Genomic DNA, 72,089 nt, shown 5'->3' with positions numbered 1-72,089 from the left:
ATTAATGTAAAGGTGTCCCCAAAAGACTAGAATACTTCGGATACCCAGACATTAGTCTTTGAATTATGATAGATAGTACTTTATTCCTTAATGTTCTCCTATTAAGTTCCTTCTTGAAAAGTACAATCTTAGCATTGTTCCACATGAGATCTGCATTTTTGTAAAGAAACCCTTACACGAGTGTTCCTAGGATGTCTCAGTTGTGCCTTCATTGAGTAAAATTATAAAGATATAGAGTCTATTTTTATTATTAATCATATAGATGAGTGATGTTAAAACTGAATATTTAATCCATAGTTACCACAATTAGTAGCTAAACAACAGTAAGATGGCTGAAAAACAAAAGATCCATTAATAAACAAAATGATACCGGGGCTCCTGGGTGGCTCAGTCAGTTAAGCGTCTGACTTCGGTTCAGGTCATGATCTCATGGTCCGTGAGTTCGAACCCCGCGTCAGGCTCTGTGCTGTTAGTTCAGAGCCTGGAGCTTGCTTCAGATTCTGTCTCCCTCTCTCTCTGCCCCTCCCCCACTCACTCTCTGTCTCTATCAAAAAATGAATAAACGGTAAAAAAAAATATTTAAAAAATTAAACAAAATGATGCCTGTCTCCCCACACCAGTTGCTCTTATCCCATTTTTGAAATCTGTTTTGAAGTTCAGGATGTAGTTTTTATCTCCAGTTTAAAACAAGTGACCTTCAAATAAATTTTCTTCACAGCAATATTTTCTTCACAGCAATTTGCAATATATAATACAAAGAATAAGCATCAACCATATCACAATAATGAAGAATCAATCACAATATAAACCTTCGCATTCCCGTGTATTTTACATTTATGTTGATCCGGTCTTCCATTTTATGAATTTCACAGAGACAGATCATGTCATATTTCAATTCAGTCTCACTGATAAAATGGTAACATAAGGTAGGAGGTAAGTATCTGGGCTATGCTTTCATAACACCAAAGTGATTTAGGAAACAAGAATTATCAAATCTCAAAAGGAGCTATTTAAAAAGTCAGTACCTCTGTACATTTAAAAAAAATTAACTATACAGTGCCTCTGATTAACCTCTTAAAATTTAATTAAAACTCAGGAAAAAGACCAAAAAAGAAAATGGTAGGCAATATGCTTTTCTAACATGACACCAGTGCACAGTTTAGCAAACCACTCAAGGATTACTTAAATCTCCAAGAGAAAACACCTGTGTTTGATTTTGGCATGTCTACTTAATTACATTTAATTAAAGATGCTGTGAAATTATATGCTAACTTTGAGATTTTTGTCCAGCAGAAAAGATGGTATTATTGCCCTGGAAGTGTTGATGACCAGCTTTATGTGTATCTAACCTAGCAATCTTATTCTAACACTTTTTAAAGCTTTTCCAAATGGACTAAGTAATCTCAGTTTTTCAGCTGTTCCTGGTTTGCCATCTTATCTCTACCTACCTAATTAATGATTTGAATAAAACAGCCATCATCTTGTATTTGTATGAGGGGTTACATTTTTAACTTTTGGCAAATCATACTTTGTCAGCCTTATAGATCACAGTCAAAGTTATTAGAAATAAAGTCCATTACTTTAAAAAAAACTAAAGCAGCAGGGGAATTAAATAATATATTTTAGGGTCATTTTCAGCAATTTCCTTTTCCTCCCTCAAAATACGTTTGTTTGTTCTACTCGTTCCCCTAGTGGAGTCTGAAAACACAAAAAGGGAAAAAGAAGAAGAAAGACAGAACCACCCCTTCCATTCAACATTGTTTTTATCCTCCAAAAAACATATTCCATAATTTTAAACACACACTAATGGACACTATTCAATTCTGGGTACTACATTTAGAAGATATATAACTAGAGTAGTCTTTGACTCTGCTGATGAATTGCTGACAATAAGGACATCACCTCCACACTGGAACCATTCTTGAAAACACATAGGAGCAAATCTGTGTATTATTGTGTCACATGTATAAGTCAGATCAAGCATTATGGGATATTGTGTAGTCCAATGTTCAAAACATCTGAGATGCTAGATCTCTAATGGATAAAGTAGATATTAAACAAGGAATTATACAAATTAAATTACAACTGAGAAGGCAAAATGCATGAAGCGATGATACTGGTTATGGAAGAACTAAGTATCAGAGAGAACAAGTGATTTTTGAGCAAACAGTGGAAAATAAAATTCATTAAAACACAAATTAACTTAGTTTTCAAAACGTATCTTAAATTCATATAAACCATAATTAAGTAAAAGCAAGTATATAGCATCAATTTTTCATCCAACAGAAATTATTTTAGTTGAAAATAAAACCAATGTGCCTATAGTGAATTAAGCAAATGTAAGTTTATTTTCTCATACAAACAGACACCCAGAGATCAAATCCAGGAATGACTACAGATGCTCACTGATGCTCTCAGAAATACAGGATTTTTTCTCTCTCCCCTCCTCCATCACTATTTTGTTGACTTTTATACTCTTGCATATTGCTAATGGTCACAAAACAGTTGCTGCTATACTTCTGAACATCAGAGTCCCAAACAGAAAGGAGAAGGAGTGAATGGCTATCTTATCCAGTAGGCTGTTTGCATTCTATTGGTCAAAAGTGGGTAATATGTCCATTCCCGGACCGATTGTAGGCCAAGGAAAATGAGTTTGTAAGGACTGGTTTGGATGAATTGTGACAATTCTTTGAATCGCATTCCTTGAGCTCAAGGGACATATGCCAGTACCTAAAGAAATCAAGGTTCAGGTGGCAAAGAAAAAGACTTGGTGGGGCAAGATGGTAGGAAGATAACAGTTGATATCTGCTATCAAATATCCTCTAGAAACTTACTATAATTTAATAAGCTAGAAAGGTTGAAATTTTATGTAGGTGATCTTTAAATTACCTCAATTGGTTAGGTAGGTACACTTTATTATTACACTCTATAGAAAGTAAGTGTGAACTGTTTTGTCATTTCAGTAAAAAAATATGTATTTGAATACCACCTGTCAACACTTTGGTATTTTTAGCATTTTAGATTTTAAATCAACATGTGTGTTTTTATTTTCTCCTGCCTGCCTGTTCATTTAGATTAGTTCTGTATGCTTTATAGTGTATGAGGAAGTTAACTTATGGGAAATGTTTCAAAAGAGCTGCCTTTTTTAATGTTCTTCAGCTCTTCAGGTATGTTAAAGAAATATATGATCTGTCGGGGCGCCTGGGTGGCGCAGTCGGTTAAGCGTCCGACTTCAGCCAGGTCACGATCTCGCGGTCCGTGAGTTCGAGCCCCGCGTCGGGCTCTGGGCTGATGGCTCGGAGCCTGGAGCCTGTTTCCGATTCTGTGTCTCCCTCTCTCTCTGCCCCTCCCCCGTTCATGCTCTGTCTCTCTCTGTCCCAAAAATAAATAAATAAAAACGTTGAAAAAAAAAATTTTTTTTAAAAAATAAAAAAAAAGAAATATATGATCTGTGTATATTAGGAAGGAAGACAGACTAAATTATAAGTAAAATAATTTTGTGAAAGGAAAAAGGGCTGGAAGAGATAGCAGAAATGATAAGCCCCACTAGCATATGCAGACAAAGTAACCCCTGTCACCCAGATTTTCACAGGGACCACTTACACTATCTGCCAAATAGTAAAAATGGACAGAGAAAGGGAGGGAGGGAGGAAAAGAGGTAGAGGTAGGAAAGAAAGAGTGAGCAATAATTTATAACAAATGTCTGACTAATCAAAAATAGTGGGGATAGACTAGATTTTAATGGCAGCTTTACAAATGATGACTCCTCAGTGTTTATGACATGTGTTACACTATTTTAAGGGCAGTACTTAATTAGTGGGCATGAACTACTTATCAGTAAACACAGGAGGAATAAGAAAGCATGTGGAGAAATCGGAGGAAAGCCCTCAAAGGGAATGTTGTAGAATTGAGCCAATCATGAGGTATTAGAAATGCAAAACAAAACCAGTAAATCTATAGGGAGAAAATGTGATTTTATGGTTTCATTCTGAATTAACCTGAATAGTAAAGGGAGAAGCTGGAAGCTGTCATGCAAATACATATATATAGTAACAATTGTGGCTGTTCATAGCAACATTTGAGGACTTGAGCATTTCTTCAAAAGGCCCCATAAAGGTCAAAAGATTGTATACCGAGAGCAGTAACATAAACTTATTGGAAAAGCAGATGAAAAATATTGATTGCGTTCATTCTTCAACAACAGATACTTATGTGAGCTAGGTCTAATGTTGTGAGAAGAAGATTCACACAAAAATTTCACTATTTATTGTAAATGTGAGCAGAGAGGCTAGGCTCTCTCTACTGATTTTCATGCCCATAAAACTGAGTTCAAATTCCTTAGCAGTCAAATTGCTTCTGCCATAGCGTACCATTTTCCTACAGTGTGTTTCATGAAATACTGATCCTGCTCTAGTAAATATATATATTATACATTATATATCATATATCATATATCATATATTATATTATATATTATATATTATACATATATATCATATATATTAACATACAACATACATATCATCTTCAAAAACCTCTTAGAGTGTCTCACATTAAAAAATTAAAGCTATGAAAACGTCTGCAAAAATATCTTTTTAATTTGACTAATCTGTTTAGTTGTTAAATTTCTGTTTATTGGCACCTAGAGCACTCTCTAATATTAACCACTAGCATCCAAAGAAATTAATACTCCAGTCTAGGAAATTTTAGTCTTGTCTCAAGGCATTCCTAGCATTCTCTTTTATACTATCTTTCCATATACACCATCCTTCACCAAAGTGGAGAACTAGATGCTCTCCATATACAGATGTCTTACTTCTCTTGTTATTTAATTTTATGCTCTTCCCTCTTTTTAGTATTTACCTACCTTCTCTCCCCAATCTGCCTGCATATCACTATCATTAAAAAACTTTCACAAACTCTCCCCTAATAAAAATCTGAAATGTAAAAGACAGCTTTACATGAAAGGATGTTCAATATATACTTTACATTAGCAAAACCAAAGACTACTCAAATGTCCTGTAGAAGGGGGCTGGTTTAGTATTTAGAATATTGAGAATGGTGAAATAAACAGCCAGTAACATTATAATAATGCTTTGTTTTAAAAAGTACAACTCTAAGTTATTTAACAAAATATTAACTTAAAAAGCAGCATATAAGATAAAAACAGAGAGGGAGGCAAACCATAAGAGACTCTTAACTACAGAGAACAAACTGAGGGTTGCTGGGTGGGTTAAATAGGTGATGGGCATTAAAGTAGACACTTGTTGGGATGAGCACTGGGTGTCATATGTAAGAGATGAATCACTGGGTTCTACTCCTGAAGCCAAGACTATATTGTATGTTAACTAACTTGAATATAAGTAAAAAGAAAAAAAAATAAAATAAAAAGCAGCATGTAAAATTATATGCATACTACTTCCTCAAATATATGAGGTAAAACAGAGAAAGGTTAAAGTGAACTATCCTCAAGTGCTAATTATAGTTTTATTTGGATTTGAAATCTTAGGTGTATTTTTTTCTAAACATCTGGATTTTCAAAACTCTCTACAATAACAATAATTTTATAACTAAAATTCAAAACAAAATGAAAAAACAGACAAACCCTTTATTCACTCTTCAGGACCAAATTAATTATCTTTGTTGTCAAGAAGACTCCCCTAATTCCCTCTAACAGATGTCACTGCTTCTGCTTCCCAGCTCCAGAGTGCCGTGGTGTAGGTCTCCCATGATACATCTCACAATCTACTTTGAACCAGAGATAAATGTATAATTGTCTCACCATGCTTACACCAAATTACATTCTATTTTGTGTCTGCTGCAGTGCTTAACAGAATGCCTCTTATAAAGTAGACATTTAGGAAGTATATTTTCTGTCTGAAATTTATTCTCTTTTGTCAATATGTTTTTAAAAGAAATTTTATAAAATCAAGTGGTATATAATTATAGGCATTCACATGGAAAGATGCTCAACATCACTCATCACTAGGGAAACACTAATCAAACTACAATCAGATATCACATCACACCCGTCAGAATGGCTAAAGTCAACAATACAAGAAACAACAGATATTGGTAGGAATGTAGAGAAAGGGGAACCCTCTTACACTGTTGGTGGGAATGCAAACTGGTGCACCTACTCTGATAAACAGTATGGAGGTTCCTCAAAAAGTCAAAATAAAACTACTCTATGATTCAGCAATTGCATTACTAGGCATTTACCCAAAGAATACAAAAATACGAATTCAAAGGGATACATATACCGTAATATTTATGGCAGCATTATCTACAATAGCCAAATGATGTAAAGATGTAAAGAGCCCAAGTGTCCACTGACTGATGAATAAAGAAGATGTGTGTGTGTGTGTGTGTGTGTGTGTGTGTGTGTGTGTGTAGGAATATTACTCAGCCATAAACAGAATGGAATCTTGCCATTTGCTACGACATGGATGAAGCTAGAGAGTATAATGCTAAGTGAAATAAGTCAGTCAGAGAAAGACAAATACCATATGATTTCACTCATATGTGGAATTTAAGAAACAAAACAAATGAACAAAAGGAAAGAAAAGAGAGGAACACAAGCCAAAAAACAGACTCTTAACTGTAGATAATAAATTGATGGTTACCAGAAGGGAAGTGGGGAAAGGAATGGGTAAAACAGACGATGGGAATTAAGAAGTGCACTTGCTGTGATGAGAACTGAATGATGTATGGAAACGTTGAATCACTATATTGTATGCTTGAAACTAATGTTAACTGTATGTTAACTAACTGGAATTTAAATACAAATTTTAAAAATTATATATACACACAGTCTACCTAAATTATGTGTGTACAGCTAAAGCAAGTACATTCTAAAATGGGTTCTGGAATAAAACACTGTTCTCAACTAACTATGGCCAAAAGAAGAGGTCGAAAGGCCCAGCACTTGGAAAATACACCACTTATCTATTCTGCCACCCGGAGTACCTCCTGTTCCTCCAACCAATGAACAACAAAGTTAGTTTTCCATAATATATACTTAGTCTTACACTCTAGCTGTCAGTACTATTTAATTTAAATTTTAAACCACAAACACGAAAAAATACCCTCAAATCACCAAAAAGTTGAAGAAAATTAGCATTAAGAATGAAGGAAATCTGACCAAGCTATTTGCAAATTTCAAATACAGGCAGGATAACTCCTGAAAAACACATTTAATAAAGGTAAATGTAAGTAAGTGTAAGTAAATGTAAGTAAGTAAATGTAATTAATACCCTCAGAGATATTCGAAAGGCTATCAGCAACAACAAGGATAGCCGTGGGGATTAAAAAAAAAAAGAATCTATTAGAATTGGTAAAGGAAAAAAATGTCTGTCAAAATAAAATTAAGTGGAAAACAAGTAAATGAACCAACAAAATAGACTGAGGAGTAGACTAAACAACTGACTCAACTACTAAGTTGAAGACTCACCCAAAAGATTGTACCAAAATTCAGTGCAAAAACACAAACAAATAAAAAGCAGGGGAAAAGAAACAAGATATCAAAATGACAGAACAGGACATTGCAAAATATGTCTAGTGAGACATACATATATATTATTTATACATATGTACACAAACGTATATACATATACAGATGGAGATGAGGTCAGTTGTATATACATACATATACATACATACATGTGTCTATATACACGTATATGTATATACACATATGTGTATACACATATGTGTATACACATATGTACATGTGTGTATACACATATATACACATGTGTAATGCACATATGTGTTTCAGTACACATATTTTACAATATATATAATACATTTTACATTATAATATTTTACAATATAATAGACACTTTAAGAACAGAACACACACCACCAGAAAATACACAGAACCTTATACTTAATATACAGACAATGAAAGTACATTTCAAACAGCTATGGACTATATCAAATGACTGCATTATATGTCCTCCTTCCCAGCCCTCACCCCCATCTCTCTGACATTATTTTGCTTTCTGGTGAAAGGTTTTGATCCATAATAGCTGACAGAAAATGTACCAAAAAGCCAAAGAGGTCTATCAATTAAAATGCAGCACCATTTATTTTTTAAAATTAAAAACACACACCACCGTTTTCCCTAAGGAATTAGTAGAAAAATAGAAAGTAAGGATTAGTAAACAGATTGGGATAAGTCCCTTCCATAACATTTTTATAGACATCTTAAACATCATAGCAAACAAGGAGCACTGAATAACAAATTTGTTGACAGAGACCCAAAATCTATAGTCAAGGATGTCATGATGTCAAAAGACTTGAAGGGAATGGCATTTTCTGATATTTGATGGCAAGAATACTTGTTCACACAGAATAATATGCTAGGAGCTGGGAGTAGGAACAAAGGTAGCAATGTTGATGATGTGTTAAAACTAGCCAAAGCCACTATATTACCTCAGTGTGATTTTCTCAAAATTTCTGTTAAAAATAGAGTGGAGGAGGAGAACAAGAGAAGTGCTCTTGTAGTCCTGGATATTTCCCACCATATCCTGTTGTGAGTACCCAAGTTTGCTAGTAAAAAAACTAATACATCGGTACACTCAGCCAATTACAGAGCCCCTGTGCCAAGGGTCTGAGGATAGCATAAATACCTTATTACACTGTGATGGAAGGTAGAGATAGTATAGCCGGTAAAGGCAGCGTTATACATGGTGGAAGCACTACCGTCAGAGGATGACACAGCACGGTGATTTAAGTCCCTCTTCCCTGTATGGATTTGAGGCCCCCTTTACTGTATCCTAGAACTGTCACCTTGGTCAAGTCACTTAATTTTTCTATGCTTCAGTGCCCGCATCTGTAAAGTGGACCTCGTAAGAGGCCTTATTTATAGGCTTATGTTTACTGTTAAATTACAGCACGTTTGCAAAACATTACTAACAATAATTCTCAACGCATGTCAACTGGTGGTGATAATGGTATGACGATGATGATTATGACAGTAACATAACCACTCAGGAGTAAGCATCCCGCTCAGTTTGCCAGCAGGCAGTCTTGATATTACAGTGATCCCAGCTAGGTTTAGAGGCACAGACTCTCCCCTTAATGACAGAGGGTTGAATTTTCTTTGCTATCACTACATTTATTTGACTCTATTAACTTAAGGAATACCTAAATCTATTAAAGAATAACTACAGATTGCATTAAACACACAAATGGAATGTTATAACAAGTAGCCTAATTCTTGTTAATTACCACGATTAACAACCTTAACTTTGAAAAGTTCTCTTTGGCAGTTAATCTACTTGTGGAACCATCTGGTTTATCATGGAGGTTACTCCAAAAGAAGCACTACATTGAATGATGGCTAAATCTGTAAGATTTGGGGAATAAACTGTTTCCCTTAGTCCTAATGCACCTACCAGGAATGAATTCAGACTGTATATGTGATGTTTTCTTATTTTTTTAATTATTAAAACAAGAATATCTGAGGAAATTCATGGCCCTCCACAATTCTCTTGCCTTCAGATATTGAATAGGAGGGGATACGGTTTTAATTTCTAGTTCCTTTGCTAGGTATTACTTGAGAAACTTTGCTCATGTGAACAAATGGGTGTAAATCTATTAGCCTTCTTGATCAGGGGGGAAAAAACAGATGTTCCTGGAGTTAATAAAACAAATCCCAGTCTTTACAATAGAGATAGAAGAAGAGGACAAGGTAATGCATGAAAGAAGACTCACAATAAAAAAAATAAAGAAAATTTGGTATGTAACTAAGACAGTAAAAGGAGGAAAGGGGAAGAGGGTTATCAAAGCTTCATATATGCTAAGGTAGGGGAATCTGTGTGCATCAGGCAAAGTTGACGTAGGAGGGGAAGTTACAGAGAACCACCTTTGTGCTCATAAAGATCAGTGTCCAATTTACAATAAGCTCTCACTAAATGGCAGCTATTATCAATTATAGTGCTATGTAGTAATTTTTCAATGTCCAAAAATTCTTCCTTCAAAAGGTAGAGTCTGCCTATCCTCCCCTGACTGTAGGCTAGACTTAATCCATCAGTCCTAATGATACATAGGATAAGGTGGATGGACTAGTGTGCATGTGCAGAGACAAGGTCATTACAGCCATCTCTATGACTTTGTGGCTTCCTTGGTGCTCTCTTTGGATCACTCACTCTAGGAAAGTTAACTACCATGTTGTGAGCAGCACAATGGAGTGGCCCACATGACAAAAAACTGAGGCCAGCTGCCAACAGCCAATGAGGAACTGAGCCTTTGGTCAACAGTCATGTGAGTGGCCCTTCTTGAAAGTGGAACCTCCAGCCCCATTCAGCCTCCAACTGGCTGCAGCCCAGACTGGCATCTTTACTGTAATATCATTAGATACTCTTAGCCAGAACCACCTACTTAACCTACGCCTAAGTGGCTCTGAGTTACCAAATTTGAGATTAGTAACCAATATATGCTACTATCATTACTTTCAGTAAAGAGTTTACATGGGCATTTGCTTTTATTGCTCAGTGTATGGATTTGTGAGACAATAACGAAGCATTAATTCAAACAAACATAGTACTGAAATTTTAGAATCCCCAGAATATCATAATAATCCTTTCCCTGAAAGCACTGCAGCCTAGAAATCTGAGAACAATACATATATAAAATTAGAACATAAATGCTTAAGAATCCTACTTTCTCCTCACAACTAGTAGAATCCTAGCTTGGTGAACAAGATGTGGACAGATATGAAAATATGGGACTTACAGTGAGGAGCAAAAACAGACAATGTATTGTCTTCACCTTGTCCAAATTCTATCTCTACCATTAATTCTATATTGCTTTGATAAAGAAAGAAAAAGCATAAGGTTTTTTTTTTTAATTTTTTTAACATTTATTTATTTTTGAGAGACAGAGAGAGACAGCATGAGCAGGGGAGGGGCAGAGGGAGAGGGAGACACAGAATCCAAAGTAGGCTCCAGGCTCTGAGCTGTCACACAGAGCCCAATGCAGGGCTCCAACTCACAAACCGTGAGATCATGACCTGAGCCAAAGTCAGATGCTTAACTGCCTGAGCCACCCAGGCGCCCCAACACATAAGATATTTTTTAAAAATAGCAATAATAATAAATGTTTGAGGTAAGGTCAAAGTACAGGTCACCCAATACCATCTCCACAGAAATTTCTTCCACAGTATTCCTGACATATTACAATACGGCTGCTTCTTTCGCAATTTCATTGATGGAGAATCAATTTGTTTTTTTAAAGCATGCTATAATTTAGAAACCCCAATTATTAGATTCTTGGTAGATTAGAATCTCCCTTTCCCTTGGAACACACTCCTGCAATCTAGATCAAAATAGAGCACATCCAGCATGTAAATCCTCCAAATTTTGGACAGTTGGCATGTCATCTTTAAGTCTAGCAGACACTGAAGAGGACTCCCTGATGTGCTTGACACATAAAACCCTAGATGGGAGAACAGAATTAAAGAGTTACAAATGTGTATAGCATTTTGATGTGCAGTGGAGGACTAAATGCCAAGGATCAAAATTCATGGCTTTAAACCAAATCTCCTATCTTTTGTTCCTAGCTCTCAGCCCAAATTACACATAAATACCCAATATTAAACTACTGAAGGAATACATTCTCTACTATACTCTTCCCTGAACCTGTAATGGTCCAGGTCAGACTTATAAAAGTAAGTGAGAATAATATATTTCAACAGAAGAGTAAGTTCTTAATTCCATAACCAACTCTCTTTTCAGGTTCTTATGATGGATTATGGACAACTTATATGCTATAATACTATAATTACAGTGAAAATTATTAAATGACCCCTAGTTGTATCATCAGTAAATGTCTTGAATTAACTGTTATAATGAGATCATAAAATGTATAATAGGATGACTGACCAGTGAGAAATTTTTGGAATTAAATTACCGTATTATTTCATTTACATAGAATCTACTCTAAAGAAAAGAAGGCAACCACTTACATGACAAGCTTGATTAGTTCACAAAGAACAAAGTCAGTACTAATTTTAGTAAAACCTAATTTTAATCAAGCAATATCATTCTCATTCATCATCTTTTGGCTCTAATCACTGTCTTCATTTGATTGTGGAACAAAAATGATTGCTAGTTTTTGAAGGTTAATATATAGAGTTATCATACTACATTTATACCATTTGCTGCGAAACACCACAAATTCCTCACAATGCTTAAATATTATTCCTAGATACACAGGTGAATCTGTCTAAGTGTCTTTGTGTTTATAAAGGCTTATCATATATACACATACACATATACAAATGTTGACAAGGGAGTATATGACGTCAGGGGTGTGTATGTAATGCCTCACGATGACAAGGAAATATACATGACAGGAATCAGGCACAGAAATATTTATATCAATAAATGATAACCAATAATCAAAAAAATACAAATTCCTGTCTCTCATATCCTGAAGATTAGAAATACTATCCCTATACCACAAATTCACTCTTGGCCCACATGCAGCCATCCACTGATCTATAGATTCTCTGATAATAATGTATTTAGTATATGGTTATTCCTTTCACCATGAACAATATGCTATTAGCCTTGAATAAAAAATCTAGGCCTTGAATGATAGAATAACAAAAATTTTTTGTGATGTGTTATATTCAATTATGGCAATAAAATAATTTATTCTTTGCTTGGCTGATCAAGGTGTATTAAAGCATAAGAAATATATACATTCCACTCTACCTTCAGTTTCAGTGCAAAATGCAATAGTAGTTACACAACTATATGTGCACATGTACAAAAACACATATACACTTATGCTGCATTATGGCTCAGTTTATACAACTTCTTGCATAGATAACATGAGATTCGGCACTGTGAGCAACTACCTTCGTCATGTCCTTCTCATCCCCTACCTCTGCAAAAATTTTCCCTAAAAATTTATAGATTCAGTTATGTTTTAGAAATAGTTCTGTCATTATTCAGGAAATTTTTACAACCTATACCATAGTATTCTTGGAGTCAGAATCATTCGTGGATTCAGAATCATTAACACAGTATTTGGTACTTAACAGAACCCTTGTGTTTGTTAAACACATGAATAAAGGATATCAGCAAGTCTACCCTCTAGCTCTTAGTCTGGGGTACGGCTCTCTCACAGCTGCTCATTTCTGCTTATTTCTAAAGTAACATTATTACTATTCAGAGGGTACTAATAACCAGATTCCAGTCTTGCTCATTGTTCTGAACTGCTGTCTTATTAATGTGCTCAACGACATAACTCTCTCTGGGTCTGACATTTTACTCAATATCCCACCCAAATCCCAAGAGCTTCCTTCAGTTACAATTTAGGGTTTCGGATCTTGATGCAGACCAAAATCTGTCTGCATGGCTGCCTGCCTGATTCTTCTATTAATTCCCATCTTACATTCAGCAGGGCTTGGCTCTGTTTATCTCTGATAACACACCATTATCCTGGACTGAACTACTCAGGGCCAACAATGGAACAGGACTAATACCTATGGATGATGTCCATGCCTTTAGAAACCACGCCTTGAGCAGGTTGTCTCCACACTAGGCTTCAAACTATGCATCCTATCACTCCTAGCTGGCCCTTTTTCTCAAAACTTGCCCAGCCAAACAGAATAGATTCTGAGATATTACCTTCCTTGCCCAGCCAAATAGAATAGATTCTGAGATATTACTTTCCTATACTTGAATTGACTTTCCTGGTCAATTCAATCTGTAGAAAAATAAATGTCTCTTTTATTTTACATATTTGGAAATTGAATCATGTAAATAATTTTGTGAAACTTAAGGAAGGATATACCAATACTGCCATCACCACCAAAAAAAAACCCAGAAAACAGAATCATAAAATGTAAACGTGATCTCTATAAAGTCATTTTACAAATATCTTATTAAAAGGTCATGTTTTTCTTATAACTTAGTTGTCACATATACATTATTAACTGAAATTCATATCAGATGGCAAATTATTTCTGAGATATTTTTAAATGAGAATTTATGTTTCACGTATCTTAAATGTTTACTTCTAGAATGTCTCTATCAATTGGAGTTCTATTAAGATGAAGCAAAGCACCTCTGGGAAACTCACTCTGAAATTGTCTCCTATCTAAAATTACTATGAAAGACAAAAATTAACTTCTGGATGCTATCAAATGGTTTGAAAAGCTGGAGTTATTAATATCTGGATAAACAACAGAAAACATATTTAATCCGATATGTTGCTAACACTTTTTTCTAAAGTCTTAAAATGTATGCACATACTGAATAAACTATATAAGAGTTATGTATGGTAAATGCTTATAAAGACATAATACAATTCATATGTATCTTTTTTACAATTAATTTTGCCAGAAACTTCAAATGAAATGAACAAGAGATGACCACAAGAATAGTGAAATCTTTATTTAAACCATTACCTTGCTTTAGTCAGTAAAATTATTTTAAACACACCTATGATAGTCATAATAAATGACCAATACAGGGTTTCAGCCTACTTGTCCTCTTTTCCTTGACAAAATGCATTACTTTAATACACTTCCTAAGGGGAACAAAGATAAAGATGATGAAGTTTTACAATGGACTTATTTGGAATAAGCTTCTTCAAGATATGCTGTGGTATTAGAACTAATTCTCCTTAATCTCCTAAATCCACAGAAATATATGATGAAAATGATGTGTTTTAAGGCTCCATAAGATATTAAATCAAAGACAGATACAGAATTTTACACAAGATTTTTAACATCAGATAAAACGGGAACAGTTTCCACTTAAACTACCCTTACAAGAATCCTTCTTTACCTCAGCAACCAAATTCCTACTCAGCAGTGTTACTGAGTTAGATTCGAATGGTCTTTGCTAGGACCCGATCAAAAGGAAAAATGTGGTTTTATACCAACGTAAGTTTTATTGCAGCTTAAATCAGGTTGAGGTATCCATGCCTTTAGAGCACTCTATTCTCTGTTTTTCCTGCTACACTTTGCTGTAATTTCCCTTCCTTCACACCTTTTTCCTCAAATGCCTTCAATAAGACATTCCTTAAAACTCCTCCTCTAGACTTCTTTCTCTCAATTCACTCTCTCCTCATGTGCCCACTGTAAACTTTCCAAGTCAGCTTAGTTCCTGTCTTCTCCACATACAAGAACTGGAGGAACAATCCCTATTTCCCCATACCTCAAATTCTAAATCTTAGATGGTGTTACAGAACAAAAATACACAAAAGCATCAAGCCACTTTTTAGAAGACTGCATTTTATTAATTTGCATTAGTTCATACTAGTTCTTATGTTTTAGATCCATAACAAGAGTACCTTTACTTTAGAAAAATTATTGCACCTCATCTAAAACTTAGTCCTAGTATTTTCCTCCTTCTGTGATAAAAGCTGAGATCCAGAACCTCCTGAGATAAAATTTAAGTTGTGGTTTACTTCTTAAGTTCTAGCTTAATTTCTTTGCCATTCTTCTTTTTCCACCAAAGCTACAGAAAACTAGAAAGAAACTACAAGAAACCCGGTTACATGCAGAATCTGGTATTAAAAAAATAAATTCATTCCTTTTGCCTCCTTCTTCCATTTTTCACATCCTGGACTATTACAAAGAGGAAGCAGCATTGCTTGTATCCTATCTTTTCTATTCTATTGTTTATATTCTATTCTTTTACATTTACTATACCCTGATACATAGAAAGTAATTCTCTTTAGGATTACAATCTTCCTGATGTTCTGAGAATTCTGGAATTTCAGTACAAAGCTTCTTTCAATTACTCCTTCTCACAAACCTCACTGAGCAATACAAGCAAAAATACACTTAAATTCTTGATCCAAAGTAACAACAGCAATAATAATAAGTTTATTGGTTATACATGTTGCAAAGCAAATTACTCCCAATTTTATTGGCTTCAAACAACATGCAGTTATTACCTCACACCCTTTCCGAGGGTCAGGAATTTGGAAGTTGCTTAGCTAGGTAGTTCTGGCTCAAAGTCTTGTGAGTTTGCAGTCTTCAACTGATTTCTCCTCCTTTCTTCAACCATTTCTACCTTTTTATCACAGAAATATTCCACATAACCTTATGTGGTTTATTAAATGCTTGTTAAACTGATGAATATTCTGTGCCTGTCAAATTCTCAGAAGGATCTATATTAAATTTTTTAAATGTCATCACGTTGAGTCCTATGATAACTTTCACTAATTCATTATGCAATTTCTCTTTGGAGGGCAGCAGAGGCATAGATATAGGAAGGTTGTTCTCAAGCATTTTTATTCCATAGTTCCTACAAAAAACACTTAAAGATCATTGCCTGGAAGTCTTTTCAACTGTCTAGCAGATTTCCTGGCTGATAATATAAACAATAACATTATCACAAAAAAGCTTACAGGAAAAATAGATAGCTGAACCAATAAAACAGAAGGCTTAGAAAACATTAAGGAATTATTCACACTAGTGATCAAATTTTAGATATGAATTTGTACTAAAGATATAAACTCATATGGAGAAAACACACATACCAATGCTTACTAATGCTATTATTCATGGTATATAAGATGATAATCATATTTAAAATTCATTTTTAAAAATATTATTTAGGGGCGTTTGGGTGGTTCAGTCGATTGAGTCTTCAGCTCAGGTCATGATATGGCAGTTCATGGGTTCGAGTACCATGTCGGGCTCTGTGCTTACAGCTCAAAGCCTGGAGCCTGCTTAGGATTCTGCGTCTCCCTCTCTCTCTGCCCCTCTCCCACTCATGCTCTCTCTGTCTCTCTAAAATAAATAACATTAAAAAAATGTTAAACAATAATAATCATTTTAAAAAATAAGTAAATAATTAAAATATTGTTTAGAAATCATTTTAACACACAAATTATTTTTTCTGGCTTATTATCTGAAAGATCTATACAACTGAATAAACTGTTATGAAATTTCTTTCAAATAATTAGTTTGGGTTTTTGTGTAAAGATAATAGAATACATTTTCTTTGCTTCAACTAGAAACTTATGAAAAATGTTTTATCAGTTACCGAGCCCCCTGGTCAAAAAAAATATATATTATAGCACAATAAAACAGAACTGAGAAATATTTTAAAGGATTATCAATATTCCAGTTAAATAATCCATTTAAATATGGACCATTTAAACATACAGTCAATTCTTGTCATTCACAGTAGTTACATTCTAAATGGTCACTATGAACACTGAATTAGCAAATACTGTACCACTGTTTCTAGGGGAAATACTATATTAGGTCTCTGCAGGCATCTGGTCATATTTCCATAAACTGATCAATAAATATTTTGTTGCATGTCTGCTTCTGTTGAAAGACACCTTATTTAATATAAACTGTTGCTTCATTAACACTGAACTCCCTATAACTCATGCCTGAATGATGCTTATGTCTAACATACCCTTACTCTAAGATTCTTTATAAGGCATATCACAGCCTTCCTATAGGTAGAAATACTAGACAACACATTAGCACTATGCTTGGGGCCATTTTAAACAGTGAATTCACCAATAAATTGTACAAAATTGTGGAAAATGTGGCAAAAAATAGACAGCAAAAGGAGACTTGTTCACAGAGTAAGACTGTAACAATAAGGCAGTGTCCCTTTGTTTTACCTCAACTGGGAACATATGGATCGGGCAACTCAAACATTTTGCTGCTGTGCACGTGCAGGCAACAGTGAAAGTGCTAAAAGTATTGTTTTTGGGGTTACAAATAAATTTTAATGAGTAGGTGAACTTGCAAATACAGAATCCATGAATAATGAAAACTGAACTAGAATACATTTCAAGTGATGGCTTTGAAATTTAAACATTATAATTTTTCTGACTCCTACAAACTGGGTTAATCTGATACATTCCTGAGCGTGCATCCTCCTATTTGGGCCTATCTCCACTTCACTGGCCATTGTCTGTTTCTACAAACTGCATGGCATGATGGGGTTCAGAATGAGCTTTCCCAAAATGTGTCATTTTGGCATGTGAATTATTTTCAGCTGAAGACAATCAAGACCCCAGAAGTTATATCAGCAGATATATCTACAGAGTATGGGCTAGGTGTAGTAAGCTGGGGAGAGCTGGGCAGGGCCTGCTTGTTCAAATTCGCTCTGTGTCCCACAGTCTCTGCCTGACATGACCAACATTTGTTTACCAAACATTTGCTCTTTCCATCTCTTTGTGAATTGTCTCACTTCCCTTTGAAACCTCAGGCCCCTACTCCCTTGTCTTAGCTCAGGATGGTATATAAACCTCACTGCCTGACAGTCTTTGAGCCTCTCATGTCTTCGTGGGGCTCCCCTTCAAATGAAATCAAATTTGCTTTTCTCCTCTTAATCTGTCTTACTTCAATTTAATTAATAGACCATCAAAAAGAACTCAGAAGAGAGGAGGAAAAATTTTCCTCCCCTACACTAGTAAATCCATCTTGGCTGTCAGCATTATATAACATTATATAACTATTTCACTTCGTATCTCTCATTTGGTTCTTTAAATTTCCAAATCCAAACACTTCTTTCAAATAAATAGACTCAACTTTCTACCACCTTGATCAACCTTTTCCTAGATCATGTCTTATTCTTAACTATTATTCATTTTCTTTCTCTTTTATTTACAAATCTTCAAATAAATCCCTTATATCTGATGACATCATTTTATCTCCCTATTAGCCCTTAATTCTTTAAAAAAAAAAAATGGCCACTACATCCAACACCCAATTAAAAATCCATTCTTTATGAACACCAAAAACCTCTTTCCTGCCAAATCTGATGGCTTTGGTTTATATCTCATTTAAACATGAAGCACTTACTCCACCCTTTGTAACTGTTTATTACTCCATGCATCATGCCTTCCTTGCTTAGTGTTTGACATTGCTGTGTCAATGACTTGTTGCTGCTTCCCTATCTTTGTAACCGTCTCCTATTTTTCTTCTTTCCCTCTACCTGTAAGACATTCCTAAGAGTAAGGACCTTCAAAAATTTTGACTACACTGAAATAAATTTCTGGGCCAAAGACAGAGTCACTTCTGCCTGGCATGCCACATCAGCAAACCGAATTTTCATGTTCCTAAAACACAGTATTTCCAATCAGCCAATCTCCAAATGCCAGGCTAACACTGGGCTCTATACTTCCTTCTTGTTCCTCGATCTTTCCAAGTAACATTAGGTATACATCCTGGGCAATCATGTCTTTTTCTACATTGTCTATAATGCACTAAAAACTAGCTTGTACCCAAAATCCCTCGGGGAGAGGCACTATACTTCCTCAACCCATGGATTACTTTCTCTTAAATAAATTACATCAACCTTGTTGCTAAATTTAGTTTTGTCATTTGTCTACAACCCACAATATCGAATGCACTTTGTATTTTGACTTAGTACACACACACAGAAACATGAAAATTTCTAAAATAAAAGTTTATAAAATAATCCCCCCCTTACTAATTGCAAAGCACTCTGATACTGCTTTTCTACTCTATTAACATTTTTTTAAATAATGCCACTCAAAAAGTGTTTCTTTCTGACCTTAAAATATCTCCAAAATGCTGCTCAGTGCTTTGTGCTTGACCTAGAATTAAGCCTCATAGCTGCAAAATCAAAACGTGAAAAAATATATATGTATGTATGCATGTATGTATAAATATATATACATATATATGTATATGTATTTCAGGAATTGAGTTTTTACTAACATTAAAAAGGAAGATTAATTTAAGAGTATGTATCTTTTAAAAATACTCAAATAAAAACCTACTATCTCTTTCCTTAAAAAATGCTACAAAATACTTTGGAAAAACTTGAAATATTGATTCATGTGATACACATTAAGGGATATGCAAGAAACGTTTAAATTGTTGATTTATCTATATATTGGAAGTCATTATTTATACCTTAAAATTCAAAACAATTGAACAAAAATAATAGTGTTCTCAAATACTACTACAAGGTTCCTATTATAAGCTCTAAGAAGCAATTCATATGGAATCAAATATTTAAAAACATGTAAGCACTGATAGTTTCTCAACTTTTAGGCTAGAGATTCCATAATATTTGCTTGGAAATTATTTCTATTGAGTGAATGACTTTGAGTTTAAAATTCAAAAGCATATTCAGAAAACCCTGGCCCTTGGCAACCCATTCCTGTCTCTCAGTGGTGACTAAATGTCAAAACAGAAAAAGGCAGCCAACAGAGAAAAACTGAGGTAACTCCATTAGCTATAATTGGTTAGCTTTATTCATATTGATATTTTATATATTTTTCACATGAAAGGGCTGAAGTTTCCAAATGTGAATCACCTTAACCCTACCACTGAAGTACAATTTGCATCACTTTGTAAGTGTAGGGGTGGAAATTTTTTCCTTTCCCTCCTAGGTTCTTTCATTGGTCTAATAATTCAATTGCCGTAAGACCAACTAACAGTAGAAAAACATTTAATTCCATGTGTACAGGAGCCCTGTAAAAATAGGAGACCCAGAGGCAGTCAGGCAACTGAAGCTTATATGCCATCCTGAGTGATGGAATGGTGTGGGGGGGAGGGGGGGGCTGGGGCTTCAAAGAGAAGGAGGGCAATTCACAGGAAGATAAGAAGTGCTGATGTTTGGTAGTCACATGTTTCCCCTGCCATGCTGCTAAGTCTTTCAGCATTACCCCTGCTAATGTCTCTCTTTCAGGGCCAGACCTCCTATTTAAATTATTTTAGGCAGTTAAGGGGAGGTAAACATTCTTCCTGAATCTGCTGGGTCTTCCACTGCCTTCAGCTCAAGATAATCCATATGCCAAAGAGGCATATTTTGGGGTGGCATATTCTGTTCTTCACAAGGAAAGAACTGAGTCCTCCATAAAACATTCCATGATGATATCACATTTTGGTCACTAATGAAGTAAATTTAGATTTATTTATGCCCTTAATTCTTCTTCAAAAGGTATATATGACATTAAATATCATCTGAAAAGAGGTTAAAAAGGTCTATTTATCCCATTTTATGGTTTTAAAAAATATGGTTAAGAAAGATATTTTAAAGTAGAAGTAGTATAATTGAATCTAGAAAACAGAGTTACTAAATAAGTTTTCATAAAAAGAGAACCATGTCTTTAATGAAAGAATATGTATTTAGAAACATAAAATCGGGGCTCCCGGGTGGCTCAGTCGGTTAAGTGTCCAACTTCAGCTCAGGTCATGATCTCATGGTGTGTGGGTTTGAGCCCTACATCAGGCTCTGTGCCTGGAGCCTGTGTCTTGGAGCCTGGAGCCTGCTTCGGATTCTATCTCCCTCTCTGCCTGCCCTTCCCCCGCTCGTGCTCTGTCTCTCTTGCTCGCTCAAAAATAAATTAACATTAAAAAATTTTTTTAGAAAAGAAACATAAAATAAAGCCTTAATTAGCCAAATTGTGGTCAAATTTGCTACTTATTTTTCTGGTTAAATGAGGGATGTTCTATTAGTGTCAAACCTTTTATTTCTTAAAGCTTTCTGTCATCCTTCTTAACTTGCAGCCTACAGTTCTATTGAAATTGTACATCAATAAAAGTGAATAGGCTCTGAGTGAGGGGCAAAGTGGCTATGTCCTGATTTTCTTTACTGCAAGAACTTTGGAACATCTGTTTTGTGTGGATAAAGGCATAATTTTACTTATTTACTAATTCCTGCCTATATGCCAGGTACCTGAAGTATACTGTAGTTTTAAAAACATTATCTCAGGGAGCCTGGGTGGCTTAGTCGGTTAAGGGGCCGACTTCGGCTCAGGTCATGATCTCGCGGTCTGTGAGTTCGAGCCCCGCGTCGGGCTCTGGGCTGACAGCTCAGAGCCTGGAGCCTGTTTCAGATTCTGTGTCTCCCTCTCTCTCTGCCCCTCCCCCGTTCATGCTCTGTCTCTCTCTGTCTCAAAAATACATAAACGTTAAAAAAATTTTTAAAAAATAAAAAAATAAAATAGACTGTCTCTTGAAAACTTGAAATCTCATAGACTTTTTCTTGAAAGCTTATGTGTATGACAGGTTCTTCCATTTCTTTGGCCCTCTAAGCAATTTTCAGAAGTTAATGTTGACTTCATATTGATGAAAATATTTCTAAAAGCAAGACAGTATTCTTAATTGGATGCTATTATTATCTTACAGAAAGCATTTCTTCGGTTCCTACCTTCCATTGGTAAGTACATGTTTAAATACAGCAAGAGAACATCTTTGCTTTAAACATTTATGGTGTGGTCACAGCTACTCATTAATTCAATAAATGCTCATTGAGCACTTTCTCGCTACTAGGCCTTGAGACAGACACTGAATTTATAGCACAAGTAAAACAGACCTGGTCATTTAAAAAAACTGTATTGCCTCAAAGGATACACAGAATAAGAACCAGGGGACTTGGATTCCCGCTCTAGCACTGTCACTTACCAATCATATGCTTTATCTCTACTCTTTCAGTAAGATTTTTCAAATTCACTTTTAGCTCACAAATTAGAGAATTTTTCTATTAGAATATAAGCAGTATACAATTCATTAAAAGTGACCCCTAAGTATCAGCATGTGGGATAGCCTGAAAATGTTTTATTGTATTTAGTTTTACTTTGAAATAACTTTAGCCACCTTTTAGAGATGGCTTTCCACAATAAATATTGGTGTCTAGACAAGTTTCTAGGACCAATTCCAATGGAGCCTTCATTTTTCTTCTTGCCTTGCATGCCTACATCATCTGAACTCTGCATCGAGATCATCACTTCTACTGCTCATTTTTAATAAGAGCTACCTCTTCTTTTTCTGCCTATCTCTTAATTCCTTAGTAGATACATGGGCTTTGGCCACTCAAATCTTATTAGGTCCCACCAATCACTCTACCAAGAAATGGCTTCCGCTATAATAAATATTTAATTTTTATTTTTGTGTTTTTACAGGTTCATATATTTTTTTTTATTTTGGCCCAGTGCTCTCTCAGCACACATTGATACCCTGAGTTTAATTAAACCTTAGATTAATATTTGGCCAAACTTTACTTTTCCTTGAGAATAGTTTGCCAATATGTTAGGTGTCTGAGGTTTGGACAAGAGGCCTAAAATTGAGAAAGTCCTCTTTTCTATGTATCTTATACTGAGTTTAACAGAAAGTAGAGTCTGAATCTTAGACTCATATGCTACTACTTTATAAAGAAGTGCAATCCCAGGCAACAGGAGTACCAGACAAAGGGAGTGAAATAAGACAGCAAGAGCATGAGATAATATAAGGATGCTTCATCAAACTGGCCACGGCTAAATGTGCCTGCAATCACACAGGATTATCTTCTGAGTTGCCACATATACCTCACATCAGGTCATTCTGTCTATGGAAGACAAAAAGAAAATTTTTATCTACTCTTTCCCTTTTGTACTGGTCAAAAGTTTCTGTGATGGACTGTTAAATCTCTCACACTTCTGAACTTTGTCTGCATGAGTGCTAAGCAGCCCACACTTTGGAGTCAAAGAATCCCTTTGGCAAAGGGAAAAGAGTTATGTAGCTAGGGCACAATGTGACGGGTGTCAAGTTGCACCTGAGGAAAGTCTATTGGCACCTAGGCAGAGCTGGCTGACTCAGTAATAGTTGAAACGAAAGAGACTGAGCTAATCTGCAGTCACACATAAGGGGCGTCTGGTAAAATGTGGAACATACAGTATGTCCTTTGGGAGACCAACTTTTTAACAACACAGATCTATGAGATCTGTGATGAGACCTATGTTGTAATTATTCAGTTCTGTTATAGTCAGAACAAGAGGAAGGAAGAGGAGACAGTGGAGGAAAGAGGGAGAGAGAGGGAGAGAAAGGGAGAGAGAGGGAGAGAGAGGGGGGTGGAGAGAGAGAGAGACAGAGACAGAGAGAGACAGAGAGAGACAGAGAGTTTACTTTTTCTAACCTACCCTCTCAGCTCTTCTAATTCTATCCACAGAGGTAATCATCCACTGTCAATGATATGGCATATTCCCCTAAAGGCTGATTTTTACTCTTTCACAGACAGATTTCATGCATACTTGCTCACACAGACACACACATATTTTTTTACAGATATGGAATTATGGTATATATATCGGTCAGGATCTTGCTGTTTTCTCTTTAGAAGTTTATTTTAACCCTTTCACTATTGTTTGCATTAACCCTAGGAGGAGGGATAGGGAAAGAAACAACTAAATATAGATAGCACCCTGAGGGATTTTCTAGGTAAGGGTCAGGGACTTCCCTTTCTTTGTCCAGGTCACTGTTTACCAAGATGCTTTGCCTCTGCATCAGCATGAACTCCAACCTCTGAAGTTTCTACAAGTATCTTACATCATTATGGACATGTCCCAAATTCAAAAACCACCGCCCATCCACTGCTGTAGGTCCTTTACAGACCAGTGCTAGAGTCTCAATTTTGTTGAGTTGAGTGGGCAGAATTTGTGGGGGAGACAGCAGTTTCAATGGAAAGGATGTGTGACTGAAAATCTGGGATAGGAGGCCTTACTGAGGCCTAAGAATCTTAACAGCCAAGATAGTAAAATACAGTATCTATACATTTGAACTATCAGTTTCTCTGCTCCAGCAGGAATATCAAGAATAGATAGTGTAACAATTTTTATTTTGTCCAAATAATTTATTTTTACCATCTGTTCAAATTATCTACTGCAAAACAAATCCCCTAAACTTAGTAGCATAAACAGCAACCATTTTATTTTGCTTACATACTTTGTAGGTCAGGAATTTGGACAGTGTGCAGTGCAGATGGCTTGTATCTAGTCTGAGGTCTGAAGCCTCAGCTGGTAAAACATAAAGGAATGAAGGCCACTCAAGGAGGTGGGGTCTAGCATCTGGAAGCTTCTTCTCTCATAAAGCATGGCATCAGAACTGAAAGATTTAAAAGCTAAGCTCAGCTAGGACTGCCCATGCTGCATGTGGCTTCTCAGGATGACTTGGAAATCTCAGAATGAGTTGGGGCTCCCAGGGAGAGAATCTGAGGGGAAGAAGAAGGAGTGCTCCAAGACACAAAGGCAGAAGCTTCACGGCTTCTTCTGACCTGGTCTGGCAATTCATGCAGCATCACTTTTGGTGTACTCCATGGGTTACAAGTGACTAAGACCAGCCCAGACTTCAGGGGAGCAGAATTAGATGCCTACCACTGACAGGGGAATGACAAAGTCACATTGCTCAAAGCCATGTGCAATGGGAGTTGTTGAGGCCATACTGGAAAATACAACCTACCAATATCATTCCATAATACTCCACACTTAGTAAACACAGGAAATCATTAGTAAGCCATGTCACTCTCTTAAAGATCCAGAAATCAAAGTGATCTGCTTATAGCTACACAAAGCTCAGGACTTGGAGAAAACTAACAACTGACATATACTATGGCTGTGATACTGCCCCTAAATCAAATTGTGAAATATAATCTTTTTTCATTACACACTGTGGAAAAGTAAGGTTATTTAGTGACCAATATACTTGTCCTAGTGATGTAATGTCACTAGTTCTTTCTGTAACTGATATTAATTTTTTGTGTGACCTTGAGCAAATCTCTTACAATCTTGGGGCTTCAGTAGCTGCATTTAATCATCAAAATATATGCACAAATCCTAAGGTGTACTGTGAGAGCAAATGTTGCATTGTTAAAGCTTTTCTACATGTCAGCCTAGTAATGGCTGCATGATGATTATAACGGTGATGGTGACAGTGGTTCGTGGCATAAAGTGATTATAATGCTCCTCTTAGAAATTGATTTTTGTGACTCTCAGTTTTCCCTTCATGGTATCAAAGGTTCCAACAAATTCTTAAGCAGCTTCTGAGACTCAACCTAAATTTCCAGATACAAAATAACTATTTTATATGTCAAGAGGAAAATAGATGGAACTAGAATAAATGAATAATTTTTTTTAAGAAATTCAGTAATATATTCTGCATTGTTTCCTGGGGATGATTAATTGTCCACTGTTTACCAGGGGCCATCTAAGTTCAGAAAAAACATTTGTTGAAAAAGCAAAAATTGTTAGTGAGGATGTCTCAATTTTAAAGCAGTTGTTACTTATTCTTTTGTATCTATTTCTTCCTACAATCAAGAGGATTAAAAATAGTAAAGATCACAATATACCACACTGTTTTACATGTAAGGACTAGGAAAATTTAAATTTCATAAAAAATTCACTGGAATATGTAAATAAGCCAAACCCGATCCCCGAAAGAGATGCTTCCTATTTTTCAGAGGCAAAATCATTTAGCAAGTGTTGTTGGCATTTCATTCAAAAAGTACCTTATGAAATTAGTGAAAGGACAAATGGACCCTAACCTTAACAGTTCCAAATACTGGATTTATCATTTCAATTGAAGTTAAACACATTCTCCTCCCTTATTATTCCCAATTTGCTAATAACAATATTAACAACAACGGCAAAAAAATTATCAATTTAATCACAAAGATTTTTGTGTGTTTTAAGTACATGTGTGTAAACATCATCTGTGGCCCATGACCATGTTATTCTTTCATATTTACATAAGATTCTGGAACAATTTATAATAAAAGGGTTATTGTGACACAAGCCAATGCTGTAAGAATTTTAAGCTTACTTACAGGGAAAGACCACGGATTCATAAAATTTACCACTACTATATGATGGCACCTTAGAATTTTATGGCATCATTCTTCACAGAAACCTAAAAGTTTTCAATTACATAATCTCTTTTTACCCCACCATATTCCTTGGGTTGAGAAAAATCCAGAATACCTCCTTCATTCAACACAGGAGAGGTGCAAAACACAGAGAAAATGAATGGCCTCATGGCAATGGATCTCAGCATAAAGAAAAGGCTAGGCTAGAGCTGGGTTTCAGTGTGGAGTCTGCTGCTTTCTGTTTAGACAACTAACCTAACCTCTGGAAGCCCTGAGTCCTTCTTCCTCTCAATTCTAACATACCATATAGCTCTAGTATCCAAGGTATCTCTGTAGCTCCATGCCAAATTTAGAGCCTAAAAGACACTCAATAAATACTTGGATATATAAATATATGAATTAACAAATGAATAAGTACATGAAAACACTGAGACTAAAATTCAGTGTGATTAGTTTTCAGGTCTTTCCTATGTCCTTAGCCTCTATAGTATAAAAGGTTTACTATGAAAACTTTCATCATGATAGAAAAAGCTATATTAGTACTAATAATATAAAAAAACTACGTAGCAATTAAAATTAGGACATTCAATAATTATTTCAAAGTAAATGAAAGAGAAACTATCAGTTACTTTTAAGAATCGTGCGCACACACACACACAAAATGGCTAACAGTCTTGGGAATTAAAAATCCCAGAATGTGCAATATTTATGTTATGCCAAAATCCTGATGCAAAGTTTGTGTGGTAAAACTTCTAATTAGAAGCTTAAATTATAGAATGTATTTGGAGGACTGACAGAGATGTTCCTTTTTAAAGGGCAGAATATGTTTTGACTAAATGAATCACTGAAAACCGTGTTTTAAAGAACATTCTTAAAAATTTGTAAGTTCCCTGGTTAGACAACAAATGCTGAGTACATTGGCTATTACAACCTTTCCTGTAGCTCATTAAAATATCTTGAGTTCATCTGAATAGTTTGTTGTTTAAAAATCACATAACTTACTTTAGTTGAAAATGTAAAGAATTTTTCACAAAAAGCTGTTAAGAATTTGAGTCACTATTAAAATATCCTTGAATATGATATGGCACTAAAATCAGGTAAATCCCAGCTCTACAACATATTTATTCAGAAATAAGTATTGCCCATGAAATATAAATTACTATCAATTAAAATATCTCCTGTCCTGTGATGTGTTTTACAGAATGAGAAACTTAGGTTTCTCATACTTAGGTTCTCATACTTAGGTTATACTTCATACTTAGGTTGCTTAATAAAGAACTCATTAAAAAAATATTTTGCAAAAGAAACAAAGGAATGCTTCTAATACCATTTGCTTGAACTAAAGTTTTAAAAATGCAACTGGCTCAACACTTTTGAACGTACTTTCAAAACCACAGTAAAAATGAATTCATTCAGAGTCTCAAAGTATTTTATAAGTAATGAGTAGCAAATGTCGAGACTACTCTCATATTACAGAAAATCTATGATAGCAAGGAATGCACATATTTTTCTAGGTATTCTCATTAATTCTATCCTCATATTTTTATCTTTTTAGGAATCACATGAGCAATAACTCAATCAATACATATCCATTTACTTATTCAACAAATAATAATGAAGTACTATAGGACAAGTTTCATTTACAACCTTTGAGGGGATACCAAGATGAAGAAGATAGGGATTCTGCCATCAGGAAACTCAAGGACAAATAGGGAAACAGGACATGTAACTAACAGAAAGCAGCAAGTAGTGAAACATACAGATGAAGTAGGAATTTTTATTAAGAAATGCTTGAATCAGGGCACCTGGGTGGCTCAGTCGGTTGAGTGTCCGACTTCGGCTCAGGTCATGATCTCACAGTCTGTGAGTTCGAACCCCACGTCGGGCTCTGTGCTGACACCTCAGAGCCTGGAGCCTGCTCCAGATTCTGTCTCCCTCTCTCTGTCCCTCCCCCGCTCATGCTCTCTCTCTCTCTCTCTCTGTCAAAAATAAATAAACATTAAAAAAATTTTTTAAAGAAATGCTTGAATTACTTGAAATCACTGGGGAAAAAAGGAAGGCTTTAGCTGTACCTTTAAAATACGGTTTTGATTTTGGTAGTATAGGTATGAGGAAAAAAACATTCAGAGGCACTGTGGCAGGGAGGAACATAAAAGACTGAGAAAGGAAACATGTGGTATGTATGTAAAATTAAATCAACTTAGTGTGATGGGAGGGAAAGTTTGCAAAGAGAAGAGCAAAATTAGAGGGAAATGGGTAGGCACCCCATTATTGAGGGTCCAAATAAGTTGGGCTTTATTTTATAGGTATTGGAGAATCTCTTGAAAATTTATTGGTAAGGGAATGACACATAGGACTACAGTTCAGAAGTTTCTCATAACAATGCATAAGAACTAAATAAGGAAGGAAGGGTGAGGCATCGGGAAGAACAGTAAAAAACAGCTTTGAAATGATCCAGGCAATTAGATCCTGACCGAGAATATAATCACTTTGTGTCAAATTCAAAACAACTGATGGGAGTTCATGGGTTTGATGTGGGAGGCAAGGAAAAGCGCAAACTGAAAGATGATGATTTTGTGACTGAACGGAGGTTCTACAGGCAGAAATGGAAAACTCAAAGAGATGGTCAGAGGGGGAACAATTACTGAGCACCTCCAGACAAAATTCTAAGCAGATTTTTTTGTATTATCTCCTTTAACCTCATAATAGTTGATAAAACTGAGGCAGGTAAGGTGAACTGCCCAAGATGATACTGTTAACAAGTGTTAACCCAGGAGAGACAATCAGTTCAGTTTGTGTCTTGCCAAGTTACAGAAAGAGGTGTAACATTCAAGGTAACGGTACTGAGTCACAAATCTGGAGCTCCAGAGAGAGAGAAGATCCAAGACTGATATGGGGAGAGTCATATGCATAGTAATAATCACTTCAATAGAGAACGGTAATCGAGAAAACATGGCATTAAAACAAGGGGGAGAGCCAGTTAGAGAAAATAGAAGCCAAAATTTTTTAAGAGGAAATAGTCAAATGAACAATTACATCTTACAGATCTTCATTTGTTATCAGATTTTAGAATTTTCTCTCACAAATTCAAGAGAGAGGATGCTCTGAATGTAGGAAACATGAAAGATAAACGCTGAAAGTGTATAGCCCAAATAGTTTCAGTATTATTTTGATTTCTTTGTGTAAACTGGGAAATAAATCTAGAGGAAAAATGGTAACTCAATTTTCCACCTCAAGATTTCTTAATTAATAAAACTAACACCACGTTCATTATATTAATAAATGATATTTATATTTTTGGAAGTTGTTTCTCATTCCAGGGTCACCCCAGGTTGATTAAATAATTCAATAATTAATCATAAATCATGATAAATTAGAATTTGGTTAATTACTTAATAACCAATTGCATTATTTATGACAACTAAAGCAGTTTAAATTTAAGAAAATTACTAGAACCTAGAGAAATAGGATGATAAAGTATTTTAACAACATTGACCACAACAAGGAAAAGGAGGAAATATAATGTACAATAGCAATAAAGAAAAGGAAGAATCAATCAATGCCTTCAAATCCACCAACCAGGAGTTATCTGAATAGTTGAGCTAATTCATTATACCCTACTTGTTTTATTTTGTTTCGTTTTTATTTTGGGAGAGGAGCGCTAAAAAGACTTGAATGATGTCATTTCTTAATAACATTTAATAGATCCACAACAAAGATCAAGAAATATATTACAATGAACAATTATTATGAGCATCCCTATTTAATATAAATAAATGGTCAACAATATGTTAATCATTACAATCAAACATTCAAGAATTAAATATTTAATATAAACTTCATATTCTTTTTTTCTCTGAGTTATCCACTTGTAAACTGTATTTCCCCAGAAAAATCTACTTGAATTTGCTCTTTGCTTAACACTGCATCGAATGCCATTTCTTTCTATACTTCTAAGGTAGGATACCATTTCAAACAACATATAATTATATTTACCCAATTCAAACTTACAATGTTTTGCTTCCATTTTATGAAATGATCAATAGAAAAAAGATAAAGTGTAAGCCATGAGACTGAGAACATTTGAGGATGTTTATGTTATGAAATACAACGTTTGCCCTGGCAGCTTTTCTCTCTTGGCCCTTCTCCTAGTCAAATCCTGCACAACCCCACAAACGCCAATTTTTAGCTTCAGGCCAAAGACAAATTCACATGGCAACAATGATCACTTTTGATCTTTAAATTGTTGTTTTACACAGTGTGTAAACGGATGTGGTTTTGCACTCTACCTATCAAGACTCTGGTAAAGGCAAATTACTTCATGTAGTATAGATAAAACAAAACTTTTATTGCTGCCTCCTTCATAATTCACAGTGATTTTGAAAAATTCAGGACTTGGCTTCAATGAAAACCCTTCTGCATTGCTTTACTAACCCTTCCCGCAAAATTTTCCACACAGACAACATACCATAGCTGTATACTGACAAAATCTTAATGGAACAGAAATAAATCTAGAAATCAAAAGGATACATTTCAAAACTGACAAAATAATGAACTGATAATTTGAGGAAGACTAAGGAAGAAATATAAAAAAAATCAAATAATTTTATTCCAAAAAGGCACAAAGTACTAATGTTTTTTTTTTAATGATTCTGATTGCTTAAAAAATCAATAGTTTTCACCTTAGATAAACCATCACAAAATAAATGGGGTAAGAAATACTCAAATTATTCTAGCGATAACATGATTACTAAACCTCAGATGGCTTTGAATTTTTTTTTAAATCTGCCTGTAGATAGATACAAAAAAAAAAAAAAGAATCCTGCAAGAGATGATTAGCCTCTGTAACTTAAGCAATTCGATGAAAAGGAGAATTTAGCATAGAATAAGTACCATTTAAGCCAGTGTTATTATAAATATACTGGCTTACAAATTTTCAGTTCTTCCTGCATCAACTTTATAACAGAATCACTTTTGTAATTAATAACTACATACATCTTCAAAAAAAGAAAAAAGTAGAAAAATCACTAGAGGTGATCCCAGGAAAAGGGAAGAGACACACCCAGCAATAACAAGCTTCAGCCCAGGAAGACCTGGGAAGCTTCCTTCCAAGTATAGCTTCATCTTGAAGCCACCTTACTTCCCATGGCCACATATATGCTCAGTGCCAGCATCAGTACTGATAAGCAGTCTCAACTCATGTGGCCATTTGGGAGGCCAGATACCTGAGAAAGACCAACACTATCAAAAAGAATCAACAAAATTTTACACATTAAAAAACTTAGACAGGGGCACCTGGGTGGCTCAGTCAGTTAAGCGTCCAAATTTTGATTTCAGCTCAGGTGATAATCTCACAGTTTGTGAGTTCGAGCCTCATGCAGAGCCTGGTTGGAATTCTCTGTCTCCCTCTTTCTGCCACCCGCCCCCCCACTCACTCGCTCTCCCTCTCTCTCTCTTGCAAAAATAAACAAACATTTAAAAAAAACTTAGACATAAGAACGAATAAATTAATCGGTATTAATTTATTACAACAAGTAAGCTAATATCCTCACGGAAAGGAGGGAAATGGTATTTACATAAAATAAACACAGAAAATAATCAACAAGAATTTAATAGTAATAATAATAATTAAAAATTAAAAGATAATTGTTATAAATTCAACAAATGACTAAAGAAGGAATTGGGAAATTGAGAAGTTGCAAAATCTATCTCTTAGTGTTTTCAACGTTTATTTATTTTTGGGACAGAGAGAGACAGAGCATGAACGGGGGAGGGGCAGAGAGAGAAGGAGACACAGAATCGGAAACAGGCTCCAGGCTCAGAGCCATCACCCCAGAGCCCGACGCGGGGCTTGAACTCACGGACCGCGAGATCGTGACCTGGCTGAAGTCGGACGCTCAACCGACTGCGCCACCCAGGCGCCCCTCTCTTAGTGTTTTCAAAGAGAGGAAAAAAGAGTTAATGTAAGTGAAAATGTAAGTTAATCTGTATTTGAAGGAATAATGCCTGAGAATTTTCGAGCATTGGGAGAAGGGGAAAAGTGAGGGGATAGTCCTTGAAATGAAAGACCCACTATATAATGAAAAGGATTAAAATCCTAAGGTGCAATAATGTGATCCAAACAAACCATTCAAATAAAAATGATAGATTATTCCAAACTGAAGAAAGTATACTACTTCTATCTTATGGTTTGCAAATGAAACAACATCTTTAAAATGCCATGAGAAAGAACTGAAATCTAGGAATCTTTAATAGTCCAACTTTCATTCAAGACAGAAGGGCTCAATAAAGGTATTTTTCAGACATTTGAGAACTTAGAAAGGGAACCACACATAAAACCTTTGCTAAGTAAAACTATTCTACCAAGAAGAAAAAATTCTAGAAGGAAATAATAAAATTCAAAAAAGAAAAAAAAAGAAAGAAAAAGTAAAACAACTGATTTAATAAAATCTACTGTAATATTTAAATAGATACCAATTACCAAAAAAGTTTTGTTTTGTTTTTTATTGAAGAGGTTGATTTTTTATTGAATAGGTTAATTTTTTTATTTTTTATTTTCAAAAAAAAAAATGTCTTTTATAGGAAGTTGGAACTAAAAGCCCAGACAATAGGAAAGCAGTGGTGGATTACAATGAAAATACAGTCTATTTAGTATATTCAGTATATGGATTTGAGGGGGAAGTTATGAATATTGATTAAACCTAGACTTGACTTTAAAAGACACAAGATTAATTTCATATTAAAAATGTTAAGTACATTCCTCAGTATTCACTTTAAAGAAATGAAAATGTATGTTCACACAAACACCTGTCCACAAATATTTATAGCAGCTTTTTTTGTGTAAAAGACCAAAACTGGAAATAATTCAACATCCTTCAAGGGGTGAATGGATAAACAAAATCTGGCACATCCATATAAGAGACTACCACTCAGCATTAAAAAGAAACAAACTACAGAATTGCAGGAAATCTGGACGCAGAATGAAAAAAATAATAATCTCAAAAGTTACAGACTGGATGATTCCATTTATATAACATTCTTCTAATAATACGATCGTAGAGATGCAACCTAGCCAGGGGTAGGTTGGAAGGTAATGTTCCCTAAAGGGGTAGTGTGAATGAGTTCCTTTGTGGATAGAGCAGTTCTGTGTATTGATTGGTGTCGATTATACAAATCTGTATATGAGAAATATCACAGAAATATACACGCACATACAAAAACTGAATCATGCAAAAACTGGTGAAATGTACTTACTTACATACATATTAATGCCAGTTTGGGGTTTTCGATAATGTGCTGAAGCTATGTAAAATGTTACCATTAGGGAAAACTGTGTGATCCGACATGGATATATTTATCCAATTTTTGCAACTCCAGAAGTCTAAATTGTTTTAAAATATGAAAATCTTAAAAAACAAAAACAGAAACAAAATTTAAGTATAGCCCCTAAAAGAATATGAATTACAAATTCCAAATCAGTGAAGGGCAAAATGCAATTATCTAACAAATGGTAAGAAAGATGGAAAAAAAAAAAAAAGAAGAAAAAACAAAAAAAGTAGAAAAGACGAAATAATATGGCAGAAACTAGTCTCAACTCTTCAATAATACCGTGTATGAAAATGAGTTATATTCAACTATTGAAAAGATGGAGAATATCACAGATAACAAGATCCAACTTATGTTGCTTGTAACAGACTCACCTAAAATCAAATGGTCCGGGTTGTTGAGAAAAATTGGAAGCCACAAGTAATATCAAGCAAAATAAAATAGTTGTTGAATTATTAAAATCAAAGCTGAAAAGTCTGTCCAAATGTGTATGTGCTGCTAGAGTGAGCAGGAAAAACTTGTCCAAATGGACAAAGAAAGAAACCAAATGATATGAGTCCTAAAATTAATGTATCTTATACTATTAACGTATATACAGAAAAACTGATATAATTTCATAAAAGGTCAACAAATTATAAAGAATATTTGATAACTTGATATAACTCTTTAGAAATTCTTTAGACCAAACACCTAAAAAAATGAAATTCATTGAAGTGCTGAATGACATAATTAACAAATAACCTGATTGCTTTATTCCTTCAACAGAGAATAAATCTTCTAATCATATACTAAAGGAATATTTATAAAGTTAGACTATTTGGTAGACCACAAAGGCATTCTCAAGAGCTACTAGAAGTAATATACAAATTCAGTAAAGCAGCAAGACAAAATTAATACCCAGAAATCAGTAGTGTTTCTATATACTAATAACAAAGTCACAGAAAGACATATTTAAAAAACACCATTTACAATTGCACCAAAAATAATAAAATACCTAGAAACAAACTTAGCCAAAGACGTGAAAGACATGTACTCTGAAAACTATAGAACCTTGATGAAAGAAATTGAAGATGGCACAAGCAAATGGAAAGATATTCCATGCCCAAGAAAAAAAATTTTAATTATATCACAAAAGTTATTATCTAATCATTGATCACAATACAATACTTAGAAAACAACAAAGAATCAAATAAAAATCCAAGTATCTGGAAATTTTGTAATTCAAATAATAAATAAAAGAGAATTACAAACTTAAAATTGAATGAAAATAATATCACTGTTTTCCAAAACCTTAGGCTATACCCAAAGTAGTGCTCAAAATAAAATTGATATCCCTAAATGCATTGAGGTGAAAACAGAAAGACTGAAAATGTGTGCTTACTTGTAACGCAGGATAGAAAAAAAAAATAAGAGAGAAAAGACTATCATGAAGATAAAAACAGTGAACTAACAAAATTTTTTGAAACTAATGTTTTTCAAAGAAATGATTGAATAGATAAGAATATAATCTGAAAAAAAAAAAGGGAAAGAAAACCAACACAGGCACTATCAGGAACGAAAAACGGGGTCAATGATTACAGATTGAAAAAACCTTTAAGCATTATAAAAGAAATCATGAAAAATATTAAAATAATTTTGAGGTCTAGTTTATTTAAATAACTTTTTACAACAATATGAATCAAACCAAATCCAAGAATTAGTCAAACACATGAGTAGACCAAGTACTATAAAATAAAATAAGACTTCAACAGCTATGCCCAAGGCATCCTTAAAACCAGGAATTTAAACGGATACTGTCAGTTTGGTGTGTATTTCGGTCATATTTTTCTTTAAATGTTCATACCATATATCCTCCATTAATTCTATTTCAAAGTGTTCTTTATTAAAAAAAAAAATCACACTGTAGGATGAGAAGGATTGGGAAAGCCAATGTATTCATAAATTGATTTTACTAGTATATTTGTCACAACCCTTGTGGAAAATAACAATATTACATTCTAAGAATCACAGATTTCCATTTTCACGGGAATTTATCTTTATGAAGTAGTCAAAAAAGAGCTATACATAAACTATTCATCACATAATATTTACAAATACTGGGAACATCACAAATATCAATCGGTAGGTGAATTCTTAAAATTACAATGAAGTCACTCAGTAAAACTCTTAAATGTGATGCAGAAATGTAAGCCACCTATTATGCACATAAACACAAAGCATATCTACCCCCAGGCTGATCCACATATCTGTTTATACCTGCAATTTTTTTCTTACAATTATGTGTTATGATAAATATTTTATACTTTTTTTTTCTTTCTAACATATTTGTTTTATGTTTTATTAGGTTAAATTGTATAGCAACTTAATAACTAGTTGTAAGGCAACTTAAATACTTTTGGAAAAACAGGAGTTAGCAATAAATAAAATAGGTATGTAAAAACAAAAGTATAAAATATATGAATATAGGATATAATATTTTTAAATATGTAATAAAATGCAGAAAGTTGTAATATGATTGGGATATACTGAATCTAAAGGGATTACTGAAAGCGATATGCTGAAAAATACAATTCTTAAATTTTTAAGATAGAAATAATATTTTTTTAAACTTCCATATTTTTATGTTTTGATAATAGAAGTGAAAGCCAGCATCAAAGCAAGAAATAGAGCCTGTGAGTAAGCAAGAAAGAAAGCCAGTTTTAAGTAAGTGTCTTGGACTCATAAAAGGTAATACAGGAGTTAGGAGATCTGAGTTCTGGTTCCCGCTCCACAGTTAATTAGGGGTGTGATACTCTCTTCCTAATTCAGAGTTTTAATCATCTTTTATCCTACGGATTATAGTTAATCTTATTTTTGAGTCTTAGAGTTCTTTGCCACTGAACGCAATTGTTAAAATGAGTTTCTGCAATGTGAAAAGAATTACTTACTATATCAAGGAAATGTACTTGGAGGCTCATATTTTTTATCATTTTATGCAGATATTTTATAATGCATTTCCACTTTTGGCTCCAAAACATAGTGTAGCCTTTTGATTATAAGTATGTATTCAAAGAATGTCTGAATTTATTTTTTTAATTTATTTTTCATCATTCTTCTTGCTCACTTTAATAGTTCTGGTTTGATTATTCTGGGGAATTACTATCTTTAAAGTCTAAGAGTTTTGTTAATGGTGAAAAATAATGACCTGTCAGGATTATAGAGGCAAATACTAATCTTTGGGACCCAAAAATATTTCAGCATATGAATCGGCATAAGTGAGATTATAAAGTCAAATATATAGTCATTGAAATCCTGTCCATCTGTCAAATTGTTAGCTCATTTTTAAAAAGGCAGAGAAAAACCTAATGAGTACTTCCTATATAATAGGCACCATGTTTACAATACTTATAGGTGAAACTTAGGTATTTTTCCAGCGCCCCCGCCAAAAATTAGCAATTTAATACAGTAAATCTGTATTAAATTAAATTCACTGAATCCAATCTTCTATGGTCAAGAAGCTAATCACATTCCTTCTAACTTCATGCCATCCCTGTGCATCGCCTACCCATCAACATAGGTTGTTCTATAAGGATTAATTAGGATACACAGCTGAAATAAACATCAGGCAGATAACAGTTTAGCATTTTTCACTATTAAACTTTCTGCTTTCTTCAGGAATGGTGAATCTACATGATGCTTGAGGAAGGTGTATACATATAAATTCTATGTAACCCTTGAAATATTGTGGGGACAGAACTTCCAGCATTTGCATGGATTTAGTCACTCCCAAGTAACCATCAGGTCTAAGGTGTTGGAGATAAGCTAAATCATTTTCAGTTACCATTCTGTAATGTACATATCCTACAGCTATCACTATCCTAACTGGCCACCAGGAAAAACTCTGGTCCAACAGTGGTTCGGAACCCTGGCTGCCAGTGGGCCATCCCCAGCAATGATTCAAATGATTTGGAGTAGGCCTGAAACATATATTTTTAGATCTCTCCAGGTGATTATAACCAGAAGTAAGAACCACTGACCAAGTTGTAAAAAGGGAATATTCAAGAAATATGAAGGTAAGTTCTTTTCTTCTTGACATTAAAAAATATATAATAAAAAGTTTTATCTTCTTGTTCCTTCTCACTCAGGGTCATCAGCCATCAAGCATCAGCCTCTATCTGTTCATAAGTACTGTAAACATGATCATCATTATTAATATCCCATTTCATGCTATTGCTGCTCACAAAACTCCAGATATTTTTAACCTTATCAACCTCCAGAACAATGATACTATTGGGTTCAATAAATTGCTTTGCTTTGAAGCAGTGGTATACAAAGCAAAAGACTATAAGATAAATCTGTCAGTGAAATGTCCTTTAAGACTACTTAAATTTTGTAGAACTTGTGGATCATACTTCACTTGAAGAAATGCTAAATTAACTTTCTGTTCCTTTTCTGTCTCTCTCTCTGGTTGGCACACTATTTCCAGTAACTGCTCCACCTGCTGTGCTTACTTACCCAGGGCGCTCCAAGGGCCTCACTTTAGATATTTCTCTTGACCAATAAAACGTGACACACACCTGAAGTCAGCAAAACCTGGTTGATAATTTCACTCACACTCTTTTCCCTCACCACAGAGATTTACTAAACACTATGGCTTCGTGCTTCGCCACGGACACCAAAACATCAACCTTCTTATACATACAGAATCTAATTGTGTAACAGTATGTATAAGACTCAAGAGCATTTATCAAATATTTAGTACCTGGAGTGTGCAAAAGCCTTATGCTATCAGCTATCAATGAGTGGAAGATGCAAAGACGACTAACTCTACCTTTAACAAGCCTACATATATACCAATAATACAAAGGTTTAAATGCATAATGAAAAGATCATATAGACTGTTTTCTATTTTGAAGCTATTTTGTTAAATTCTTCACATATATAATTTCATTTAACCTTCATGTTAAGGAATTAATTGTGCTCCCCCCAAATTCATACATTGAAGTCTTAACCCCTCATACCTCAAAATGTAACCTTATTTGAAAACTGCAGGTGTAATTATGTAAAATGAACCGGGGGGATGGGCAAGGTATGCTAATGCACTATGATTATGTGCTTATAAAAAGAAAATGCCATGTGAAGATTAGAGTTCTGCCACCACAAGTCAAAGAACCATTGGAAGCTAGCAGAGAGGCCTGGCACAGTCCCTCCCCTAGAATTTTCAAAAGGAGCATGGCCCTGCCAACATCTTGATCTTGAATTTCTCACCTCTGGAACCGTGACACAACAAATTTCTGCTGTTTAAGCCACTCAGTTTGAGATACATTTTTTACAGTAGCCCTAGAAAACAAATACACTTCATAATCTGATAAGGTAAATCATTATCTCCATTTTGCATCTGAGGAAACTATGCCAATCACACACATGGTAGAAATGAGATCACTATCATGAATGGGGAGCCAATCTCCTTTCATTTTGCAGACCAAGCCTGGGTGGACAACTCAGAAACCACCACTGGACTTTGTTGAACTTTGGGCAAGTGAAATGCCAGCACTGTTTTGGGATATTAAACAGGGACATATAATGTTCAGTTATACTGATGCTAAAGTGTTGGGCACAATTAACAGTCATTAACTCTCAACCACAGAAGGAATATGTGGGTATTCATTGAGTGGAATGAATTTTAGAGTGAACCAAATAAATATTGTACCCCCCCATCCATAGGAACCAGAGATATCTAGTAATGATAAAGACAATAGGAAAAATATGAGTATTTACTTCCCCACTTGGTATAACAGTGTAAGTTATAAATGGTAACAAGAAGAGGAGGGCAGAAGAAAGGTCAATGAGAACGCTAAGAGTTTACAAGGGCTGATTTTATTAAAGACTTCTGGGAAGCTTTAAGAAAACAGAAGAGAGTAGTTTTCAAGTTGTGTGTGTGTATGTGTGTATTAGTAAGTGAGAGACAGAGGGAGGCCTAGGAAGACTACAGGAATGAGAAGCAGAGAAAAGTTGAGGCAGCGGAGACACATACACTTAAAGAGACAGAAAGCAATGACATGAGAAGGAAAGAAATGTTAGTGTGTGTGTGTGTGTGTGTGTGTGTGTGTGTGTGTGTGTGTGTGTAAAGAATTAAATTGCATTTAATAATTTTTATACCTTTTAAAATGAAAAACCATGCCAAGATTAGAATGAGGCAGCTCAACTTAATACACTGATGGAAAAATAAAATCTCTTTATCATCTGCAGGGTAATATGAAAAACACTACCATATTCATTCCTTTCTACTGATGAGGACACTGAGCTATGGAGAGTTAGTGTCAGTACTGAGATATAAGATCCGCCACCATCATTTTGCAATTTTACCTTTAAGTAATTAGAAATTTTGAAAATAAAACAGAAGACCATTATCATTACCTATTTCACAACCAATTACAATTCTGCAAGTAATATAGATAAAAATCATCACAGGGAATTTATAAAACATCCAGATGACAGTTATGGACACTGTCTTTGGATTCTTCATTAAAGAAATTCTGCCAATTTAGAATATATGTTTCATTCAAGTAGCTAAGAACTGTGCCTGGCTAGTACTAGGCAGTTAATATTTCTTAAAGAATATATGTTTCATTCAAGTAGCTAAGAACTGTGCCTGGCTAGTACTAGACAGTTAATATTTCTTAAAGGTGAACACTGTACATGTTTACATTGCATTTTTAAAAGAACCATTTAGGGGCGCCTGGGTGGCACAGTCGGTTAGGCGTCCGACTTCAGCCAGGTCACGATCTCACGGTCCAGGAGTTCGAGCCCCGCGTCAGGCTCTGGACTGATGGCTCAGAGCCCGGAGCCTGTTTCCGATTCTGTGTCTCCCTCTCTCTCTGCCCCTCCCCCGTTCATGCTCTGTCTCTCTCTGTCCCAAAAATAAATAAACGTTGAAAAAAATATATTTAAAAAAAAAAATAAAAGAACCATTTAGAAATATGCATATGATGAAATTTCACTTTTATTACCAACTTACACGTCTTTGTTAGTATTTACCTTAACATCCCAAATCTCTAGCATGAGCTCCAGGGTCATGAGTGACATGGCATTTGTTGGTCTCCTCCCTCACTCTGATCCAGGAACTCACAGAAATTTTAATTCCTAGACCAACACAAGCTCTTCCCACATTCAGGCCTTTGTACCTGTACTCCCTTGCCTAGACTAATTTTTTCCCTGACAAATTACTAATCATTGATCATAATCCAGCTTAAATGGCACTGACTTAAGGAAGGCTTCTTTGAATGCTTCCCCTCTCCAACTAAAGTAGGAACCACTGTATGGCCATTTGGTATATCATCACATTTGTTTGCTTGTTTGCTTGCTTGTTTGTTTATTTATTTATTTGGAGAGAGAGAGAGAGAGAGACAGCCAGAGCCAGACAGAGAATCCCAAGCAGGCTCCGCACTGACGGGGCCTCTGATGCCAGGCTCGAACTCATGGAACCATGATATCATGACCTGAGCTGAAACCAAGAGGCAGACACTTAACCAACTGAGCCACCCAGGCACCCCAGTATCTCATCATGTTCATAATTTTAAAGCAATTGGGAAATTTCATTATTTAACATCTATTTCTGTCAAGAGACTTGACTGGCTTATTTTGTTCACTCCTACACACAGTTAAAATAGGGCCTGGAATATGCAGTAAATGCTGAACAAGTACTAAACAAATGAATAATTAAATGAGCAGATATCTCATTTTTAGAATAGAGTGCTAAAAAGATCATAAAAGCTATAGTCACTCAGGTCATTTGTGAGAAATACAAATCTGGTCCAGTCTATTTTTTTCCTGGATACACGTCCTTGTTAAATCTCTTAATCTCATTTAACTTCAGATTCCATGATGGACTATTACTCAGACTTAAAAAAAAAAAAAAAAAAAAAAAAGAAGGAAATCCCACAATATGTGACACCATAATTAAAACTTGAGGCCATTATGCTAAGTGAAATAAGCCAGTTACCAAAGGACAAATACTGCATGATTCCATGAGGCATCTAAAACAATCAAACTCACAGAAACAGAGAGTGGGATGGTGGTTCCAGAGGCTAGAAGAAGAAGGAAAGGGGAAGTTACTAACTAATGCATATACATATCAGATAAGCAATGCGAATACGCCCAGATATCTAGCAATCTGTTTACAGCATTATGCCTGTACATAGCAATAGCATATTATATAGTCAAAAATCTGTTGAGTATAATCTCATATTAAGTGTTATTACCACAATAAAACCAAAAATAAAAACAAGATGGGGCACCTGAGTGGCATCCAACTTCGAAGTTAAGCATCCAACTTCGGCTCAGATCATGATCTCACAGTTCCAGAGTTCAAGCCCCACACTGGGCTCTGCGCTGACAGCACTGAGCCTGCTTGGATCCTCTGTCTCCCTCTCACTCAACCCCTCCCTAAATCGTGTGCACACACACTCTCTCTCTCAAAAATAAACATTAAAAAAAAAAAAGAAGAAGAAACAAGAAAAGATAAACAATAGCATCTGTCATCTTGCCCAAGTCAAAAGGTTACTAAGGATCAAGTGAGATATGTAATACAAATGAACGGCATTTTGAAAAACCATAAAACACTATTAAAATAATACTAGCAAATGTCATTAGAAACCAAGTCATTCCCAACTTAAGAATATTAAAGCTAACCAGCTTTAAATGCACTCATTATTTTGAGCCATTCTCAAAACAAATAAATGTCTACATATTGCCTCTGAGACTCTAATCCACAGAATTCTTGGGATCCACATTTATCAGTATTGTGCTTAGTGGTATCAGTGGGTCCCATAACCCAACTAACCCTTTGACTTTTAGGATTATTTCTCTAAATTTGTAAAGTAAATATTTATTTTTGTAGTTCAGAAAGAAAACAAGATTTATGAATTCCCTCTAATGGCTGCCTATCTCAAGAGGACTATGCATATGAAAACAGGGGTTAGATAAACAAACTGAGGGCTATTATACAAACAAAATTTTGAGAATTTATTTTAGCCTTAAAGTTCTGTATTTTAGTCTAATAAAATAACATGGAAAAAAGTAACTTTTAATAGAACCAGTCACTAAAATAACAACCTGATAAATTCTTTTTCCTCCTAGCTGAGAAACAACAGAGGTAAGATAATAATTCGATTCAGCTATTTAAGAAATATTCATTAACAACCAAGTATGTAGTCAATATTCAATAAGCTGCTAAGGTTTGGTGGAATAAAATGATGTGATCATCACAGTCCAATATTCATGGAATTTAGAGGACTATGAAAAATCAAGATAAACACAAATATCTAAAACAGGGGTCTGTATGTCCTAAGAGTCAAAAAATTTTGAGAGATGAAAGTATACGGGAGGAAGAGTTATTTCTATTAGAGTAACCAGGGAAGGATTATATTTGAAGCTCTGAATAAGATACATCCTGAATAAGATATTGTGGCTGTTTCTAAAATGGCTTCCAATGACCTCTGCCATCTAGCAACTAGGCCTTTATGTATTCCTTTACCCTTGAGTGTGGGCTGGACCTAGTAAGTCACTTCCACTGAAGAGAATATAACAAAAGTAATAAGATGTCACTTCCAAAATTAGGTTACAAAACATTCCCTCCCTTCCTCCTTCCCCCTCTCTTATCTTTCTTGGTGGCTCACTTGGATGAAGCCAGCTGCCATGTTGTAAGCTACCCAATGGAGAGGTCCATATAGAAACTAACTGAGTACTAGTGCTGGCTAACATCTAGCAAGAAACTGAGACTCTCAGTCCAACAACCTGGGAGGAACTGAATCTAGCCAAGGAGCATGTGAGGGAACTTGGGAGAGAATCCACTCCGTCCCCGCCCCCAACCACCTTGAGATGACCGCAGCAATGGCTGACACTTTGAGTCACACAGGAATAAGGGGTGAGGGGTCTCAGAGACAAAGCCAGGGTTCCTAAAAAGTACAAAACTGGTTTTGAGATCCTCATAAGTGCTATTCATTCAGTGAAAGTATGAACTAGAAATAAAAAAATAAACTCTGCAAGACAGTAAGTTTTCCTATGGTCTCAGCTGTGAGTGCAGGGAGAAAATGCTCCCTGTGGAGTCTGTAACCAGAATTCAGTACTCAAACAGGTTTCAGTCTGAATTCACACTACCTGCTTGTTTCCCACACCTGCAAGCTGAGAATTTAATTCAAAATGGTGTCAGACTGGTAACAGTCCAAAGTGCCCGGTAGAAATAAATCCTCTCTGGAGGAACACCCATCAAACCAGGCCTCCAGAAATCCCATATATCATCACGTTTCAAAGACCATGGGCCTCTAAGACAAAATCATAAACTATATGATAAAGCAAGGCAATGGAGAGTGAGCAGAAACATGGGCAGCAGATTCAAACCCCCCCCAAAAAACACTACAAAGGTTTGTATTATTATATACAGATTATAAAATATGCTAATGAGCTTAAAAAATTAAACAAGGAATCAGAATTACGAGTAAAGGATAACAACAACAACAAAAACTGTGCTGATGGTCAACCTGTCACCACTGGTATCACTCCCATTGAAGTCTGGGAACCTTGCTACAGAAGTCTCCTTCCAGGTACATTGTTGCATGTTTGAGTTTGCTAATGAAAGAAACTGATTAAAGCTGAAAGGGGAAGCTGAAGAGCAGGTCTTTATATTCAGGAAGGCTGGGGATTAGACATGGCAGGTTTAGCTGATGGGACAACTTGCAGACCACTTCAGAGATCCCACCTGTCAATCCCAGTGGGAGTCATAGACTCTTCGGAAATCCCCATAAGCTCTGGGTTTTGTACCCACTCAGTCTTTCAGGTTGACATCTCGGATATAAAGCAGAGCTCCTCTGATCTTCTCTAGCTACCTTCCTGATGTCTGTCCCCCTAGCTCTCCCAATAGTATAAGCCCCTAATTAATAATAAGCCATTGTTACTGGAATACGTAATGTGGCTTCTGTTTTCCTGATCAAACTCTGAGTGATATTAGAATATTTAAAAATCACCCATAAAGAGAAGAAAAAGAACCACATATTGCACTTCTTAAAATGAAAATATGATAACTGTTTGGACTAAGATGATTATTAGTGCAGATTTGGAAAAGTAGTTCAATTCTGAATGTTATTTGAAGAAACAGGCAATAAGAAAACTCAGCAACCTGAAGTGTTACCATTTACTAGAAGATTGGTGATAGTGTAGCAAAGGTCAGAATTTCTGTGAAGTTTGAACTGTCTATTATAATACACTTTTTTCTCTTATTCAAGACCATTTTCTAATGATTTGGGGATTTATATTTTTGAAAGGGCCCTACCTTTAATTTTCTTTTCCTGCACTACATATATCTAACTTTAATGGGCAGATGATACTCCTATCATAAAATTAGCTGGGGAGTGTGTCCCATCTTCCTGTCTCTGAAAGAGTTTCTGTAAAATTAACTGTTCTTTATATGCTTGCCAGAACTCTCCTGTAAAAATGTCTGAGCTGGGTTTTGTTTTCAGTTGTCTTTTTTTTGGTTGGAAATGGGGTTTAACTTACCAATTCAAGATGAGAAGATTTTCTATTTCTCTTTGAGTCAGTTTGGGCTTGCTACTTTTTTTTACTGATTTGTTCTTCTCATGAAACTTTTTCCAATAGCCTCCCGAATGGCACCTCTGCTTCTCCTCTGGACGCCTACAATCTATTCTCAATACAGAGCTAGAGTGTTCATTTAACACATTTAAAACATATAAAAGATTATGCTGCTACTCTTGCTCCAAAATCTCTCATGGTTTCTAACAGTATTTACAGTAAAAGTAAATTCCTTACAATGGCCTGAGAAGTGGCCCCCATCTGGCATCCATATACTGTCTGGCCTAATTTCTAATCTCTCCCAAGGCTGATTCTACTGCAGTCACGCCAGCCTCTTTGTTGTTCCATAAAACTCCAGCATCCTTGGGGCGCCTGGGTGGCTCAGTCGGTTGAGTGTCCAACTTTGGCTCAGGTCATGATCTTGCAGTTCATGAGCTAAAGCCCCACATTGGGCTCTGTGCTGACAGCTCAGAGCCTGGAGCCTGCTTCGGATTCTATGTCTCCCTCTCTCTCTGATCCTGCCCTGCTCATACTCTGTCTCTCTCTCAAAAATAAATAAAGATTAAAATAAAAAAAAAAAAAAAAAACTCCAGCATCCTTCTCCTTCAGGGTGTCTGCCCTTATGGGCACTTCTGCCTTGAAGATTTTGCCCACAGATAAACAGAGGAAGAGCTCTCTCATATCCTTCAAGTCTATTCTTAAATGTCCCATTCTGTGGGAAGTCTTCCTGACCATCCTACTAAAAATTAGTCTCGGGTGCGTGGGTGGCTCAGTCGGTTAAGCTTCCGGCTTCAGCTCAGGTCATGATCTTGCAGTTCGTGAGTTCAAGCTCTGCATCAGGCTCTGTGCTGACAGCTCATAGCCTGGAGCCTGCTTCAGATTCTATGTCTTCCTCTCTCTCTGCCCCTCCTCCACTCACACTCTGTCTCTCTCTCAAAAATAAACAAACATTAAAAAAAATTTTTTTAAGTGATACAATTACAGTCATATACTACCAATCTTTCTACTTTAATATTCTCCATTTTACCCTTGACAACTTTTGAGACTTATTTTAAAGCTGCAATAATAAATCAATGTACCATGATATATGAATAGAAAGAGAGATCAATGGAATAAAACAAATAGCAATGCTTATATGAATTTTGATAATTCATAGGGATGTCACTGCAAATCACTAGGTAAATGGTAGACAATTTAATCAATATTAGGGAAACTAAAGTAGCAGGCAGAGTAATGGCCTTCAAAGATGTGCTCACCCTATCCTCGGAACTTGTGAAGACATGTTATCTTATAGAGCAAAAAGGGCTTTTCTGATACAGTCAAGAATACATACGTTGAGGTGGAACATATTCCTACGTGATCCAGATGAGATTTAATCTAATCACACAAGTTCTTAAAAATGGAAAACCTATCCTGACTGAGGTCAGAAAGAGAGAGCTATGACAAGGGAATGAAAGTCAGAGAAAGTGATCTTGCTAGCTCTTGAAGATGGAAGAACATGAGACCATGAGGCAAAGAATGCTGGTGGTCTCTGAGAGCCGGAAATGGCAAGAAAATTACTTCTACCCTAGACCCACCAGGAAGAAACACTCTGCTGCTGACAACTTGATCTTAGTCCAGTGAAATTCATGTCTGATCTCTCACTCACAGAACTGTAAACTGTCAACCTGTGTAGTCTTAATCCACTTAGTTGGTGGTTTTGTTAAAGCAGCGATAGAACAAATGATTATCTATATGGAAAACAATTAGAGTGGATACCTATTCTCATACCATCAATAGAAATCAATTCAAGATGGATTCCAGAAAAATATTAAAAATTTTTACATAGAAACAAGTGAGAATTTTTATGACCTCTGGCAGGTCATAGTCATGCCATCAAGAAACACAAATACCAAAGTGGAAAAATGTATATATGATTACATTAAAATACAAAGCTTCTATATTTTGAAGATACCACAAAATGGCAAGACAAATTATAAACTTTAAATACTTACAACATATATAACTAATAAATATATACAGAATATGTATTCAGAACATACACAATGAATTCTCAAAAATCATAAGAAAAAACATAAAATGAAAAGAGGAGCAAAATACATGAACAAAAAGGAAAGAAGAATGGCTAATAAACATGAAAAGAAGCTCACTCTCATAAATAAACAGGAAATACAAACTAAAACTCATTAAAATTTTTTTAATTCTTTTAATGTTTATTTTTTGAGATAGAGAGAGCAAGCTGGCGAGGGTCAGAGAGAGAGGGAAACACAGAATCTGAAGCAGGCTCCAGACTCTGAGCCATCAGCACAGAGTCTGATGCAGGGCTCGAACTCACGAATCATGAGATCATGACCTGACTGAAGTCAGATGCTTAACTGACTAAGCCACCCAGGTGCCCCGAGATTATTTTTTTACATCCACCAACCTAGCAAAAGTTAAGCAGTCTAAAATGTGTTGTTATTATTATTATTATTATTATTATTATATGTGATGTGAAGATATGAAGATGTATATAAAAATGTGAAATAACAGGAATGTCTATCCATTGCTAGTAAATGTAAAGTAATACAGCCACTTTATGAAATACTGCATTATAAAATAAAGCTGTAAATATGTATATGTGATGACCCTGCAGTTTTGCTGCTAACATTTACCCCAAAGGACCTTGTACATATGTACCAGGAAACATATACAAAATGGTTACAACATTGTGACAGCAAAAAAAAAAAAAAAAAGAAAATCACCCAAATTTCCAGCAATATAAGAAAACTCTGGATTTATTCAAACAATGAAATAATATGAAGCCATTAAAATAAATCAGCTATAACTACACAAATATGGTGCATACCCCAAACATGCTGTTTAGTGAGAAAAAAAACACAGAGGAAGAATATGTAAAATATTATTACAGTCTCACAAAGTTCAAAGATATGAAAAATAAATGTACTTTTTAGCAGCAGATTCTGTGACAAAACTGTAAGAAAATCAAAGAAAGTACAAAGGGAAGCAATGATTTTGAGTGACTGAGAGGATCTCAGTTGAAAAATGATTAGCATTGTTCTATTTTTTAAAAATCATGTGGTGTGAACACTAGTATTTGCTTTAGCATCATTCCTTTTTTTTTAACTTTTTTTTAATGTTTATTTATTTCCGAGGCAGAGCATGAGTGGGGGAGGGGCAGAGAGAGAGGGAGACAGAATTGGAAGCAGGATTCAGGCTCTGAGCTGTCAGCACAGAGCCCGATGTGGGGTTTGAACTCACAAACCGTGAGATCATGACCTGAGCCGAAGTAGGTCGCTCAACCGACTGAGCCACCCAGGTGCCCCTAGCATCATTCTTTATACTTCCATCTATACTGTGTTATTTCATATGTATTAAATGTCACATAATACACCTGAGAACTTATGATGGTGGAAAATTGTAAACAGCCAACTTAAGTGTCAGACATTAGCTCAGGTCATGATCTCAAGGTTCACCAGTTCGAGCCCCGTGTCACTCTGTGCTAACAGCTCAGAGCCTGGACCCTGCTTCGAATTCTGTGTCTCCCTCTCTCTCTGCCCCTCTCCCGTGCTCACTCTCCCTGTCTCAAAAATAAATAAATTTAAAAAAAAAAAAAGAAATGGAGAATTAAGTTATAATCCAGTTGAGTAATGGTGTATCACAGTCATATTCTTAAGTATAGATTTATAATGCATACTTGTATATACAAGTTCATAATTATATATAAATGTGATATACAAATATTTTCAATATAAAATATTAAACAGAGCACACCAAAATATTACCTCCTACATTAGTGGGAAAATGCATTTTAAATATTTGTAATTCAAGTTTTATATATTAGGCATGCATTGAATTTTAAACTCAGAGAAAAATACAAGTTAATGTTTTTACAGGATTCTTACTAAAAAACAACTGGACAGTGGTAAACCATCTATGCTAAGACATAAAACTCACTTGTTCAGCTTACAAGAATGAATATGGCCTCCGAAGAAAGAAAACTAACTTCCAACATGTGCAAAGCCTTAGAAACAATTCAGGTGATTGATCTTAAATAGGAGCTATTATTATAACTTTTAACTATAGTAGAATACCCCCAGTAATACAGATATATATGTTTCACTAGTCATAGTAATTAAAATTTAATGAAACTCTATTAGTGTCAGAAATCTGATAATTTCTGAAGATGTGCCAGCTTATTCACAGAAGCAAGCCAAATCCCTAGAACTATGATAATAAAGAAGAAAGAAAGCAGGTAAGAGCTAAAGTTTTTTTTTTTTTTTAAGGAATAAACAAATACAAATGTTCTTTTTGAAAGACGAATAAAGAAATCAATATTCAGCTCAAACTGCCAGAATTGTAGGTAATTTATCAAAGGTCCCCAACCCTCCAAAATCACTTCTTTTGACATGAGGCTTTACAATGAAGAAGAAAATGTCTTAGGCAATAAATCACAAAGCTAAATTTACCTAGTCTAAAACTAACTGGACGTTGATGGTAAATTATTTTCTACGAAAGAAACAAGTATCTTGTTTATTCAGGTTCTACGCTATCTGGAGCTTTTCTTTGTTGGTGAGCAAGTGGGTAGCAAATCATTAATTCCTGGACACATGCAACTTGACCATCCTTTTAGCTCATACACATGACTTATAGGGCCTTATCTTTATTTTAGAGTTTGTTTACAGCAAATAGGAAACAAATTAGGAAACAAATCAGGAAACAAATTATTTTTAAAAATCAATTTGAAAGTTATATTAGATGTGAGAAAAACATTCTCAAATCCCTGGCATTCACTGTTGTTTGTGCAAGTAAAGAACGCTAGTGTTGATAACATTTGAAATCTCCCCATTTGGCCAGGATTTACTGTCTACATGACACACAGCATGTGCTTTGGAGTCCACTCTAAAGAGTAAATAGTATTCAGGGGCACCTGGGTGGCTCAGTCAGTTGAGAGTCCGACTTCGGCTGGGGTCATGATCTCGTGGTTGATGAGTTCAAGTCCCACATCAGGCTCTGTGCTGACAGCTCAGAGCCTAGAGCCTGCTTTGGATTCTGTGTCTCCCTCTCTCTCTTCCCCTCCCTCACTCATGCTCTGTCTCTCTCAGTCTCAAAAATAAATAAACATTAAAAAAAGAATTTAAGACAGAGTAAATAGTATTCTGAAAATTGTAAAAATGTAAGATAAGGCTAATTTGCCCTTAATCCATATATAGTTACTGCGTATCAACAAAGAGTTCCACAAAAAGAAGCAAAGAATAAACAAAAATGTGTCATTAATCATGTCAGAATCTTAAAACTATTAAAGGGAAATGGGAAAGGATTTTCCTAGAAGCTGTTTTTCTTTTCAGCTGTTCTTCTGCTGCTGCTACACAGACTCCCACACCAGCCCTTCATCCCCTTGCTTCTAGTAGAGAGCTAATTGACTTATAATAAATGTGAAGCCTGGAAAAGTTAAGGGTCGCTATGGATATTTTTTATTCTACTCTGACATTAGAATAATCCTTGGGGGAGAAAAAGGTTAAAAGCCTCTCTCAGTAAGTGTTCACTAATTAATGATGATTGTACTAAACAATGTTTGGATAATTTTTCCTGGTCCCTTGACATAAAGGTGATAAATAACCCAGAAGTGAGAAAGAGATTAATGGTTGATTAAATTCCACTCAGGTACTTAATATTAGCTCCTAAAATTTGGCTATTTGTAAACCATCATGCATTGCAAAGGTATGTAATATGTAGATTTCATTTATCTTTGGTGAAGCAAGATTGAGGCAGTGAATGAAGTCAAATACTCAACTAAGAGAATAAAATGCCATTTTCTTTAAAAAAAACAACATTAGTTAAATAGAGATTAGTTGATACTGGAACACTACATTTAAAGTGATAATAAAAAATAAACTTATGACTCTGAATACTAAAGAGACTGCATCTATATATTGTGCCTCCACAAAAATTCACAGTATTTAAGTTCAAGTTACCCTTTCCACTGTTACTAATCTTGTCTTCTTTCATTTGTATATTCAATATCTCCACTCAGTTTGATCTCTTCAGCGTCTAAATATGCCACAGTCTCTCCCATTAAAAAAAAAAAAAACACAAAACTCCAATTCAATAATACCTTTCAAACACTGATTTATTCTCTTCTTTTTGTATTTTTGAAAAGCTTTCAAAATTTACCTATCCTCGGGGCGCCTGGGTGGCGCAGTCGGTTAAGCGTCCGACTTCAGCCAGGTCACGATCTCGCGATCCGTGAGTTCGAGCCCCGCGTCAGGCTCTGGGCTGATGGCTCAGAGCCTGGAGCCTGTTTCCGATTCTGTGTCTCCCTCTCTCTCTGCCCCTCCCCCGTTCATGCTCTGTCTCTCTCTGTCCCAAAAATAAATAAACGTTGAAAAAAAAATTAAAAAAAAAAAATTTACCTATCCTCACACTCTCCATTTCTTGTTTATTACATTCTAATAGACTTGGCTTCCAGGACTCCATCAGAGAAGGATTTTGTAACGCTGAAGTCACTAAATTCAAAACATGTCAAAGTTCTTATCCTTACCTCTCAGCCTTTAACGATGCTGTCACTAGCTTCCTTTCGCCCTGAATTCCGTCACAGAACATACTTATGTGTCTTTTTCTCCCATCTTCACAGCCACTTCATCTTTCTCCATCCAGCCATAAAACCTTGCCTGAGTCTTTCTTGTCTTTCTACATTACCTCTTGTAGCCTATTTTATCCCTGCCCAGTGCTTAAATTATTGGACATTACATGCACGCATGGTGTTGCGTGTATGTGTGTGCACGTCTCATGCGTGCACGTGTGCGTGCATATATGTACATATATAAATAGCAAGCACGCGAATGTACAGGCAGGAAACTAACTCCTCAATCTCCTTTGAGCTGCAGTACCATTCAGGACAATTACAATCGCTTCATCAGGTCAATTTGTATTCGCGGGCTTTTGCATCATTAATTCCCTTCCTGAATCTCCTCGCTTTCTGCGGATTCTTGCTTACATGTCACTTCCTCTGTGAGGACATCTTTGACCTATTAAGCCTGCAACGCATTATAAGCTGCAAGAGGATAGTTTTTTGTCTGTTTTATCTCCAGGTGTATCTCCAGCGCCTAGAGCAATGTCGGACAGATAGATAGTAGGCACTTGATGAATATTCATTAAATGAAATAATAAATTTAAATCAGAATTCATCACCCGTTGAAAGCACTTATTTGGCTTTACATTGCACTTGGAGAACAAATCTTCTACAATATAAGTCTCTGCAGAATGCAGATGCGGTCTCCCTCTCCAGCATCTCTTCAACTCCTCTCCTCCTGGTTTTTAATATCCAAGCCACATTAGACTTTTTCTCACTTCTTTATATATACCCTGTTTCATCGCTTCTCAGGGCACATGCATATGCTCCTCTCCCTGCCTAGAAGGATCTTCTCTCAACTTTTCCTGGCAAATCCCTGCTCAACTTTCAATCTCAGAAGAAGATCCACTGGGTCTGCAATCCTCCCCTGTCCTCCTAGGCCATTTACTGTATGCTCGCACATCAACATGTGCCTCCTGTGGCATGTTTCTCAAGTGCACATTTACAGTTTAACAATTCTGTTTCTCATACTGGACTGTAAATCTGAAAGTACGGACCCTGTTTTTATTTTTTTTTTAATTTTTTTTTTCAACGTTTATTTATTTTGGGGACAGAGAGAGACAGAGCATGAACGGGGGAGGGGCAGAGAGAGAGGGAGACACAGAATCGGAAACAGGCTCCAGGCTCCGAGCCATCAGCCCAGAGCCCGACGCGGGGCTCGAACTCCCGGACCGCGAGATCGTGACCTGGCTGAAGTCGGACGCTTAACCGACTGCGCCACCCAGGCGCCCCCGGACCCTGTTTTTACCCACCACTGATTTGTCTAGTGTCTAGTGCAGTACCTAGCACATAAGTGTGTGTAGTCAGTAAGAATTCAAGGAATGGATGTGGAAAAGAAAACAATGATGTGCCTTTAAATCAGGATAGCAGGGATTATTACAGAAAAGTGGCTACATTGTAGTCCATTCAGATTAACCCCCAATTAAGGGAACCATTATTAAAAGAAAGGCTCCAAATTAATAAAAGACTTTTTAAAAAAATAAAAAATAGCAACAAATTAGGGGGGGGAAAAACCTTTTAAGCTTTTTCCCAAGCCACTAAATCAACCTAATTAAGTTGCAATTTGATTTAGCATTCACAAAATTATATTACATACCAAACATATGCCCATTAATCAAAGACTAAAATAATTCCTGGGTTAAATAGCATAATGTTAGTTTATGGCAGAACTGACCTTGAAAAATCTTCCAAATAAGGTTCAATGTGATTGGAAGTTACATGTGAATGTTTTCCTAAGACTCTATCAGCAACTCCTCAGTGTATGTTTTTGAAATGAAATGTATCTGAATAGCAACAGATAAAGTCACTCTTTGATCTCTTTTGTTCAGAGATTTTGAAACCCTAACATATATGACAACACTCAAAATTGATTAATTCCTTTGGGAGTCAATCTGTTATACAAAAGAAATGGGGAGGGGGGAGTTAAAATCAAATAAATTCTTTGCTCTACAAACCTAGAGTAGTTTCTTATTCACACCATCTGATTACTGTATTTTCCACCCACAGGATTTAGACAATGAGTTAGGAAGGGTAAAAGTAAACATACAAATAATACACAGATTTACAAACATGTACACATGCAAATGCATATATACACAGCTAATAGTATACAGTTAAGCCCATTTATAGTTTTTATCATAACGGATGAGTTTTCTAGTTCACATGAAAATTAACAAAAACTCATAAATGGTTAACCAAAATCTGTACACAACTTAAAATGTGATCTATATATGTCTTAGGTCAGAAGGAAAAAGCCAAGAGTTATAAATATTAAAAAATAAGGGATGCAATTTTTTTAAATTTTTTTTCAATGTTTGTTTATTTTTGAGAGACAGAAAGAGACACAGCATGAGTGGGGGAGGGGCAGAGACAGAGAAACACAGACTCCAAAGCAGGCTCCAGGCACTGAGATGTCAGCACAGAGCCCGACGGAGGGCTCGAACCCACAAACTGCGAGATTATGACCTGAGCCAAAGGCACCCCTGGATGCAGCCAAATTTCTAACCTGATGAAGTTTATATATACAAGATTTAAAATATTTTCAGAGAAAAAAAAACTGAAGAAAGAAAACAATAAAAGAATTTTTAAAGGATAAATGCATAAAATAATCTATTAGAAAAAGCAGGAAAATAATAGAAATGGTAAGTAAATATAAGCAAGAATTAAAGGAAAAATAAAATACAATACCTCTGTCTAAAACTAGTTTTAGTCAAAACTAAAAAAAGGAACATAATAAATGAAAATTTTGGGGGCGCCTGGACGACTCAGTTGGTTAAGTGTCCGACTTCAGCTCAGGTCATGATCTCACCATTTGCAGGTTCAAGCCCCACATAGGGCTCTGTGCTAAAGACTAGGCTCTGAGTCTGCTTCACATTCTGTGTGTCTCTGTCTAACCCTCCCCCATTTGTGTGCACGTTCTCTCTCTCTCTTTCAAATAAATAAATAAATGAAAATTGTTACATACATAAATTACCATTTTTCAAAATGAGAGATTCAATTTAAAATCTATAATAATAAGAGACTGTTAAAAACTGAGAACAAACTGAGGGTTGATGGGGGGTGGGAGGGAGGGGAGGGTGGGTGATGGGTATTGAGGAGGGCACCTTTTGGGATGAGCACTGGGTGTTGAATGGAAACCAATTTGTCAATAAATTTCATATATAAAAAAATAAATAAATAAATAAATAAATAAATAAATAAAATCTATAATAATAAAATCTGAATGTTCATAAATGGAAACTTTTTAGGTAAATATACCAAACTTAATTGCGAAGAAATAAAAATTGAAAGATAAAATATACTTGAAGTTAATAAAAGTTAAAATTTTAAAAACTGACATGAAAAATAGTCTTTGACACAGAGAATTGTTTTGTCCTATGAGACTTTCAACGAAGATGGAACTCCTATATTATTTAACTATTCCAGAATGTAGAAGAATATGGAACGCCCTCTAATTATTATGTATGACTAAAATTATCTTGATATTAAATATGACAGAGGAACAAAATCTCAATTCCACAGACCAATCTTAGTTTTGAATACAAATTTTAAAATCCTAATTAAAATATTATCAAATTAAAACCAGCTTTATGTAGCATGAACCAAATACTCAATTAATCATGCATTATTCTGGTAACTTAAAAAATAATTCATCTTTTGAGAACTGATTAAAATAATTTACCACATCAATAATTTAAAGGAGAAAATTACATATTTTTTTCAATAGATGCCAAAAGCATATTTGGCTAAACATTTACATTCTTACTGTGTACTAGAAGTTAGAAACAAGTTAAAAAAGTAAGCACCTTATTATTCCTGCACCAACAGAATTTGCCATCTAATGAAGTGTTCCTATAGTTCTAATCAAATCAATCAGAAAACAAATTGAAAATTTTATGTTTTAAAATGGCAAAGAGAAAATTAACTGTGCACAAGATAAGCTACCTGATAATCCCTGAATCAACATAATAGAAAACTTCATAGAACTAAGAAAATTCAGAAAGGTGGTAAATTGCTAAGTGCATATTCAAAAAACAATAGCTCAGTAATATATCAGCAAAAATCAGTTAAAAACAAAATTTTAAAAATCAATCCCATTTTCAAAACCTAAAAACTAACATTTTTCTGTATCTATATATAGAGAGAAATGTAAAAGCTCTTCTAAATTTACTAAGGGATATAGTTTCTATCCCTTGTTACATATGTACCATGTTTCTGAGGAACCCATGGGTTCACCCAATTTACCTATAGGTTTAATAAACCTTAAAATACCACCAAAAGCTTTTTGAAAACTTTACACAATGATTTTTAAGTTTCTGTGTTCGTATAGAAATAAAACAATTGGAAAAATTAAACTTTAAGACAGCAGTTAAAATTAAGGGAGCATTCTCAAATCTCATATTGAAACAGATTGAGATTTAACAGTTCATTGAATATTTACAGTGTGCCATACATAGTATCAAGTACGTTATCTCAATTAATCCTCTCAATAATCCTATGAAAACAATATCATTGTTATACCCATCTTATCATTATCCCTATTTTTTTTTTTTAGCATTTAGTAAACTGAGGCTTAGAAAGGCTATTTCCTCGAAGTCATAAACCTAACATGAAGCAGAACTGAAGTCAGAACCTAGGCCTGTATGACTGCAAAGACTGAACTCTTATTAACAACAAATCACTGTCCATAGTGACTGATGCCAAGATGGGTGCATAGTGCATATAGAATCAAGTCATTTAGAGGTGATTGACAGAGATCTCCTTTCTGCTAAGGCCACTGATTTTAAAGATTATTTAAGTCTAGTGCTATTGCAGAGTCATTCTCACTGCCTAGGAATAACACTCTTACAGAGAAAAACAGAGCAAAGAGATACAGACGTAGAAGCCCATTGATCATTTTTGAACCTCTGCATCCAGCTGTTCTGAACTGTTATACTTCCAAACTGTAAGACACAAAGAATTTCCCTTTTTGGTCAAATGAGTTAAGCGACAATAAACACTCTCACAAAAGACCAGCTAAATGTTTTTGAGGGAAAGAGGAGCAAGAGAGTTGAGGGTGTTTGCAAGAGAGTGTTTGTAATAAGGAACCATATGAAAAGGCAAGCTAGACAGTGGTGATGCATGGTGAGAAAGTAGAATGGGTAAATGTGTCAGAGGGGTTGATGATGTTGAAATCCTGCTCCTAGATAAGGGGAGTTGGTAGGCAGTATTCTGAGAGCAAACTTGTTGAAATTGAGATATTGGAGACTGTATGATCATGGGGGATAGTCATGCCTCACGTGTAATCATGCCAGGGGGTGGCTGAGGTGGAGAAAGGTGAGGAATTCAAGGAGCTGGTAGGCCCGGATGTACGATGACAGAGCTAAAAAAGATTTAAGCAAAGAATCACAGTCATGGGTGAATTACAGAGCTGGAGGGTGTTAGTGAGGACGCTGGTATAACCTCATGGTTTGAGTGTGCAAATAGACAGGGACTGTGGGAGGAAAGAGACAGAATGATTTGAGCGGGGGAAACTGCAAGCCAGGATATATGATGTGAGGTAGAAGAAACAAACTCCACGTAAATAGAATTCAGTTAATGCAAAAGAGTGGAAGTGACATTCAGAGAGAAGACTGACTTATGGAAGAGTCTATAAATTAGAAACTAGGAGGCCCAGATAGTGTGAAATGGTAAAGGAAGGAAGCAAATGCAATTCAGTGGGCCAGATGCGACATGTGTGACTAGTGTGGCCATGAGAATCACCCAGTTGTTTTGTTACAAGTTGCTGAAAGTCAAGGTCTGTCTGACAGGTATGGCTAAGGTTTGCCAAAGTGTGGGACGTTTTGTGATTAGGTCAAATCGTCCCTTAGAAAAACTTGGGGCAAACCAACTGCCTCTGCAGGCTGCCATAAGGTGTGTGTGATGTGCAGCCTGCATGGCAGATACTGGTGCTGTAGATAAATGCTCGCTTCCTGTACACAGTGGGTCTCCAAGTGTGGTGTGGGACCAGCAGCGGCAACAGCACCCCCTAGGAACCTGTTGGAAATACAGATACTCAGGCCCCGCTTTAGACCTGCTAAATCACAGCCTCTGGGCTGAGGCCAGCAGGCTGTGTTTGACAAGCCCTCTGGGGGATTCTGATGCCCACTCTCGTCTGAGAAACCACTGTTACTGCGTTGTCGAATTTACGCTGCAGTCACCCATCCCTGCAAAATAAAACATTCTTCACGGTTTTGATTGTAATCCTGACATTAAACAAATTTAATGACACTATAAACTTGCAAACTTCTTAAAAATACTGTGTAAAAAAAAAAAAAAGTCAACTAGCCATCCTTACAAGTGGTATTTTTGTACCCTGAAGTCTGTCAGTAATGTTCCCTGTGTCTGCTCTTGAAGTCATTTTACAACTGAATAAAAATACTGTACAGTATTAAAGGGAAATGGAGAGAAAAAAAATAGGAAATGGCGGTACAGTAGTCTGAAGTCAACTGCTTCATACTGCCCTAATGATAAAGTGATGAATTTATCATGGTATATACGGGTTCTTTATGATCCAGCGCCTTTAGCCCCCTCTCTTGCCACTTCCTGGAACTGCATATTATTGTCCAGCCTCATTAAGCCACTCTTAGTTCCCTAAATATTCCATATTATGGTCTCCTGCCTCAGATCTGTATACATACTTTTTTTATAATATTTATTTTGAGAGAGAGAGAATGGGGGAGGAGCAGAAGGAGAAAGAGAAAGAGAGAGAGAGAGAAAGAGGGAATCCCTAGCAGGCTTTGCGCTGTCAGCACAGAGCCCCACACAGAGCTCGATCTCACGAACCATGAGATCATGACCTGAGTGGAAATCAAGAGTCAGATGCTTAACTGACTGAGCCACCCAGGCGCCCCTATATACATATTTTTCATCTACCTGAAAATGCCTTTCCCTTCTACTCCACCCACATTTGCTTTTAGCTGACACTTGCCATCATTATTCATGACTTAACTCTGGCAACACCTCCTCAGGGAAACATTCTTTTATTCACCAGTTCTGGATTAGGGCTCCCGCATCTTTCATTACTATTACAGCGCTTACTAAACTACACCATCTTTGACTTTTAATGTAAGCTCTTTGATATGAAGTATTATGACTTGTATACTTAGCACTCAAGGAGAAGGGCATGTGGTAGTTATTCAATAGTCATTTGTGGTGTGAATGAATTGAACAGATCAAAAGCAGTCATGACACAATCAAACTTCTTCTTGAATATTTCAGGTGATCAATCTCATTACTCTATGCGTTCATGTATTTTTGCTACACGGTAAATGGTGTCTGTGCTCCTGAAGATTATTCAAGCCAATAATGTACGAGTATAACTGAAACACTGAGAAACACCTGAGTCAAAACTTCTCCTGAGCATTCAAGTTGATTATAAGCAATGTATTTTTTCCACATTGTCCTGAGACATAGTTGTTTTTTTTTTTTTTTTAAAGCAGGTTTCACGCCCAAGCACAGAGCCTAATGTAGGGCCTGAACTCATGATCATGAAATCAAGACCAGAGCTGCCATCAAGAGTCAGACACTCAAGAGACTGAACTACCCAGGCGTCCCATAAATACTCTTTTAGAACACATCCCATTCACTCCTCTCTTCATTCCCCAAAGGATGCATAACTGCTCATTGATTCTCTTAGTAATCACTAATTTTTGTCCTAAGAGAATCTGGGAAATTTTCAGCCAATGTCTTCATATCTAGGTAGAGTGAGCTCAGGAATAGGAAAATAGAAATATCTGTACTGGTTTGACCCCGTGGCTTCCCCACTACCTACTTACTTAGCATAATGGGTGAAATAATATTTTAAAAATAAATATTAAGAATTTTGAAATATAAAACAGCAGTCTGAATTTTTACCTTAAAAGGTCTCATATCTGTTCCTGAAATGTACCTAAATTTGTGAAAACATACAGACTTCTATTTTTCTGGGCTAAGTTGACATGTGTAACAAATTTGTTTTCAATATTTGAACATAAATCTATAATCCATCTGGAGTTTATTTTGGTTCATGTCACAAGGAATGAACCAACAGTATTCTTTTTCCAAGTAGTTGCCTGTTGTTCCAACATCTTTTCTTGAATAATTCATTTCTTTCCACTAATTTGAAAGGCCGCCTTTATGATATAGGAAAGAAATTTATTTGATTAGGTCTATTACTTCTCTATGTCACTCCCTTGATTTTCCTATCCTCGTATTAAAAAAAAAAATCAAATAGGCATTCGATACTGCCCCCAAAAGCCTACTTGTTTTACTTCATAATCTCATTTTCCACAGTTTGGGTTCAGAATGTCTGCTTTTGTTCTCTCCTAAATACCAAACACACCTTCCCTACCATATCCACAATATATAAAATCCACTTTAAAGAAACTGCCTCATATTTTTCTCACAAAACCCATCTGTTTCCACACTTGTCTTCAAGGAAAATGTCTAGGAAATAGGGGGAAATGATGCTATTCACTAAGAAAGAGAATACAGAAAGAGGAAGACACAGAGGTCTGTAGAACAAGAACACCATGATGAATCCACTTTGAGACATTTTGAGTATCCAAATGAGGATTTCTAGAAGTGCTAGCTGGTCAGGAAAATCTCGGGAACTCATCAGTATACTCACTTCAGTGTACTCACTGAAGGCTTTGTAGGCAATACACAGTAAGAAAAAAGCAGCATGAACCAGAAGCATCAATGGAGATATTTAAAAATTTCGCCAACGAGGGTCACCTGGGTGGCTTAGTTGATTAAGCATCCACCTCAGGTCATGATCTCATGGTTCATGAGACTGAGACCCGCCTTGGGCTCTGCACTGACAGTGTGGAGGCTGCTTGGGATTTTCTCCCTTTCTCTCTGCCCGTCTCCTGCTTTCAATCTCTCTCAAAATAAATAAATAATCTTAAACACATTTGCAAGAAGAGCAAAACAGTAGAAAAAATACAGAAGAAAAGTCAGGAAGGAATGTACATGGAGGAGAGCAGAGGTAGTAAATATTATAGAAACAAAAGGAAAAGGAATTTTCAAAAATGAGTATGATTCTGAACTCTGATTTGACTTATTATATTTATCAACAAGAGACTATTTTGTTGTCAGTGCAATCAGTGATTATTTCCAGCTCAGACAGAATTATTAAATTGGTTAAGTTAGAGAATGACTTATTTTAAAAAAGACAACTGGAGGGCACTTGGGTCGCTCAGTCAGTCAAGCATCTGACTCTTGATTTCACGTCAGGTCATGATCTCACAGCTCCCATGTTCCAGCCCAACCCTACATTGGACAAGATATACTGCATAAGACATACTTTTAAGCGATATGGAAATTCAGCAAGCTGAGGTCATGAGATGACTGGGTTTTAGATTTTTAATTTGGATGTGAGGTAAAACTAAAATTGTTTAATAACTCATTCACTTAAGAATTCTGATACATATTCAAGAGGAGACCAAATGGAAAGATATTTAGGACCAACTAGTCTTTATTCCAGTCCTTAAGCTACAGAAGACAAAAAAGGGGAAAAATAAAAAAGATAGTTGGTCTGATTCAGTTTACTAAACTAGAAAAATCCTACAGGAAACAAGGTGACCTATAGTGTGTCCGGGCACATGCAACTTTATAACATAGCAACTACACAATTAAATATTTGAGTATTCAGGCCACAAACCGCATACCTAGAAAGAAGCAACTCTGTTTACAAAAGCTGAAAGACAATTTTAGATTTAAAAAAAAAAAAAAAACTTTTAAATAGTTTTGAATAGCTTTGTCTTAAGAAAACCAAGAACAGTCTATTCTTACTCTGACTTCCAGGATATGCTCTATTGCCCTTAGCGATGCTTGGCTGACAGTAATTGCCTTGTATGTTAAGAACAACTAGTCCAACATCATAAAGATATTCAACCATCACAACCATTTTTCTTCCTTGATAGACACTGAGAAATAAAATATACTTCAATGACATATACTTGGCACATTGTTTCCAAAGACAACATGGGGAAATTAGATGCAGAGCAGTCCAAATAACTTGGGTTTTTACATAACACAGAATTAAGTTTCTCTCAGAACCTTAATTGAAACACATATGCATTTATAGTGGCTAATTTTATTTCTCCTTCATGAATGGATCACATAATAATAACAGAATAGCAGTCTCTTCAACAAGTGTTTATTTTACAAGAGTGGTTTTACTACTGAAGGCAGGAGTAGAAAATATTTTTTCAATGAGAAATTACCTGGCATGCCACACAATAACATGATTACAGACTGTAAAGATTGTAAGAGCTGCACAACAAAAGCAATTATAAGACATGTCACTGGAAACTAATAATTCATTATAACAAAAAAAGGGCCTAAAAATTGAACTGCTATTTACTAATAAGAACATTTTATTATTTAATTTGAATATTCTAGTCATTTTTTCTATCTTCAATGCATATCTTTTGAAAGAGGCTAAACTGAAGCCATAGATTCTATAAAATAAAAATTAATGATATCTTAGGTCATAATCTCTCACAGTAGAACTCCTAAAAAAAAAAGTAGCAACCTAGACTACTTTGGCAAAATCTTACCCCCCATTATTCCCAGTGAGGAGTAAACATGCAAATTAAGTAATAAGGCACCAATGTAAAAATCTAAATGTAGGTATAGGAAAAACAAGGAAAATACTCCATTAACTGAAATGACTACAAAAAAATGGCTGAAGAACTTGGTTCTTTAGAAGGATATTTAGATACCCTGTATTTAGAAAGATAGTCTACTAGTGTTCAACCCTTCCAAAAATAAAGTGAAATCTTAGTCATAAACTCCAGCTCTGTGATTTATATGAAACTTATATCAGAAATCTCACTATGTGAATAATAAGAAACCACCACCACAGTGTATATATCAATAATTTACCCCGAGTATTTTATACATATTATCTCATTTGCTAGATTTAAGTTAAGATAGTTTATTGGAAACAAAAAAAGGATACCTGTAGTTTGTTTCAGTTTAGCCTTAAAATAAAACACTAGTTTCCACATATTTTGTTATTCCAAAGGGATCCCTTTGCAAGTTAACATATTAACAAATCCCAATAGGAATTTTTTCTAATACCAACACAAAACATTTTACTTAATTTAACAAACTAATAAACACATGAATAACCTGCCAGGACTTGTTACTCAACCATTATTATCTTCTGTTTTTCCCTTGGAGAATCATAGTATTGAAAGGAAAAGTTGACACACATGGAAACATGGGCTCAACGTGTGTCATGAAGTGTCTTGGATGACAGCTCATTTTTATCAAACACAACTGACCTTTCATTTTATCTCTCTTTCTGTAACTGAGATGATTTTATCTCTTTGAAAAAACACATCAACTTTTTTCCTTGATTCTCCTAGAGAAATCATTTCTCTCCCAAACAGCGTTCATTTCTAAAGAAAGCTAATTTTGAGTAGAGCTTTCTGTATATCCTGATACCATTGAGATTAAAACTATAGATTCTGGAGCCAGATTCAAGACGGCAGCATGGCAAGATTCTGACCTCATCTCCCCCCATGGACACAACAACTCTACAACTAAATATAGAATAATTTACGCTAAAACGGACTTGCAAATTTAATGAACAGAGCCTCCATAACTGCTGGAAGCCGAGCTATCCAACCAGCCTGATGGCAGGGCCCGGGTGGTGGACGGATCGGGACTGCAGGGCGGCCCTCCGACAGCGAAGCTTCTCGTACTCCTGCTTTTCTGTAATGTGGCCTTAGCGTTGGTCGGGGCAGCCCCCCTACCAATGAAAGTACCTAGGGATTTGTCGGTTGGGGAATTGCCCACAACAGGCCCCCTGGGAAAAGAACCATTGGGGAAAGAAATAAGAGTCCGCAGGGAAATCATGCAGCCCTACATCTAGCCCTTGCCACCCCCTATAAAGACTCCTCCACCTACAGGAAGGATAGCCCCATATATTTCCCAGCCAAGGAGGGGGACAAATGGGTTCGAAACCCCCACTCTGGCAACAAAGGAATGTATCTATGGATGCAAGTTACTCCAACCCTAGGCCCACTTGGCCCCCAGGAGGCATTCCAGATGATGACTGGACCTGGTGGGTTAAGGTACAGAATGGTTCATTCGTTCCTAGGTATACATTGTCTGTCTGGGAGCGCATAAGGCGTGGGTTCCCAGGGCCCTCTTGGCTCCCTCCCGGCACCCCAGACCAAAGGGAATACCTTTGCTCCTTGTACTACCAATGGTTCAAAGGAACAATTAAGAAGTCATATCCCTGTAAACGTTACACTTGAGGTATTGAGAGACAGATGACCTTGAAAGGGCAGGAGGGAACGTTACAAGAAAATAACTATGTTGTTCCTTAATGGGTGATTACACAAAGGAATTTTTTTAGAATTAGGTAATACCAGAAAACATAGATGACGCACGCTATAAGGAATTTGCTAACAAATATAATGCCACGTTTGCTACAATAAAGTGGCCAGTCTAACACACTGCTGTTGTCTGTGTCCATTTGTTATTTTTGCCGACGCCATTCATCCTTCTGGAACCCGTGGACCTGCTGGGGCTGGACCTTGGCAATAACAAAGGATAAAAGGACAGTATCAAGAGAGAAAACAGAGCAAGAGACATCAGAGTCACCAGAAAATGAAACCACACCCCAGCTGGGGCAAGTCAGAATTGGGAGTGATATCAAAAGTATGAAACTCTTCTGTGAAGAACAAAAGTCTAAGCTCCACATCAAGCACCCCAACCCTTAGATTCTATACAGGAGAGAAGAACCTCCAATACACTGGGCTTTGAAAATCAAGAGACACTACATTCAAGAAAACTATAAAACTGTAGGGAACCCAAAACCTGCTCTTAAAAGGCTAATGCACAGATTCACCCAATCCAGAAAACAGCACAAAAACATCAATTTGTAAAGTGCATAGACCATAGGTATAGGAGACCTATTTACTAAATTTAAAGACCCTGCTGGAGAGGCAGGAAACAGCCAGGACTCTCTCTGGGGACTGAGACAATGGCAGAGGCCAATTTTATGATCTCAGTATATTTTACTAAAACTGGCACTAACAGAAGCCATTTTGGATTTTCCCCTCTAACCTACTAGTGCCAGTAGGAATGCTCCACTGAGAACCCCACCCCAACTGGAGCAGTCCCAGATGCCCACACAACTGTGCCAGGGACCATCCCAACCCACAAATGCACTGCAGCAATGACAGTTGCATCCCATAGTCAAACCAACTACGCGCCCACCCACCTAGGCATCACAGCTATGACCACAGCACTTCAGGAAGGTACAAAGAGTTCACTCCTTGAGCACTGACTCTGGTGACCAGGCAACATTGTGCTTCAGAGTTGTACAAAATATCTCCTACATAAGGTTATGCCTTCAAGACTAGGAATAGTATATGACTTACCTAATACAAAAAAAAAAAAAATAGGTAAAATGTGAAGACAGAGGAATATGTTCCAAACAAAAGAATAAGGCAAAACCTCAGAATAAGAACTAACCAAAACTGAGATAAGCAGCCTAGAATTTCAAAGTAATGCTCATCAAGGTATTCACTGAACTCGGGAGAAGAATGTATGAATACAGGGAAAACTTTAACAAAGAGATAAAAAAATATAGGAAAGTACAAATAGAAATTATAACTTCACTGAAAAATACACTAGAGGGGTTCAATATCAGACTAGATGAAGTAGAAGAATGAATCAGTGAGTAGGAAAACAAAGCAATGGGACTTACCCTAAACAGAACAGCAAAATTAAACAAGATTTAGGAAAAGTGAAGCTATCTTAAGGGACCTTTGGAACAACATTATGCAGAATTACATTTGCATTTTAGGGATCCCAGAAGAAGAAAAGGGAAGAAAGGGCCCAGAAAAACTACTTGAAGAAATAAAGGCTAAAAACTTCCCTTATCTGGGGAAGGAATCAGCTATCTAGGTCCAGGAGTCCCAAGCAGTTCCAAATAGGATGAACTGAAAGAAATCCACACCAAGACAGACTATAGTCAAAATAGTAAAAGTAAAGGATAAATAGAGAACCCTAAAAGCAGAAAGAGTAAAACAACTTGCTACATAAGGGAAACCCTATAAGACTATAAGATCTTTCAGCAGAAAGTTTATTGGCCAGAAGGAATGGCATAATATATTTAAAAACAAAACAAAAAAACCAAAAAACTACCAACCAAGAAATTTCTACTCAGTAACAATATCATTCAGAATTTAAGGAGAGATTATGAGCTTTCCAGACAAGCAAAAGCTACAGGAGTTCATCACCACTAAATAAGCCCTACAAGAAATGTTAAAGGGAATTCTTTAAGTCAAAACTAAACAACACTAACAAATATAAGAAAACATATGAAAATTAAAATATCACATAGAAAGATACATAGGTAACAAAGGTAATGGATCTATCACTTATAAAGCAAGCATGAAGGTTAAGAGAAAACAGTAGTAAAATTTACTAAACTTATAATAATTAGTGGAAGCATAAAATAAAAAAGATATAAAATGTGTCATCAAAAATGTAAACTGTGGGTAAAAATAAGAAAGTAAAGCTATCGAATGTTTCAATTAAGTTTCCACAACCTAAAATAGATTGTTATTTACATAGGATATTTTATGTGAACCTCATGGTAACAGGAAACAAACTTATAACAAATACACAAAAGTAAATGAGAAAGGAATGTAAACATAACACTAAAGAAAGCCATCAAACCACTAAGGAAGACAGAAAGAAAAATAAGAAGGAACAGAGATGACAAAATAAGCTGGAAAACAATTAACAAAATGGCAATGAGTATATACTTATCAAATTACATTAAATATAAAGGACTAATTTTGTCAATCAAAAGACACAGAGTGGCTCAACAGATTAAAAAACAAGACTGAACTATATGCTGCATACAGTAGACTCACTTCAAAAGTAAGGAAATAGATTGAAAGTGAAGGGATGGAAAAAGATATACATTACAAATGGAAATGAAAAGAAAGCTTGAATAGGTATATTCAAATCAGAAAAAAATCAACTTTAAAACAAAGACTATAATAACAGATAAAATAGGAAAACAAAATATACAAAGCAAATATTAGTGGACTTAAAGAAATTGAAAGAAACACAATAATAGTAGGTTTTAACACCCCATTCTCACCAATGGATAGATTATCAGGACAAAAAAAAATCAGTAAGGAAACATCAAATTTAAACAATACTTTAGACCAGATAGACTTCATAGATATATATAGAACATTCCATCCCAAAGCAACAGAATACACATTCTGTGTACAAGTGTAAGTGCACATGGATCATTCTCTAGAACAGATCACATGTTGGGTCACAAAACAAGTCTCAATAAACTTAAGATTGAAATCCTATCAAGCATCTTCCAACCACAATGGTATGAAACTAGAAATTAATTACAAGAAAAAAAAAGGAAAGAACTACAAAAAAATGTGGACATTAAACAACATGCTACTGAACAAGCAATGGGTCACTGAAGAAATCAAAGAAGAAATAAAGAAATAGCTAGAGACAAATGAAAACAGAAATACAACACACTAAAATCTACACAATGCAGCAAATGTGGTTCCAAGAGGAAAGTTAATAGTAATACAGGCTTACATCAAGAAACAAGATATGAAATAAACAATCTAACTTTAGACTGAAACAAGCTAGAAAATAAAAATAAACAATGCCCAAAATTAGTAAAAGGAAAGAAATAGTAAAGATCAGAGAAGAAATAAATGTAAAAGATACTACAAAGATAATAGAAAAGATCAATGAAATAAGAGCTGGTTATTTGAGAAGAGAAACAAAACTAACAAACTCTTAGCTAGACTAACCAAGAAAAAAAAAAGAACACGCAAATAAAGTCTGAAAAGAAAGAGAAGTTACAAGTGTTACCACAGAAATACAAAACATTGTAAGATATACTACAGTTGTATGCCAACAAGCCAGAAAACCTAAAATAAATGGATAAATTCTTGGAAACATACAATCTTCCAAGACTGAGTCATGAAAAAATGGAAAATCTAAATAGATCAATTCAGGTGATTGAAAGAGTAATTAAAAACCTCCCTACCACACCCCCTCTCCCCCCAGAAAAGGATAGGGCCAGACAGCTTTACTGGCAAACTCTACCAAACATTCAAAAAAAAAAAAAAAATTCAATACCCAGCCTTCTCAAACTCTTCCTAAAATTGAAAAGAAGGGAAAGCTTCTAAACAGATTTTACAAGGCCAGCATTACTCTGATATCAAAACCAGACAAGGACACCATTAAAATGTAGTCAATCAAGTGGAATTTATTCCTAGGATGCAAGGATGATAGTTCAACAGTAACAAAATCAATGTGATACATCACATTTGAAAAATGAAAGACAGTGGCGTCTGGCTGGCTCAGTAGGTAGAGCATGCAACTCCTGATCTTGGAGTTATAAGTTCAAGCCCCACATTTAGTGTAGAGACTACTCTAAAAAAAAATTAAAAATCATGGGGCACCTGGGTGGCTCTGTTGGTTAAGTGCCTGACTCTTGATCTCAGCTCGGGCTTTGATCTCAGGGTTGTGAGTGCAAGCCCACATTGGGCTCCATGCTGGCTGTGAAATCTACTTTAAAAAAAAAACTTAAAAATATTTAAAAAAAAAGAAATATAAAAATCGTATCATCATTTCAATAGATGCAGAAAAAGCCTTTGACAAAATTCAATAGCGAGTTACTATAAAAACTCTCAACAAAGTAGGCATAAAGGCCTTATATGACAATCCTATATCTAACATCATATTCAATAGTGAAAAGCTAAAAGCTTGTCCTCTAAAAACAGGAACAAGACAAAGATGCCCACTGTCCCCACTTTTATTCAACGTAGTATTGGAAGTCTCAGCCACAGGAATTAGACAAGGAAAAGAAATGGCATGCATCCAAGTCAGTAAGGAAGAAGTGAAACTGTCGATATTTGCACAACATGATACTATATACTTAAAACCTTAAAGAATTTACCACAAAGCCATTAGAACTAATAAATTATTCATTAAAGTTGCAGGATACAAAATCAATTATATAGAAGTCTATGGCATTCTATACACTAATAACAAAATGTCAGAAAGAGAAATCAAGGAAACAATTCCATTCATAACTCCATTGATAAGAGTAAAATACTGAAGAATAAATTTAACCAAGGTGAAAAACCTAAGCAAATGAAAATATAACACAGATGAAACAAATTGAGAAAGACACAAATAAGTGGAAAGATATTTCATGCCTACTGATTGGAAAAATTAATATTGTTAAAATATCTATATGAAAAGCAATCTACAGATTTAATTCAATCCCTATGAAAATTCCAATGGCATACTTCATAGAACTAGGATAAATAGTTCTTTTTTTTATTTTTTTTAAAGGTTTACTTATTTTTGAGAGAGAGAGAGACATACCATGAGCAGGGGAGGGGCAGACAGAGAGGGAGACAGAGAATCTGAAACAGGGTCCAGGCTCTGAGCTGTCAGCACAGAGCATGACATGGGGCTCAAACTCATGAACCACGTGATTATCACCTGAGCTGAAGTCAGATGTTTAACTGACTGAGCCACCCAGGCGCCCCTAGGACAAATAGTTCTAAACTTTGTATGGAACCACAAAAAAATTCCAGATAGCCAAAGCAATCTTGAAAAAGAAGAAAGCCAAAGACATCATATTTTCTGATTTAAAACTATGTAACAAAGATAGCAATCAAAACAGTATGGTACTGATACAAAAACAGACACACAAATCAGTGCAACAGAACTGAGAGAACGCAGAAATGAATTCACATATATAGACAATTAATCTACAATGAAGGAGCCAAGAACATACAAACGAAAAAGACAGTGTCTTCAATAAATGGTGTTGGGAAAACTGGACAGCCACATGCAAAAGAATAAATCTAGACCACTATCTTACACCATACACAAAAATTAACTCAAAATGGATTAAAGACTTGAATATAAAACCTGAATCTATAAAATTCCTAGAAGAAAACATAGGCGGTAGAAAGACATATAGATGGCCAACAGACACATGAAAAGATGTACAACATCACTATTAAGGAAATGCAAATCAAAACCACAATGAGATATCATCCAACGCCTGCTAGAATCAAAAAGAAATAACAAGTTTCTGAGAGGATCTGAAGAAAAAGGAATCTTGATACATTGTTGGTAGGATTGTAAATTGGTACACTCACTATGGGAAACAGTATGGAGATTCCTCTAAAAATTAAGAATAACACTACCAGATGACCCAGCTATTCCACTTCTGAGTATTTATCTGAAGACTATGAAAACACTAATTCAAAAAAATATATGGACCCTTGTGTTCACTGCAGTATTATTTACAATAGCCAATATATGGAAACAACCTAAATGTCTATTAAATGAATGGATAAAAAAGATGTGCTGTACTTATACAATGGAATAATATTCACCCACAGAAATGAAAAGAATCTTGCCATTTGCAACATGAATAAATCTTAAGCGTATATGCTAAACAAAGTAAGGCAAACAGAGAAAGACAAATACTGTATGATTTCACTTACATATGGGGTCTAAAAGAACAAAACAAATGAACAAAATAAAACAAAAACAAACCCAGACATAGCGGCTACCAGAGGGAAAGGAGATTGTGGGTGAACAAAATGTGTGAAAAAGGTCAACCATGTAGTGTCAGATGACAACAAGAGTTGTGGTGGTGATCACTTTGTAATGTATACAGATGTCAAATTATAAAGCTGTACACCTGAAACTTACATAAACAAACAAATAAACAGATAAATAAAATTCATCCCATAAAACGAACAGCAGGCTTTGTGAGTTCACACATGTGGATTTGGTCACCCTGTTAATTTAACTCATCTATTTAGGAAAGAGTCAATACATAATAAAATTAAAGCACTGAATACCTGGAAAATATGAAGTATGCAGACTTTCTATAATGTATGTAAGCTCTTCTAAGATTATTTTTTTACTCTCCCTTCCCCTTCCAAATGTGGAATTTCATCATAATCCTTGTAACATTATTCTCATAAATAGCAATAAGCCATATGATCATCAATTAGAGTTACGTGGGTTGTGGTTCAACTCTTGGATTCAAACACCCAGTTACATATGAATTTCAAACTAACAGGGTTGATATAACAAGTCTCAAATACTTCAAACTTACAGTAAAAATATATTTCCTGTTTATCTTCACTTTGAATTTAATTGGACATCATGTATTTTATCTTGCAACCCTACACAAGAAATCAGTATGACATCACATTAAAACACAAAGTAAAATGTTTCCCTCTCTGTATGACCATTACTGTATTATTAAAAAATTAGATCCTACTATCAGTGAAATGTATATTATTTTTTCTATTATTAATCAGTACCACAAATGATAATCCTTCCTTAAAGAGCATAGAAATATATGCTAGATGATTTCATATATTGTTACTTATGTGTGCTTATATGTGTGTATGCCTGTGATGTGTGTGTATATATAACACAAAGTAAATGAATCTACATTAAGGGTCATTTTTCCCCTCAGTTCAAGGGTTCTTCAAAGTCCACTGTCAATAATCAAGGATATGGCAGGGATTTCATGGGAGTGGAAACAAGAGAAAACAACCCATCCTCATAGAAAATTAATTCATTTTGAGGGCAAATAGTCAAGGAGTCCCCATCATCATTTTTACTATTTCCTGACTGTCACACCAAAGGGCAGTCCCCAGGATAAGCTAAATGACAATACTGATTAAGACCAAGTTGCCATATTATAACAAAGCTCTCAATATCAAAGCAGCAAAGATGTCACTGGACATCTTGATTATGAGGGTGTACTTCAAGGCATTCCTTAGAATCAGTCAAATTTTTTAAAGTCATTGAGACTACACCACTCTTCCTGATTACCTTGTATGCAACTTTACTAGGATTTAAATAAGAGGTAATCCTTTAGTCAA

The sequence above is a fragment of the Lynx canadensis genome, chromosome B1 (assembly GCF_007474595.2).
Source record: "Lynx canadensis isolate LIC74 chromosome B1, mLynCan4.pri.v2, whole genome shotgun sequence".
In the NCBI taxonomy this organism is placed as follows: Eukaryota; Metazoa; Chordata; class Mammalia; order Carnivora; family Felidae; genus Lynx; species Lynx canadensis.
This window is presented reverse-complemented; position numbering follows the sequence as displayed.